Genomic DNA, 72,089 nt, shown 5'->3' on the forward strand with positions numbered 1-72,089 from the left:
ACCAAAGGAAAAATAAACAAATGGGATTATATCAAACTAAACAGCTTCTGCACAGCAAAAGAAACAATTAACAGAGTTAAAAGACAACCAACAGAATGGGAGAAAATATTTGCAAAATATACATCTGACAAAGGATTAATATCCAGAATATATAAGGAACTCAAACAACTTTACAAGAAAAAACAAGCAACCCAATTAAAAAATGGGCAAAAGAACCAAGTAGGCATTTCTCTCAGGAAGATATACAAATGGCCAACAGACATATGAAAAAGTGCTCAACATCACTCAGCATCCGGGAAATGCAAATCAAAACCACACTGAGATACCATCTCACCCCAGTTAGGATGGCTTAAAATCCAAAAGACTCTGAACGATAAATGCTGGCGAGGTTGCGCAGAAAAAGGAACTCTCATACATTGTTGGTGGGACTGCAAAATGGTGCAGCCTCTATGGAAAATGGTACAGAGGTTACTCAAACAATTGCAGATAGATCTACCATACGACCCAGCTATCCCACTGTTGGGAATATACCCAGAGGAATGGAAATCATCAAGTCGAAGGTATACCTGTTCCCCAATGTTCATCGCAGCACTCTTTACAATAGCCAAGAGTTGGAACCAGCCCAAATGTCCATCACTGGATGAGTGGATACGGAAAATGTGGTACATCTACACGATGGAATCCTACTCAGCTATAAAAACGAATGAAATACTGCCATTTGCAACAACATGGATGGACCTTGAGAGAATTATATTAAGTGAAACAAGTCAGGCAGAGAAAGAGAAATACCACATGTTCTCACTTATTGCTGGGAGATAAAAATTAATATATAAATTCACACACACACACACACACACACACACACACACACACACACACACACACACAAAATAACGGAGAGGGGAAGAAGATATAACAACCACAATTACTAGAAGTTGATACGACAAGCAAACAGAGGGGACATTGGTGGGGGGAGGGGGAGGGGGGGAAGTTTTGGTGATGGGGAACAATAATCAGCCACAATGTATATCGACAAAATAAAATTTAAAAAAAAAAAATGAAGTCAGGAGCGAAGGATCTAATAAAAATACCTGGACGGCAGTTAGATTCAGAGAACGAGGAAGTGTCATGGGATGAGCATCCCGTGCAATGTTAGGACAACACCGAGGTCAAGGGTTCGGGTTCGGGTTCCCTACTGGCCAGCAGCCAAAATAATAATAATAACATTAAAAACATATGTAGCGCCCCGTGTCACATCAGTGATGCCCACGGCAAGAAGCCGCTCGGCACGCTGGCAGCTCTGCTCCGCATCGTGTCGGGATCCTCTACCAGGGCTTCGAAGAAGTCTATGGCCTGCACCGGGATGGCCCCCCTGCCTCAGGGGTGACGCACGAGTCCATCTCACTGCTCGGGGCTGGGAAGGCCGGGCTGGCAGGTCGGCTTCCTGGGCCACCTCTTCCTGGCCTTGACCAGGACCTGGCCCGTGGGATCGCACATCTGCCTGTATCGGTACGGCCAGGAGTTCGAGCAGCATCTGCTCAACTCTCTACTGAACTCGCTTCATTCTCGCTTTGGAGTTAGACCTCATGTCTCTACTGAACTTGCATGTGCGTTACACTTGGCGCGAGCCCGGCTTGGGTCTCTGGAGCTAGGCTGCACTCTCTCGATGGAACCTATATTTCTTCTCTGTTCTATTAAACTGGTTCTTTCTACCTGGAGTCTGCCCTTGAATTCCTTCCTGTGGCGGAGTCAAGAACCTGACAAGAGGACTGGGCCGGCTAAAAAGGACTATCAGGCCACCGCCACCCCCCCCCCACCACCCCGCTCAGACCCTACCTCCGACATCAGCTTCACTTAGTCTCATAGCTTAAAGTACCCGCTATATGACAGTGAACCCAAATTTACATCAATGGTCTTAACCCAGACCCCCACACCAAAGTGCACCCACAGGCCAAGCCCCCACTGAACTGCACCCACGGGGCCAGTCCCCACCAAACTACCCCACAGGACAAGCCTCCCTCAAAGTAAACCAAAGGACACGTCCTCCCCAAAGTACACCCAAGGGCTCAGCCCCTACACGACTGCACCCACGGCCAGTGCCTCCCCCACTGCACCCACAAGCCCCACCTCCCACCAACTGCACTCACGGGACAAGCCCCCAACAAAGTGAACCCACGGGCCCCGTCCACACACAACTGCGTCAACAGGTCCAGGCCCCAACAACTGCAGCCACATTTCCAGCCCCCACCAAAGTGCACCCATGGGCCCAGCTCCCACCAAAGTGCATCCACAAACCCAACCCACACCAAAATGCACCCAGTACCCAGGCCCCAACCAACTGCACCCACGGGCAACGGCACCATCGGAGCTAGCCTCCGCCATAGAAACCCCACGGGCCCAGCCCCTCCCAACGTGACCCCATGGGTCCAAGCCCCACCAACTACCCGCACGCACCTAGCCCCCTCCCAGGTGCACGCAGGAGACCAGGAGCCCCGCCACCCCCCAGCTACACACCTGAGTCCAACCATCCTAACGGCACCCACGGGCCCAACCTCAGCAGAGTATACCCACTGGCCCGGTCCCCCACAATTACATCCTTGGTCACAGGCCCCTCACTGCCCAGCCTTCTCCAACTGCACCCAAGGTCCCGGCCCCCACCAACTGCACACACGGGACATGCGCACAGCAAAGGGCCCCCTCCCACCCATCGCACACCCAACTTGCCCGCACGGCCCAAAGCCCCACCAACTGCTCCCACAGGCCCAGCCCCCACCGACTGTCCCCATGGGCCCTGACCCCACCATGGGGCTGACCCTCCACCAACTGCATCCAAGGCCCCCACCCCCCATTAACCGCACTCACGGACTTCGCCCCCAACAAAACCGCACGTACGGCCCACTTCCCAAACCAAAGGGCACCCATGGGCTCACCTCCCCACAACTGTGCCCTCGAGCACAGCCGCCCCCCCAACTCCACCCAAGGGCCTGGCCGGCCCCCAACTCCAACCACGGGCCCAACCCCACAAAACTACACCCACCGCACCAGCCCACCACCCACTGCACCCACGGGTCCAGCCTCCTCAAAGTACCCCCAAGGACAAAACCCCCTGGAGGGGATGGAGTTATGTTCCCCCCAAAACTCCCTGAAGCTTGAATTGTGTCCCCCAAGTTTCATGTATTCGCCCCTCAGCCCCCACTATGACTCTTAAGAGGGTGGGAAATCCTATTTTGGTCATTGAAACGTGGAGCCCTGAACAGGGGATTGGATTGCTGGACCTCGAAGTAGTGAACGAATTAAAGACGGTGCTCAGGGCCTGACTCGAAGGGCGTTCCAAGAAGACGAGAGTCTGCCTTTTGTTCTCTCTGCTCTCTCTGTTTCCATCACCGTCCAGTGTGAGAGCCCTGGGTCACTGTCACCAACACCAGATGGACTTTAGACGTCGCAGACTCAGAAACGGCAAGCGATAACTTTTGTTTCCTTTAGAAATTACCCAATTCCGAGGATTTTCTGCGAAGCCACGAAAACGGACTAATTCACCACCCTCCAAACTACACCCAAGGGCCCAGGCCCCACCCAACAGCACACACGGGCCAGCCAGCCGCAACGGGAACCACGGGCACAGAACCCTCTGGCCCAACCCTCCCCCGAATACACCCATGGACCCAGCACCCGCCAAACTACCCCCACGGGCCCAGCCCCTCCCAAGGTACCTCCATGGGCTCAGCAACCCAAAAAGGACATCCACAGGCCCAGGCCTAACCAACTACACCCATGGCCTTTACCCCCACACAACTGCACCCACGGGCCTAGCCCCACCCAACTGCACCCTCGGGCCAGCCAACCCCATCTGCAACCACGGGCACAGAACCCTCTGGCCCAACCCTCCCCAAAATGCACCCATGGACCCAGCAACCGCCAAACTACCCCCATGGGCCCAGCCCCTCCCAAGGTACCTCAATGGGCCCCGCAAACGAGAAAGGACAGCCACAGGCCCAGGCCTAACCAACTACACCCATGGCCTTTACCCCCACACAACTGCACCCACGGGCCCAGCCCCACCCAACTGCACACACGGGCCAGCCAGCCCCATCTGCAACCACGGGCACAGAACCCTCTGGCCCAACCCTCCCCCAAAGGCACCCATGGACCTAGCACCCGCCAACCTACCCCCACGGGCCCAGCCCCTCCCAAGGTACCCCCACAGACCAAGCACCCCCAAAGGTACACCCATGGACCTAAGCCTACTGAAACGCACATACGGTCCCAGACCCCACCCAAACGCCCCCACCGGCCCGGCCCCCACCAACTGTCCCCACGGGCCCAGCCCTCCCAACTAACCACATGGGCCCAGCCTCCACCCAGCTGCATGTATCTGACCAGGAAACACCCCAGCTACACACATGAGCCCAACCATCCTAACCGCACCCACGGGCCCAGACCCCAGCAAGTACACCCACGGTCAGCCATCCCCAGCTGCACCCAAAGCCACAGAACCCTCTGGCCTAGCCCTCCCTCAAATGCACCCATGGATCCAGCACCCGCCAAACTGCCCCCACGGGTCCAGCCCCTCCCAAGGTACCTCAATGGGCCCGGCAACCGAGAAAGGACACCCACAGGCCCAGGCCTAACCAACTACTCCCATGGCCTTTACCCCCACACAACTGCACCCACGGGCCCAGCCCCCACCCAACGGCATCTGTGGCGACCTCCCCCCACCGAAAGCACCCCATCGGCCTAGACACCCCCAAAGCACACCCACGTTCCCAACCCACACCCAACTGCACCCACCGGCCCAGCCCCCATTGAACTGCACCCATGGGGCCACTCCCCACCAAAGTACCCTCACAGGCCAAGCCTCCCTCAAAGTAAACCCAAGGACACATCCTCCTCAAAGTACAGCCAAGGGCTTAGCCCCTATACGTCTGCACCCATGGCCAGGGCCTCCCCCACTGCACCCGCTGGCCCTACCTGCCACCAACTGCACTCACGGGACAAGCCTCCACAGAAGCGCAGCCACAGGCCCAGCCCCACCCAGAGCACGCCCATGCGCCCGGCCCCCACTCGAGTGCACGCAGGGGCCCAGCTCCCACCCGACTCTACCTACGTGTCCAGCCCCCACAAAGTACACCTGCGGGTCCAGCACCCCGCAAGTGCACTCGCGAATCCACCCCGCACCAACTGCACCCACAGGTCCAGACCCCCTCAATGCACGCACACGGGCCCTGCCCCTGCAAAGCACTACCGTGGGCTCAGCCCCCACCAAAGCACTACCACCGGCCCAGCTGCCCCCAACTGCAACCACGGGCCTAGCCCTCAGAAAGGTTCACCAATGGGCCCAGCTCCCACCAAACTGTACCCACAGACTCATATCGCTGAAAATGGAGCCATGGGTCCAGGCCCCCTGAAAATGCACCCATCAACCCAGCCCCACCCTATCTGCACCGACAACATGAGCCAACACCACCTACACCCACCGGTCCTGCACTCACCTCGCCAGGGCTTCTGTGTCTTTCAGAGAGCTGCCTGGCTGCTGGGCAAGTGCCCTGCTTGAGAGGCATTTCAGAAAGGACCACTCGAATTACAAGGAAGAGGAGACGGACGTGGCGAAGCTCCTACAAGACGCGGCCCTTCCCTGGTCCTGCGGTTCCCTGCTCAGGACAGCCGACCCGGCTTAGGCCACTCCTACCTCTCCAAGAGCCCCCAGACCTCTGCTTCTACACGTGACTCCCTATGTGTCTGTCCCTAGGAATCTGTAACCAAGAACCAAACTGGGGTCTCAAGAAAGGAAAAAAGTTTCTATCAAGCAGAAGAGACGCTGTCTTACTTTTCGCCTGGGAAAATATACCCCAGTCCATTTTCCCACAACCAGTCTCTATACCACGTGTGCCCTCCCTCAAAACATGGTCCAGTCCTGTGCACAGCACTGAGACCCGGAGGCCATGGGAGTCTGCTAAAAACAGCCCTCCACATTCCCTGCTCTGAACTGGGTGCCCAAGGCGACCTCACTCTGACCTTGAAAAACCTCAACTCCCCTCCCGGGACTCTGTTTCCCCACTTGAAAAAGGATGAGGGTGGACTAGATGCCATCTTATCCTGTGCCCCCAAATGAGACAAAAACAGAGAGAGCAATATGCACCAAACTCTGGGATCTCCCGCCTGCCCGCGCAGCCAGGGCCCTTCACTGGAGCCTAACAAGGGCTTCGCGTTGTGGAGGGAACACAGGGGGCACGTGCATACTGGGGCAAGACGCTAGAGCTGAATCCTCCAAAGGATGATAATCCGGTCCAAGCCCCAGCCAGGCCTGACCCTTTCGGAGGCTGTTTACACACTTGGTCCCAGTCCCAGTGCCCAGTGGAGGACAACGGCCCACTCTTCAAACAGGACCAACCATGCAGGACCCCAGGGAGTCCTGGGGTTGGGGAAGAGTCTCTTGCCCTTACACCCCACAGGCAGGGCGTGCCACCCCTCTTTATCCCTTTCTCGGGTCTCCTCCCCAGGCTCTGCAGGACCCAGTCCCCAGGAGGGTGGGTTGAGCAGGTGCTAGACAGGCCTTTGACCCCTGGCTCCAGGCCAAAAGGAAAGTCCAAGGACCCAGGCATGGGGCCTCCCTCCCACCGGCCGCCAAGACGGGCAGGTGGGCCGCCTCCATATGGCCTCACTCAGGGGTCAGGTTAGTTCCTCGACCTCCACCTCAGCCAGGGACCCACACCCCACCAGCAAACCCAGGGCTTCACACTTACAGACACCAAGATAGAAGCACCTCCGGGACACCTGGGGGACAGCTCTGCATGACAACCCACAGAGCCCTGCGACTCTTCGGGGACTTCACTCCCAAGCACTGCCACCAACACCACCAACTCCAGGCTTTCCTCTCACCTCCAGCGCCGTCCCTGCCAAGAAGGCCCCCCCTGGTCAGGGACTGCTCACCCCCAGGATCCTCCAAGTCCAGGCCTTCCATCCCACGGCCTTTGCTCCAGACTCTACGAACCGAACCGTGGCCTCAACCCCTCCTCCCCCGACACCCTGCTCCCTGGCTCCCGGCTCCCAGTCCACCTGGGCCCTGGCTCCCCGGTCCCGCAGACCTCCGGCTACCCGGCTCCCGGCTCCCCGGTGCCCCTAAGCCCCTGCTCCCTGGCTCCCGACTCCCCCCGACACTCGGCTCCGCGGTCCCCGGACCCACGGCTCCCGGCTCCTCTTTCCCCCGAACTCCGTCTACCTGGCTCCCGGCTCCCCGGTACCCCGACCCCCGGCTCCCTGGTGCCCCCCGACCCCCGGCCCCTCCTCACCGGTCGCGGAGTCTCCTCACACACCGGCACCGCAAGCGCCAGCATCACGACCAGTGCAGCCGCCATACCGCCGTCCACGTTCGGCAGCCAGCAGCCGCTGCAAATCTCCGTCCTCCCGCCGCACTGCTGGAAGCATCGGCGGGGCCGCGGCAGGGAGCGCGCACGCAGGGGGGCGTCGCGGGGCGGGGCCCGCAGGGGGCACTGGCTCCGGCCTGGAGAGGCGCCTCCAGCGTTGCTAGGAGACGGGGGCGGGGCCTGCCGGGATGGGCGGGAGCCTGGGGAGAAAGAAAAAGAAAACGTGATCAAAGAGTGGTAGAGGGGGGCCGACCTCCCGTGGCTCACTCGGGAGAGTGCGGCGCTGGGAGCCCAGCGACCCCGTGTTCGGATCCTATACAGGGATGGCCTGTGCACTCCCTGCCTCAGCGCGGTGCGGGCGACAGCAGGCCAACGCTTGCCATCCCCTGGTGGCGATCCCCTTACCGGCGGTCATCTTAAAAATAAATAAATAAAAATAAATACAGAGTGGCTGAGGGCTGGCCCGTGGCTCACTCTGGAGAGTGTGGTGCTGATAACACCAAGGCTGCGGGTTTGGATCCTGTATGGGGATGGCCGGTTCGCTCACTGGCTGATCGTGGTGCTGACAACAGAAAGTCAAGGGTTAAGATCCCCTTACCGGTCATCTTTAACAACAAAGAAAAGTCTTTGAAATGGTAAACTTTCTATAACAGAAAAAAATAGAATGCTCTTGGATTGGAAGAATCAACACAGTGAAAATGTCCATACTACCCAAAGTGATATACATATTCAATGCAATCCCCATCAAAATTCCAAAGACATTTTTCTCAGAAATGGAAAGAACTATCCAGACATTTATATGGAATAATAAAAGACCACGCATAGCCAAAGCAATGCTGAGCAAAAAAAATAAAGCTGGAGGCATAACACTACCTGACTTTAAGCTATACTACAAAGAACAATAACCAAAACAGTATGGTACTGGCATAAAAACAGACACACTGATCAATGGGATAGAATACAGAATCCAGAAATCAACCCACACACTTACTGCCATCTCATCTTTGACAAAGGCACCACGCCTATTCACTGGGGAAGGGACTGCCTCTTCAGTAAATGGTGCTGGGATAACTAGATATCCGTATGCAGGAGAATGAAACTAGATCCATACCTCTCACCATATAGTAAAATCAACTCAAAATGGATTAAGGATTGAAATATACACCCTGAAACAATAAAACTTCTTAAAGAAAACATAGGAGAAACACTTCAGGAAATAGCACTGGACACAGACTTCATGAATACGACCCCAAAAGCACGGGCAACCAAAGGAAAAATAAACAAATGGGATTATATCAAACTAAACAGCTTCTGCACAGCAAAAGAAACAATTAACAGAGTTAAAAGACAACCAACAGAATGGGAGAAAATATTTGCAAAATATACATCTGACAAAGGATTAATATCCAGAATATATAAGGAACTCAAACAACTTTACAAGAAAAAACAAGCAACCCAATTAAAAAATGGGCAAAAGAACCAAGTAGGCATTTCTCTCAGGAAGATATACAAATGGCCAACAGACATATGAAAAAGTGCTCAACATCACTCAGCATCCGGGAAATGCAAATCAAAACCACACTGAGATACCATCTCACCCCAGTTAGGATGGCTAAAATCCAAAAGACTCTGAACGATAAATGCTGGCGAGGTTGCGCAGAAAAAGGAACTCTCATACATTGTTGGTGGGACTGCAAAATGGTGCAGCCTCTATGGAAAATGGTACAGAGGTTACTCAAACAATTGCAGATAGATCTACCATACGACCCAGCTATCCCACTGTTGGGAATATACCCAGAGGAATGGAAATCATCAAGTCGAAGGTATACCTGTTCCCCAATGTTCATCGCAGCACTCTTTACAATAGCCAAGAGTTGGAACCAGCCCAAATGTCCATCACTGGATGAGTGGATACGGAAAATGTGGTACATCTACACGATGGAATACTACTCAGCTATAAAAACGAATGAAATACTGCCATTTGCAACAACATGGATGGAACTTGAGAGAATTATATTAAGTGAAACAAGTCAGGCAGAGAAAGAGAAATACCACATGTTCTCACTTATTGCTGGGAGATAAAAATTAATATATAAATTCACACACACGCACACACACACACATGCACACACACACACACACACACACAAAAAATAACGGAGAGGGGAAGAAGATATAACAACCACAATTACTAGAAGTTGATACGACAAGCAAACAGAGGGGACATTGGTGGGGGGAGGGGGGAGGGGGGAGGGGGGGAAGTTTTGGTGATGGGGAACAATAATCAGCCACAATGTATATCGACAAAATAAAATTAAAAAAAAAAAAAATCTTAAAAAAAAAAAATATGAAGTCAGGAGCGAAGGATCTAATAAAAATACCTGGACGGCAGTTAGATTCAGAGAACGAGGAAGTGTCATGGGATGAGCATCCCGTGCAATGTTAGGACAACACCGAGGTCAAGGGTTCGGGTTCGGGTTCCCTACTGGCCAGCAGCCAAAATAATAATAATAACATTAAAAACATATGTAGCGCCCCGTGTCACATCAGTGATGCCCACGGCAAGAAGCCGCTCGGCACGCTGGCAGCTCTGCTCCGCATCGTGTCGGGATCCTCTACCAGGGCTTCGAAGAAGTCTATGGCCTGCACCGGGATGGCCCCCCTGCCTCAGGGGTGACGCACGAGTCCATCTCACTGCTCGGGGCTGGGAAGGCCGGGCTGGCAGGTCGGCTTCCTGGGCCACCTCTTCCTGGCCTTGACCAGGACCTGGCCCGTGGGATCGCACATCTGCCTGTATCGGTACGGCCAGGAGTTCGAGCAGCATCTGCTCAACTCTCTACTGAACTCGCTTCATTCTCGCTTTGGAGTTAGACCTCATGTCTCTACTGAACTTGCATGTGCGTTACACTTGGCGCGAGCCCGGCTTGGGTCTCTGGAGCTAGGCTGCACTCTCTCGATGGAACCTATATTTCTTCTCTGTTCTATTAAACTGGTTCTTTCTACCTGGAGTCTGCCCTTGAATTCCTTCCTGTGGCGGAGTCAAGAACCTGACAAGAGGACTGGGCCGGCTAAAAAGGACTATCAGGCCACCGCCACCCCCCCCCCACCACCCCGCTCAGACCCTACCTCCGACATCAGCTTCACTTAGTCTCATAGCTTAAAGTACCCGCTATATGACAGTGAACCCAAATTTACATCAATGGTCTTAACCCAGACCCCCACACCAAAGTGCACCCACAGGCCAAGCCCCCACTGAACTGCACCCACGGGGCCAGTCCCCACCAAACTACCCCACAGGACAAGCCTCCCTCAAAGTAAACCAAAGGACACGTCCTCCCCAAAGTACACCCAAGGGCTCAGCCCCTACACGACTGCACCCACGGCCAGTGCCTCCCCCACTGCACCCACAAGCCCCACCTCCCACCAACTGCACTCACGGGACAAGCCCCCAACAAAGTGAACCCACGGGCCCCGTCCACACACAACTGCGTCAACAGGTCCAGGCCCCAACAACTGCAGCCACATTTCCAGCCCCCACCAAAGTGCACCCATGGGCCCAGCTCCCACCAAAGTGCATCCACAAACCCAACCCACACCAAAATGCACCCAGTACCCAGGCCCCAACCAACTGCACCCACGGGCAACGGCACCATCGGAGCTAGCCTCCGCCATAGAAACCCCACGGGCCCAGCCCCTCCCAACGTGACCCCATGGGTCCAAGCCCCACCAACTACCCGCACGCACCTAGCCCCCTCCCAGGTGCACGCAGGAGACCAGGAGCCCCGCCACCCCCCAGCTACACACCTGAGTCCAACCATCCTAACGGCACCCACGGGCCCAACCTCAGCAGAGTATACCCACTGGCCCGGTCCCCCACAATTACATCCTTGGTCACAGGCCCCTCACTGCCCAGCCTTCTCCAACTGCACCCAAGGTCCCGGCCCCCACCAACTGCACACACGGGACATGCGCACAGCAAAGGGCCCCCTCCCACCCATCGCACACCCAACTTGCCCGCACGGCCCAAAGCCCCACCAACTGCTCCCACAGGCCCAGCCCCCACCGACTGTCCCCATGGGCCCTGACCCCACCATGGGGCTGACCCTCCACCAACTGCATCCAAGGCCCCCACCCCCCATTAACCGCACTCACGGACTTCGCCCCCAACAAAACCGCACGTACGGCCCACTTCCCAAACCAAAGGGCACCCATGGGCTCACCTCCCCACAACTGTGCCCTCGAGCACAGCCGCCCCCCCAACTCCACCCAAGGGCCTGGCCGGCCCCCAACTCCAACCACGGGCCCAACCCCACAAAACTACACCCACCGCACCAGCCCACCACCCACTGCACCCACGGGTCCAGCCTCCTCAAAGTACCCCCAAGGACAAAACCCCCTGGAGGGGATGGAGTTATGTTCCCCCCAAAACTCCCTGAAGCTTGAATTGTGTCCCCCAAGTTTCATGTATTCGCCCCTCAGCCCCCACTATGACTCTTAAGAGGGTGGGAAATCCTATTTTGGTCATTGAAACGTGGAGCCCTGAACAGGGGATTGGATTGCTGGACCTCGAAGTAGTGAACGAATTAAAGACGGTGCTCAGGGCCTGACTCGAAGGGCGTTCCAAGAAGACGAGAGTCTGCCTTTTGTTCTCTCTGCTCTCTCTGTTTCCATCACCGTCCAGTGTGAGAGCCCTGGGTCACTGTCACCAACACCAGATGGACTTTAGACGTCGCAGACTCAGAAACGGCAAGCGATAACTTTTGTTTCCTTTAGAAATTACCCAATTCCGAGGATTTTCTGCGAAGCCACGAAAACGGACTAATTCACCACCCTCCAAACTACACCCAAGGGCCCAGGCCCCACCCAACAGCACACACGGGCCAGCCAGCCGCAACGGGAACCACGGGCACAGAACCCTCTGGCCCAACCCTCCCCCGAATACACCCATGGACCCAGCACCCGCCAAACTACCCCCACGGGCCCAGCCCCTCCCAAGGTACCTCCATGGGCTCAGCAACCCAAAAAGGACATCCACAGGCCAGGCCTAACCAACTACACCCATGGCCTTTACCCCCACACAACTGCACCCACGGGCCTAGCCCCACCCAACTGCACCCTCGGGCCAGCCAACCCCATCTGCAACCACGGGCACAGAACCCTCTGGCCCAACCCTCCCCAAAATGCACCCATGGACCCAGCAACCGCCAACCTACCCCCACGGGCCCAGCCCCTCCCAAGGTACCCCCACAGACCCAGCACCCCCAAAGGTACACCCATGAACCTAAGCCTACTGAAACGCACATACGGTCCCAGACCCCACCCAAACGCCCCCACCGGCCCGGCCCCCACCAACTGTCCCCACGGGCCCAGCCCTCCCAACTAACCACATGGGCCCAGCCTCCACCCAGCTGCATGTATCTGACCAGGAAACACCCCAGCTACACACATGAGCCCAACCATCCTAACCGCACCCACGGGCCCAGACCCCAGCAAGTACACCCACGGTCAGCCATCCCCAGCTGCACCCAAAGCCACAGAACCCTCTGGCCTAGCCCTCCCTCAAATGCACCCATGGATCCAGCACCCGCCAAACTGCCCCCACGGGTCCAGCCCCTCCCAAGGTACCTCAATGGGCCCGGCAACCGAGAAAGGACACCCACAGGCCCAGGCCTAACCAACTACTCCCATGGCCTTTACCCCCACACAACTGCACCCACGGGCCCAGCCCCCACCCAACGGCATCTGTGGCGACCTCCCCCCACCGAAAGCACCCCATCGGCCTAGACACCCCCAAAGCACAACCACGTTCCCAACCCACACCCAACTGCACCCACCGGCCCAGCCCCCATTGAACTGCACCCATGGGGCCACTCCCCACCAAAGTACCCTCACAGGCCAAGCCTCCCTCAAAGTAAACCCAAGGACACATCCTCCTCAAAGTACAGCCAATGGCTTAGCCCCTATACGTCTGCACCCATGGCCAGGGCCTCCCCCACTGCACCCGCTGGCCCTACCTGCCACCAACTGCACTCACGGGACAAGCCTCCACAGAAGCGCAGCCACAGGCCCAGCCCCACCCAGAGCACGCCCATGCGCCCGGCCCCCACTCGAGTGCACGCAGGGGCCCAGCTCCCACCCGACTCTACCTACGTGTCCAGCCCCCACAAAGTACACCTGCCGGTCCAGCACCCCGCAAGTGCACTCGCGAATCCACCCCGCACCAACTGCACCCACAGGTCCAGACCCCCTCAATGCACGCACACGGGCCCTGCCCCGGCAAAGCACTACCGTGGGCTCAGCCCCCACCAAAGCACTACCACCGGCCCAGCTGCCCCCAACTGCAACCACGGGCCTAGCCCTCAGAAAGGTTCACCAATGGGCCCAGCTCCCACCAAACTGTACCCACAGACTCATATCGCTGAAAATGGAGCCATGGGTCCAGGCCCCCTGAAAATGCACCCATCAACCCAGCCCCACCCTATCTGCACCGACAACATGAGCCAACACCACCTACACCCACCGGTCCTGCACTCACCTCGCCAGGGCTTCTGTGTCTTTCAGAGAGCTGCCTGGCTGCTGGGCAAGTGCCCTGCTTGAGAGGCATTTCAGAAAAGACCACTCGAATTACAAGGAAGAGGAGACGGACGTGGCGAAGCTCCTACAAGACGCGGCCCTTCCCTGGTCCTGCGGTTCCCTGCTCAGGACAGCCGACCCGGCTTAGGCCACTCCTACCTCTCCAAGAGCCCCCAGACCTCTGCTTCTACACGTGACTCCCTATGTGTCTGTCCCTAGGAATCTGTAACCAAGAACCAAACTGGGGTCTCAAGAAAGGAAAAAAGTTTCTATCAAGCAGAAGAGACGCTGTCTTACTTTTCGCCTGGGAAAATATACCCCAGTCCATTTTCCCACAACCAGTCTCTATACCACGTGTGCCCTCCCTCAAAACATGGTCCAGTCCTGTGCACAGCACTGAGACCCGGAGGCCATGGGAGTCTGCTAAAAACAGCCCTCCACATTCCCTGCTCTGAACTGGGTGCCCAAGGCGACCTCACTCTGACCTTGAAAAACCTCAACTCCCCTCCCGGGACTCTGTTTCCCCACTTGAAAAAGGATGAGGGTGGACTAGATGCCATCTTATCCTGTGCCCCCAAATGAGACAAAAACAGAGAGAGCAATATGCACCAAACTCTGGGATCTCCCGCCTGCCCGCGCAGCCAGGGCCCTTCACTGGAGCCTAACAAGGGCTTCGCGTTGTGGAGGGAACACAGGGGGCACGTGCATACTGGGGCAAGACGCTAGAGCTGAATCCTCCAAAGGATGATAATCCGGTCCAAGCCCCAGCCAGGCCTGACCCTTTCGGAGGCTGTTTACACACTTGGTCCCAGTCCCAGTGCCCAGTGGAGGACAACGGCCCACTCTTCAAACAGGACCAACCATGCAGGACCCCAGGGAGTCCTGGGGTTGGGGAAGAGTCTCTTGCCCTTACACCCCACAGGCAGGGCGTGCCACCCCTCTTTATCCCTTTCTCGGGTCTCCTCCCCAGGCTCTGCAGGACCCAGTCCCCAGGAGGGTGGGTTGAGCAGGTGCTAGACAGGCCTCTGACCCCTGGCTCCAGGCCAAAAGGAAAGTCCAAGGACCCAGGCATGGGGCCTCCCTCCCACCGGCCGCCAAGACGGGCAGGTGGGCCGCCTCCATATGGCCTCACTCAGGGGTCAGGTTAGTTCCTCGACCTCCACCTCAGCCAGGGACCCACACCCCACCAGCAAACCCAGGGCTTCACACTTACAGACACCAAGATAGAAGCACCTCCGGGACACCTGGGGGACAGCTCTGCATGACAACCCACAGAGCCCTCCGACTCTTCGGGGACTTCACTCCCAAGCACTGCCACCAACACCACCAACTCCAGGCTTTCCTCTCACCTCCAGCGCCGTCCCTGCCAAGAAGGCCCCCCCTGGTCAGGGACTGCTCACCCCCAGGATCCTCCAAGTCCAGGCCTTCCATCCCACGGCCTTTGCTCCAGACTCTACGAACCGAACCGTGGCCTCAACCCCTCCTCCCCCGACACCCTGCTCCCCGGCTCCCGGCTCCCAGTCCACCTGGGCCCTGGCTCCCCGGTCCCCCAGACCTCCGGCTACCCGGCTCCCGGCTCCCCGGTGCCCCTAAGCCCCTGCTCCCTGGCTCCCGACTCCCCCCGACACTCGGCTCCGCGGTCCCCGGACCCACGGCTCCCGGCTCCTCTTTCCCCCGAACTCCGTCTACCTGGCTCCCGGCTCCCCGGTACCCCCGACCCCCGGCTCCCTGGTGCCCCCCGACCCCCGGCCCCTCCTCACCGGTCGCGGAGTCTCCTCACACACCGGCACCGCAAGCGCCAGCATCACGACCAGTGCAGCCGCCATACCGCCGTCCACGTTCGGCAGCCAGCAGCCGCTGCAAATCTCCGTCCTCCCGCCGCACTGCTGGAAGCATCGGCGGGGGCGCGGCAGGGAGCGCGCACGCAGGGGGGCGTCGCGGGGCGGGGCCCGCAGGGGGCACTGGCTCCCGCCTGGAGGCGCGCCTCCAGCGTTGCTAGGAGACGGGGGGCGGGGCCTGCCGGGATGGGCGGGAGCCTGGGGAGAAAGAAAAAGAAAACGTGATCAAAAAGTGGTAGAGGGGGGCCGACCTCCCGTGGCTCACTCGGGAGAGTGCGGCGCTGGGAGCCCAGCGACCCCGTGTTCGGATCCTATACAGGGATGGCCTGTGCACTCACTGCCTCAGCGCGGTGCGGGCGACAGCAGGCCAACGCTTGCCATCCCCTGGTGGCGATCCCCTTACCGGCGGTCATCTTAAAAATAAATAAATAAAAATAAATACAGAGTGGCTGAGGGCTGGCCCGTGGCTCACTCTGGAGAGTGTGGTGCTGATAACACCAAGGCTGCGGGTTTGGATCCTGTATGGGGATGGCCGGTTCGCTCACTGGCTGATCGTGGTGCTGACAACAGAAAGTCAAGGGTTAAGATCCCCTTACCGGTCATCTTTAACAACAAAGAAAAGTCTTTGAAATGGTAAACTTTCTATAACAGAAAAAAATAGAATGCTCTTGGATTGGAAGAATCAACACAGTGAAAATGTCCATACTACCCAAAGTGATATACATATTCAATGCAATCCCCATCAAAATTCCAAAGACATTTTTCTCAGAAATGGAAAGAACTATCCACACATTTATATGGAATAATAAAAGACCACGCATAGCCAAAGCAATGCTGAGCAAAAAAAATAAAGCTGGAGGCATAACACTACCTGACTTTAAGCTATACTACAAAGAACAATAACCAAAACAGTATGGTACTGGCATAAAAACAGACACACTGATCAATGGGATAGAATACAGAATCCAGAAATCAACCCACACACTTACTGCCATCTCATCTTTGACAAAGGCACCACGCCTATTCACTGGGGAAGGGACTGCCTCTTCAGTAAATGGTGCTGGGATAACTAGATATCCGTATGCAGGAGAATGAAACTAGATCCATACCTCTCACCATATAGTAAAATCAACTCAAAATGGATTAAGGATTGAAATATACACCCTGAAACAATAAAACTTCTTAAAGAAAACATAGGAGAAACACTTCAGGAAATAGCACTGGACACAGACTTCATGAATACGACCCCAAAAGCACGGGCAACCAAAGGAAAAATAAACAAATGGGATTATATCAAACTAAACAGCTTCTGCACAGCAAAAGAAACAATTAACAGAGTTAAAAGACAACCAACAGAATGGGAGAAAATATTTGCAAAATATACATCTGACAAAGGATTAATATCCAGAATATATAAGGAACTCAAACAACTTTACAAGAAAAAACAAGCAACCCAATTAAAAAATGGGCAAAAGAACCAAGTAGGCATTTCTCTCAGGAAGATATACAAATGGCCAACAGACATATGAAAAAGTGCTCAACATCACTCAGCATCCGGGAAATGCAAATCAAAACCACACTGAGATACCATCTCACCCCAGTTAGGATGGCTAAAATCCAAAAGACTCTGAACGATAAATGCTGGCGAGGTTGCGCAGAAAAAGGAACTCTCATACATTGTTGGTGGGACTGCAAAATGGTGCAGCCTCTATGGAAAATGGTACAGAGGTTACTCAAACAATTGCAGATAGATCTACCATACGACCCAGCTATCCCACTGTTGGGAATATACCCAGAGGAATGGAAATCATCAAGTCGAAGGTATACCTGTTCCCCAATGTTCATCGCAGCACTCTTTACAATAGCCAAGAGTTGGAACCAGCCCAAATGTCCATCACTGGATGAGTGGATACGGAAAATGTGGTACATCTACACGATGGAATACTACTCAGCTATAAAAACGAATGAAATACTGCCATTTGCAACAACATGGATGGAACTTGAGAGAATTATATTAAGTGAAACAAGTCAGGCAGAGAAAGAGAAATACCACATGTTCTCACTTATTGCTGGGAGATAAAAATTAATATATAAATTCACACACACGCACACACACACACACACACACACACACACACAAAATAACGGAGAGGGGAAGAAGATATAACAACCACAATTACTAGAAGTTGATACGACAAGCAAACAGAGGGGACATTGGTGGGGGGAGGGGGGAGGGGGGGAAGTTTTGGTGATGGGGAACAATAATCAGCCACAATGTATATCGACAAAATAAAATTAAAAAAAAAAAAAATCTTAAAAAAAAAAAAAATGAAGTCAGGAGCGAAGGATCTAATAAAAATACCTGGACGGCAGTTAGATTCAGAGAACGAGGAAGTGTCATGGGATGAGCATCCCGTGCAATGTTAGGACAACACCGAGGTCAAGGGTTCGGGTTCGGGTTCCCTACTGGCCAGCAGCCAAAATAATAATAATAACATTAAAAACATATGTAGCGCCCCGTGTCACATCAGTGATGCCCACGGCAAGAAGCCGCTCGGCACGCTGGCAGCTCTGCTCCGCATCGTGTCGGGATCCTCTACCAGGGCTTCGAAGAAGTCTATGGCCTGCACCGGGATGGCCCCCCTGCCTCAGGGGTGACGCACGAGTCCATCTCACTGCTCGGGGCTGGGAAGGCCGGGCTGGCAGGTCGGCTTCCTGGGCCACCTCTTCCTGGCCTTGACCAGGACCTGGCCCGTGGGATTGCACATCTGCCTGTATCGGTACGGCCAGGAGTTCGAGCAGCATCTGCTCAACTCTCTACTGAACTCGCTTCATTCTCGCTTTGGAGTTAGACCTCATGTCTCTACTGAACTTGCATGTGCGTTACACTTGGCGCGAGCCCGGCTTGGGTCTCTGGAGCTAGGCTGCACTCTCTCGATGGAACCTATATTTCTTCTCTGTTCTATTAAACTGGTTCTTTCTACCTGGAGTCTGCCCTTGAATTCCTTCCTGTGGCGGAGTCAAGAACCTGACAAGAGGACTGGGCCGGCTAAAAAGGACTATCTGGCCACCGCCACCCCCCCCCCCACCACCCCGCTCAGACCCTACCTCCGACATCAGCTTCACTTAGTCTCATAGCTTAAAGTACCCGCTATATGACAGTGAACCCAAATTTACATCAATGGTCTTAACCCAGACCCCCACACCAAAGTGCACCCACAGGCCAAGCCCCCACTGAACTGCACCCACGGGGCCAGTCCCCACCAAACTACCCCACAGGACAAGCCTCCCTCAAAGTAAACCAAAGGACACGTCCTCCCCAAAGTACACCCAAGGGCTCAGCCCCTACACGACTGCACCCACGGCCAGTGCCTCCCCCACTGCACCCACAAGCCCCACCTCCCACCAACTGCACTCACGGGACAAGCCCCCAACAAAGTGAACCCACGGGCCCCGTCCACACACAACTGCGTCAACAGGTCCAGGCCCCAACAACTGCAGCCACATTTCCAGCCCCCACCAAAGTGCACCCATGGGCCCAGCTCCCACCAAAGTGCATCCACAAACCCAACCCACACCAAAATGCACCCAGTACCCAGGCCCCAACCAACTGCACCCACGGGCAACGGCACCATCGGAGCTAGCCTCCGCCATAGAAACCCCACGGGCCCAGCCCCTCCCAACGTGACCCCATGGGTCCAAGCCCCACCAACTACCCGCACGCACCTAGCCCCCTCCCAGGTGCACGCAGGAGACCAGGAGCCCCGCCACCCCCCAGCTACACACCTGAGTCCAACCATCCTAACGGCACCCACGGGCCCAACCTCAGCAGAGTATACCCACTGGCCCGGTCCCCCACAATTACATCCTTGGTCACAGGCCCCTCACTGCCCAGCCTTCTCCAACTGCACCCAAGGTCCCGGCCCCCACCAACTGCACACACGGGACATGCGCACAGCAAAGGGCCCCCTCCCACCCATCGCACACCCAACTTGCCCGCACGGCCCAAAGCCCCACCAACTGCTCCCACAGGCCCAGCCCCCACCGACTGTCCCCATGGGCCCTGACCCCACCATGGGGCTGACCCTCCACCAACTGCATCCAAGGCCCCCACCCCCCATTAACCGCACTCACGGACTTCGCCCCCAACAAAACCGCACGTACGGCCCACTTCCCAAACCAAAGGGCACCCATGGGCTCACCTCCCCACAACTGTGCCCTCGAGCACAGCCGCCCCCCCAACTCCACCCAAGGGCCTGGCCGGCCCCCAACTCCAACCACGGGCCCAACCCCACAAAACTACACCCACCGCACCAGCCCACCACCCACTGCACCCACGGGTCCAGCCTCCTCAAAGTACCCCCAAGGACAAAACCCCCTGGAGGGGATGGAGTTATGTTCCCCCCAAAACTCCCTGAAGCTTGAATTGTGTCCCCCAAGTTTCATGTATTCGCCCCTCAGCCCCCACTATGACTCTTAAGAGGGTGGGAAATCCTATTTTGGTCATTGAAACGTGGAGCCCTGAACAGGGGATTGGATTGCTGGACCTCGAAGTAGTGAACGAATTAAAGACGGTGCTCAGGGCCTGACTCGAAGGGCGTTCCAAGAAGACGAGAGTCTGCCTTTTGTTCTCTCTGCTCTCTCTGTTTCCATCACCGTCCAGTGTGAGAGCCCTGGGTCACTGTCACCAACACCAGATGGACTTTAGACGTCGCAGACTCAGAAACGGCAAGCGATAACTTTTGTTTCCTTTAGAAATTACCCAATTCCGAGGATTTTCTGCGAAGCCACGAAAACGGACTAATTCACCACCCTCCAAACTACACCCAAGGGCCCAGGCCCCACCCAACAGCACACACGGGCCAGCCAGCCGCAACGGGAACCACGGGCACAGAACCCTCTGGCCCAACCCTCCCCCGAATACACCCATGGACCCAGCACCCGCCAAACTACCCCCACGGGCCCAGCCCCTCCCAAGGTACCTCCATGGGCTCAGCAACCCAAAAAGGACATCCACAGGCCCAGGCCTAACCAACTACACCCATGGCCTTTACCCCCACACAACTGCACCCACGGGCCTAGCCCCACCCAACTGCACCCTCGGGCCAGCCAACCCCATCTGCAACCACGGGCACAGAACCCTCTGGCCCAACCCTCCCCAAAATGCACCCATGGACCCAGCAACCGCCAAACTACCCCCATGGGCCCAGCCCCTCCCAAGGTACCTCAATGGGCCCCGCAAACGAGAAAGGACAGCCACAGGCCCAGGCCTAACCAACTACACCCATGGCCTTTACCCCCACACAACTGCACCCACGGGCCCAGCCCCACCCAACTGCACACACGGGCCAGCCAGCCCCATCTGCAACCACGGGCACAGAACCCTCTGGCCCAACCCTCCCCCAAAGGCACCCATGGACCTAGCACCCGCCAACCTACCCCCACGGGCCCAGCCCCTCCCAAGGTACCCCCACAGACCAAGCACCCCCAAAGGTACACCCATGGACCTAAGCCTACTGAAACGCACATACGGTCCCAGACCCCACCCAAACGCCCCCACCGGCCCGGCCCCCACCAACTGTCCCCACGGGCCCAGCCCTCCCAACTAACCACATGGGCCCAGCCTCCACCCAGCTGCATGTATCTGACCAGGAAACACCCCAGCTACACACATGAGCCCAACCATCCTAACCGCACCCACGGGCCCAGACCCCAGCAAGTACACCCACGGTCAGCCATCCCCAGCTGCACCCAAAGCCACAGAACCCTCTGGCCTAGCCCTCCCTCAAATGCACCCATGGATCCAGCACCCGCCAAACTGCCCCCACGGGTCCAGCCCCTCCCAAGGTACCTCAATGGGCCCGGCAACCGAGAAAGGACACCCACAGGCCCAGGCCTAACCAACTACTCCCATGGCCTTTACCCCCACACAACTGCACCCACGGGCCCAGCCCCCACCCAACGGCATCTGTGGCGACCTCCCCCCACCGAAAGCACCCCATCGGCCTAGACACCCCCAAAGCACACCCACATTCCAACCCACACCCAACTGCACCCACCGGCCCAGCCCCCATTGAACTGCACCCATGGGGCCACTCCCCACCAAAGTACCCTCACAGGCCAAGCCTCCCTCAAAGTAAACCCAAGGACACATCCTCCTCAAAGTACAGCCAATGGCTTAGCCCCTATACGTCTGCACCCATGGCCAGGGCCTCCCCCACTGCACCCGCTGGCCCTACCTGCCACCAACTGCACTCACGGGACAAGCCTCCACAGAAGCGCAGCCACAGGCCCAGCCCCACCCAGAGCACGCCCATGCGCCCGGCCCCCACTCGAGTGCACGCAGGGGCCCAGCTCCCACCCGACTCTACCTACGTGTCCAGCCCCCACAAAGTACACCTGCGGGTCCAGCACCCCGCAAGTGCACTCGCGAATCCACCCCGCACCAACTGCACCCACAGGTCCAGACCCCCTCAATGCACGCACACGGGCCCTGCCCCTGCAAAGCACTACCGTGGGCTCAGCCCCCACCAAAGCACTACCACCGGCCCAGCTGCCCCCAACTGCAACCACGGGCCTAGCCCTCAGAAAGGTTCACCAATGGGCCCAGCTCCCACCAAACTGTACCCACAGACTCATATCGCTGAAAATGGAGCCATGGGTCCAGGCCCCCTGAAAATGCACCCATCAACCCAGCCCCACCCTATCTGCACCGACAACATGAGCCAACACCACCTACACCCACCGGTCCTGCACTCACCTCGCCAGGGCTTCTGTGTCTTTCAGAGAGCTGCCTGGCTGCTGGGCAAATGCCCTGCTTGAGAGGCATTTCAGAAAGGACCACTCGAATTACAAGGAAGAGGAGATGGACGTGGCGAAGCTCCTACAAGACGCGGCCCTTCCCTGGTCCTGCGGTTCCCTGCTCAGGACAGCCGACCCGGCTTAGGCCACTCCTACCTCTCCAAGAGCCCCCAGACCTCTGCTTCTACACGTGACTCCCTATGTGTCTGTCCCTAGGAATCTGTAACCAAGAACCAAACTGGGGTCTCAAGAAAGGAAAAAAGTTTCTATCAAGCAGAAGAGACGCTGTCTTACTTTTCGCCTGGGAAAATATACCCCAGTCCCTTTTCCCACAACCAGTCTCTATACCACGTGTGCCCTCCCTCAAAACATGGTCCAGTCCTGTGCACAGCACTGAGACCCGGAGGCCATGGGAGTCTGCTAAAAACAGCCCTCCACATTCCCTGCTCTGAACTGGGTGCCCAAGGCGACCTCACTCTGACCTTGAAAAACCTCAACTCCCCTCCCGGGACTCTGTTTCCCCACTTGAAAAAGGATGAGGGTGGACTAGATGCCATCTTATCCTGTGCCCCCAAATGAGACAAAAACAGAGAGAGCAATATGCATCAAACTCTGGGATCTCCCGCCTGCCCGCGCAGCCAGGGCCCTTCACTGGAGCCTAACAAGGGCTTCGCGTTGTGGAGGGAACACAGGGGGCACGTGCATACTGGGGCAAGACGCTAGAGCTGAATCCTCCAAAGAATGATAATCCGGTCCAAGCCCCAGCCAGGCCTGACCCTTTCGGAGGCTGTTTACACACTTGGTCCCAGTCCCAGTGCCCAGTGGAGGACAACGGCCCACTCTTCAAACAGGACCAACCATGCAGGACCCCAGGGAGTCCTGGGGTTGGGGAAGAGTCTCTTGCCCTTACACCCCACAGGCAGGGCGTGCCACCCCTCTTTATCCCTTTCTCGGGTCTCCTCCCCAGGCTCTGCAGGACCCAGTCCCCAGGAGGGTGGGTTGAGCAGGTGCTAGACAGGCCTCTGACCCCTGGGGCTCCAGGCCAAAAGGAAAGTCCAAGGACCCAGGCATGGGGCCTCCCTCCCACCGGCCGCCAAGACGGGCAGGTGGGCCGCCTCCATATGGCCTCACTCAGGGGTCAGGTTAGTTCCTCGACCTCCACCTCAGCCAGGGACCCACACCCCACCAGCAAACCCAGGGCTTCACACTTACAGACACCAAGATAGAAGCACCTCCGGGACACCTGGGGGACAGCTCTGCATGACAACCCACAGAGCCCTCCGACTCTTCGGGGACTTCACTCCCAAGCACTGCCACCAACACCACCAACTCCAGGCTTTCCTCTCACCTCCAGCGCCGTCCCTGCCAAGAAGGCCCCCCCTGGTCAGGGACTGCTCACCCCCAGGATCCTCCAAGTCCAGGCCTTCCATCCCACGGCCTTTGCTCCAGACTCTACGAACCGAACCGTGGCCTCAACCCCTCCTCCCCCAACACCCTGCTCCCCGGCTCCCGGCTCCCAGTCCACCTGGGCCCTGGCTCCCCGGTCCCCCAGACCTCCGGCTACCCGGCTCCCGGCTCCCCGGTGCCCCTAAGCCCCTGCTCCCTGGCTCCCGACTCCCCCCGACACTCGGCTCCGCGGTCCCCGGACCCACGGCTCCCGGCTCCTCTTTCCCCCGAACTCCGTCTACCTGGCTCCCGGCTCCCCGGTACCCCGACCCCCGGCTCCCTGGTGCCCCCCGACCCCCGGCCCCTCCTCACCGGTCGCGGAGTCTCCTCACACACCGGCACCGCAAGCGCCAGCATCACGACCAGTGCAGCCGCCATACCGCCGTCCACGTTCGGCAGCCAGCAGCCGCTGCAAATCTCCGTCCTCCCGCCGCACTGCTGGAAGCATCGGCGGGGGCGCGGCAGGGAGCGCGCACGCAGGGGGGCGTCGCGGGGCGGGGCCCGCAGGGGGCACTGGCTCCCGCCTGGAGGCGCGCCTCCAGCGTTGCTAGGAGACGGGGGGCGGGGCCTGCCGGGATGGGCGGGAGCCTGGGGAGAAAGAAAAAGAAAACGTGATCAAAAAGTGGTAGAGGGGGGCCGACCTCCCGTGGCTCACTCGGGAGAGTGCGGCGCTGGGAGCCCAGCGACCCCGTGTTCGGATCCTATACAGGGATGGCCTGTGCACTCCCTGCCTCAGCGCGGTGCGGGCGACAGCAGGCCAACGCTTGCCATCCCCTGGTGGCGATCCCCTTACCGGCGGTCATCTTAAAAATAAATAAATAAAAATAAATACAGAGTGGCTGAGGGCTGGCCCGTGGCTCACTCTGGAGAGTGTGGTGCTGATAACACCAAGGCTGCGGGTTTGGATCCTGTATGGGGATGGCCGGTTCGCTCACTGGCTGATCGTGGTGCTGACAACAGAAAGTCAAGGGTTAAGATCCCCTTACCGGTCATCTTTAACAACAAAGAAAAGTCTTTGAAATGGTAAACTTTCTATAACAGAAAAAAATAGAATGCTCTTGGATTGGAAGAATCAACACAGTGAAAATGTCCATACTACCCAAAGTGATATACATATTCAATGCAATCCCCATCAAAATTCCAAAGACATTTTTCTCAGAAATGGAAAGAACTATCCAGACATTTATATGGAATCATAAAAGACCACGCATAGCCAAAGCAATGCTGAGCAAAAAAAATAAAGCTGGAGGCATAACACTACCTGACTTTAAGCTATACTACAAAGAACAATAACCAAAACAGTATGGTACTGGCATAAAAACAGACACACTGATCAATGGGATAGAATACAGAATCCAGAAATCAACCCACACACTTACTGCCATCTCATCTTTGACAAAGGCACCACGCCTATTCACTGGGGAAGGGACTGCCTCTTCAGTAAATGGTGCTGGGATAACTAGATATCCGTATGCAGGAGAATGAAACTAGATCCATACCTCTCACCATATAGTAAAATCAACTCAAAATGGATTAAGGATTGAAATATACACCCTGAAACAATAAAACTTCTTAAAGAAAACATAGGAGAAACACTTCAGGAAATAGCACTGGACACAGACTTCATGAATACGACCCCAAAAGCACGGGCAACCAAAGGAAAAATAAACAAATGGGATTATATCAAACTAAACAGCTTCTGCACAGCAAAAGAAACAATTAACAGAGTTAAAAGACAACCAACAGAATGGGAGAAAATATTTGCAAAATATACATCTGACAAAGGATTAATATCCAGAATATATAAGGAACTCAAACAACTTTACAAGAAAAAACAAGCAACCCAATTAAAAAATGGGCAAAAGAACCAAGTAGGCATTTCTCTCAGGAAGATATACAAATGGCCAACAGACATATGAAAAAGTGCTCAACATCACTCAGGATCCGGGAAATGCAAATCAAAACCACACTGAGATACCATCTCACCCCAGTTAGGATGGCTAAAATCCAAAAGACTCTGAACGATAAATGCTGGCGAGGTTGCGCAGAAAAAGGAACTCTCATACATTGTTGGTGGGACTGCAAAATGGTGCAGCCTCTATGGAAAATGGTACAGAGGTTACTCAAACAATTGCAGATAGATCTACCATACGACCCAGCTATCCCACTGTTGGGAATATACCCAGAGGAATGGAAATCATCAAGTCGAAGGTATACCTGTTCCCCAATGTTCATCGCAGCACTCTTTACAATAGCCAAGAGTTGGAACCAGCCCAAATGTCCATCACTGGATGAGTGGATACGGAAAATGTGGTACATCTACACGATGGAATACTACTCAGCTATAAAAACGAATGAAATACTGCCATTTGCAACAACATGGATGGACCTTGAGAGAATTATATTAAGTGAAACAAGTCAGGCAGAGAAAGAGAAATACCACGTTCTCCCTTATTGCTGGGAGATAAAAATTAATATATAAATTCACACACACGCACACACACACACACACACACACACACACACAAAATAACGGAGAGGGGAAGAAGATATAACAACCACAATTACTAGAAGTTGATACGACAAGCAAACAGAGGGGACATTGGTGGGGGGAGGGGGGAGGGGGGGAAGTTTTGGTGATGGGGAACAATAATCAGCCACAATGTATATCGACAAAATAAAATTAAAAAAAAAAAATCTTAAAAAAAAAAAAAATGAAGTCAGGAGCGAAGGATCTAATAAAAATACCTGGACGGCAGTTAGATTCAGAGAACGAGGAAGTGTCATGGGATGAGCATCCCGTGCAATGTTAGGACAACACCGAGGTCAAGGGTTCGGGTTCGGGTTCCCTACTGGCCAGCAGCCAAAATAATAATAATAACATTAAAAACATATGTAGCGCCCCGTGTCACATCAGTGATGCCCACGGCAAGAAGCCGCTCGGCACGCTGGCAGCTCTGCTCCGCATCGTGTCGGGATCCTCTACCAGGGCTTCGAAGAAGTCTATGGCCTGCACCGGGATGGCCCCCCTGCCTCAGGGGTGACGCACGAGTCCATCTCACTGCTCGGGGCTGGGAAGGCCGGGCTGGCAGGTCGGCTTCCTGGGCCACCTCTTCCTGGCCTTGACCAGGACCTGGCCCGTGGGATCGCACATCTGCCTGTATCGGTACGGCCAGGAGTTCGAGCAGCATCTGCTCAACTCTCTACTGAACTCGCTTCATTCTCGCTTTGGAGTTAGACCTCATGTCTCTACTGAACTTGCATGTGCGTTACACTTGGCGCGAGCCCGGCTTGGGTCTCTGGAGCTAGGCTGCACTCTCTCGATGGAACCTATATTTCTTCTCTGTTCTATTAAACTGGTTCTTTCTACCTGGAGTCTGCCCTTGAATTCCTTCCTGTGGCGGAGTCAAGAACCTGACAAGAGGACTGGGCCGGCTAAAAAGGACTATCAGGCCACCGCCACCCCCCCCCCACCACCCCGCTCAGACCCTACCTCCGACATCAGCTTCACTTAGTCTCATAGCTTAAAGTACCCGCTATATGACAGTGAACCCAAATTTACATCAATAGTCTTAACCCAGACCCCCACACCAAAGTGCACCCACAGGCCAAGCCCCCACTGAACTGCACCCACGGGGCCAGTCCCCACCAAACTACCCCACAGGACAAGCCTCCCTCAAAGTAAACCAAAGGACACGTCCTCCCCAAAGTACACCCAAGGGCTCAGCCCCTACACGACTGCACCCACGGCCAGTGCCTCCCCCACTGCACCCACAAGCCCCACCTCCCACCAACTGCACTCACGGGACAAGCCCCCAACAAAGTGAACCCACGGGCCCCGTCCACACACAACTGCGTCAACAGGTCCAGGCCCCAACAACTGCAGCCACATTTCCAGCCCCCACCAAAGTGCACCCATGGGCCCAGCTCCCACCAAAGTGCATCCACAAACCCAACCCACACCAAAATGCACCCAGTACCCAGGCCCCAACCAACTGCACCCACGGGTAACGGCACCATCGGAGCTAGCCTCCGCCATAGAAACCCCACGGGCCCAGCCCCTCCCAACGTGACCCCATGGGTCCAAGCCCCACCAACTACCCGCACGCACCTAGCCCCCTCCCAGGTGCACGCAGGAGACCAGGAGCCCCGCCACCCCCCAGCTACACACCTGAGTCCAACCATCCTAACGGCACCCACGGGCCCAACCTCAGCAGAGTATACCCACTGGCCCGGTCCCCCACGATTACATCCTTGGTCACAGGCCCCTCACTGCCCAGCCTTCTCCAACTGCACCCAAGGTCCCGGCCCCCACCAACTGCACACACGGGACACGCGCACAGCAAAGGGCCCCCTCCCACCCATCGCACACCCAACTTGCCCGCACGGCCCAAAGCCCCACCAACTGCTCCCACAGGCCCAGCCCCCACCGACTGTCCCCATGGGCCCTGACCCCACCATGGGGCTGACCCTCCACCAACTGCATCCAAGGCCCCCACCCCCCATTAACCGCACTCACGGACTTCGCCCCCAACAAAACCGCACGTACGGCCCACTTCCCAAACCAAAGGGCACCCATGGGCTCACCTCCCCACAACTGTGCCCTCGAGCACAGCCGCCCCCCCAACTCCACCCAAGGGCCTGGCCGGCCCCCAACTCCAACCACGGGCCCAACCCCACAAAACTACACCCACCGCACCAGCCCACCACCCACTGCACCCACGGGTCCAGCCTCCTCAAAGTACCCCCAAGGACAAAACCCCCTGGAGGGGATGGAGTTATGTTCCCCCCAAAACTCCCTGAAGCTTGAATTGTGTCCCCCAAGTTTCATGTATTCGCCCCTCAGCCCCCACTATGACTCTTAAGAGGGTGGGAAATCCTATTTTGGTCATTGAAACGTGGAGCCCTGAACAGGGGATTGGATTGCTGGACCTCGAAGTAGTGAACGAATTAAAGACGGTGCTCAGGGCCTGAATCGAAGGGCGTTCCAAGAAGACGAGAGTCTGCCTTTTGTTCTCTCTGCTCTCTCTGTTTCCATCACCGTCCAGTGTGAGAGCCCTGGGTCACTGTCACCAACACCAGATGGACTTTAGACGTCGCAGACTCAGAAACGGCAAGCGATAACTTTTGTTTCCTTTAGAAATTACCCAATTCCGAGGATTTTCTGCGAAGCCACGAAAACGGACTAATTCACCACCCTCCAAACTACACCCAAGGGCCCAGGCCCCACCCAACAGCACACACGGGCCAGCCAGCCGCAACGGGAACCACGGGCACAGAACCCTCTGGCCCAACCCTCCCCCGAATACACCCATGGACCCAGCACCCGCCAAACTACCCCCACGGGCCCAGCCCCTCCCAAGGTACCTCCATGGGCTCAGCAACCCAAAAAGGACATCCACAGGCCCAGGCCTAACCAACTACACCCATGGCCTTTACCCCCACACAACTGCACCCACGGGCCTAGCCCCACCCAACTGCACCCTCGGGCCAGCCAACCCCATCTGCAACCACGGGCACAGAACCCTCTGGCCCAACCCTCCCCAAAATGCACCCATGGACCCAGCAACCGCCAAACTACCCCCATGGGCCCAGCCCCTCCCAAGGTACCTCAATGGGCCCCGCAAACGAGAAAGGACAGCCACAGGCCCAGGCCTAACCAACTACACCCATGGCCTTTACCCCCACACAACTGCACCCACGGGCCCAGCCCCACCCAACTGCACACACGGGCCAGCCAGCCCCATCTGCAACCACGGGCACAGAACCCTCTGGCCCAACCCTCCCCCAAAGGCACCCATGGACCTAGCACCCGCCAACCTACCCCCACGGGCCCAGCCCCTCCCAAGGTACCCCCACAGACCAAGCACCCCCAAAGGTACACCCATGGACCTAAGCCTACTGAAACGCACATACGGTCCCAGACCCCACCCAAACGCCCCCACCGGCCCGGCCCCCACCAACTGTCCCCACGGGCCCAGCCCTCCCAACTAACCACATGGGCCCAGCCTCCACCCAGCTGCATGTATCTGACTAGGAAACACCCCAGCTACACACATGAGCCCAACCATCCTAACCGCACCCACGGGCCCAGACCCCAGCAAGTACACCCACGGTCAGCCATCCCCAGCTGCACCCAAAGCCACAGAACCCTCTGGCCTAGCCCTCCCTCAAATGCACCCATGGATCCAGCACCCGCCAAACTGCCCCCACGGGTCCAGCCCCTCCCAAGGTACCTCAATGGGCCCGGCAACCGAGAAAGGACACGCACAGGCCCAGGCCTAACCAACTACTCCCATGGCCTTTACCCCCACACAACTGCACCCACGGGCCCAGCCCCCACCCAACGGCATCTGTGGCGACCTCCCCCCACCGAAAGCACCCCATCGGCCTAGACACCCCCAAAGCACACCCACATTCCAACCCACACCCAACTGCACCCACCGGCCCAGCCCCCATTGAACTGCACCCATGGGGCCACTCCCCACCAAAGTACCCTCACAGGCCAAGCCTCCCTCAAAGTAAACCCAAGGACACATCCTCCTCAAAGTACAGCCAATGGCTTAGCCCCTATACGTCTGCACCCATGGCCAGGGCCTCCCCCACTGCACCCGCTGGCCCTACCTGCCACCAACTGCACTCACGGGACAAGCCTCCACAGAAGCGCAGCCACAGGCCCAGCCCCACCCAGAGCACGCCCATGCGCCCGGCCCCCACTCGAGTGCACGCAGGGGCCCAGCTCCCACCCGACTCTACCTACGTGTCCAGCCCCCACAAAGTACACCTGCGGGTCCAGCACCCCGCAAGTGCACTCGCGAATCCACCCCGCACCAACTGCACCCACAGGTCCAGACCCCCTCAATGCACGCACACGGGCCCTGCCCCTGCAAAGCACTACCGTGGGCTCAGCCCCCACCAAAGCACTACCACCGGCCCAGCTGCCCCCAACTGCAACCACGGGCCTAGCCCTCAGAAAGGTTCACCAATGGGCCCAGCTCCCACCAAACTGTACCCACAGACTCATATCGCTGAAAATGGAGCCATGGGTCCAGGCCCCCTGAAAATGCACCCATCAACCCAGCCCCACCCTATCTGCACCGACAACATGAGCCAACACCACCTACACCCACCGGTCCTGCACTCACCTCGCCAGGGCTTCTGTGTCTTTCAGAGAGCTGCCTGGCTGCTGGGCAAATGCCCTGCTTGAGAGGCATTTCAGAAAGGACCACTCGAATTACAAGGAAGAGGAGATGGACGTGGCGAAGCTCCTACAAGACGCGGCCCTTCCCTGGTCCTGCGGTTCCCTGCTCAGGACAGCCGACCCGGCTTAGGCCACTCCTACCTCTCCAAGAGCCCCCAGACCTCTGCTTCTACACGTGACTCCCTATGTGTCTGTCCCTAGGAATCTGTAACCAAGAACCAAACTGGGGTCTCAAGAAAGGAAAAAAGTTTCTATCAAGCAGAAGAGACGCTGTCTTACTTTTCGCCTGGGAAAATATACCCCAGTCCCTTTTCCCACAACCAGTCTCTATACCACGTGTGCCCTCCCTCAAAACATGGTCCAGTCCTGTGCACAGCACTGAGACCCGGAGGCCATGGGAGTCTGCTAAAAACAGCCCTCCACATTCCCTGCTCTGAACTGGGTGCCCAAGGCGACCTCACTCTGACCTTGAAAAACCTCAACTCCCCTCCCGGGACTCTGTTTCCCCACTTGAAAAAGGATGAGGGTGGACTAGATGCCATCTTATCCTGTGCCCCCAAATGAGACAAAAACAGAGAGAGCAATATGCATCAAACTCTGGGATCTCCCGCCTGCCCGCGCAGCCAGGGCCCTTCACTGGAGCCTAACAAGGGCTTCGCGTTGTGGAGGGAACACAGGGGGCACGTGCATACTGGGGCAAGACGCTAGAGCTGAATCCTCCAAAGAATGATAATCCGGTCCAAGCCCCAGCCAGGCCTGACCCTTTCGGAGGCTGTTTACACACTTGGTCCCAGTCCCAGTGCCCAGTGGAGGACAACGGCCCACTCTTCAAACAGGACCAACCATGCAGGACCCCAGGGAGTCCTGGGGTTGGGGAAGAGTCTCTTGCCCTTACACCCCACAGGCAGGGCGTGCCACCCCTCTTTATCCCTTTCTCGGGTCTCCTCCCCAGGCTCTGCAGGACCCAGTCCCCAGGAGGGTGGGTTGAGCAGGTGCTAGACAGGCCTCTGACCCCTGGCTCCAGGCCAAAAGGAAAGTCCAAGGACCCAGGCATGGGGCCTCCCTCCCACCGGCCGCCAAGACGGGCAGGTGGGCCGCCTCCATATGGCCTCACTCAGGGGTCAGGTTAGTTCCTCGACCTCCACCTCAGCCAGGGACCCACACCCCACCAGCAAACCCAGGGCTTCACACTTACAGACACCAAGATAGAAGCACCTCCGGGACACCTGGGGGACAGCTCTGCATGACAACCCACAGAGCCCTCCGACTCTTCGGGGACTTCACTCCCAAGCACTGCCACCAACACCACCAACTCCAGGCTTTCCTCTCACCTCCAGCGCCGTCCCTGCCAAGAAGGCCCCCCCTGGTCAGGGACTGCTCACCCCCAGGATCCTCCAAGTCCAGGCCTTCCATCCCACGGCCTTTGCTCCAGACTCTACGAACCGAACCGTGGCCTCAACCCCTCCTCCCCCGACACCCTGCTCCCCGGCTCCCGGCTCCCAGTCCACCTGGGCCCTGGCTCCCCGGTCCCCCAGACCTCCGGCTACCCGGCTCCCGGCTCCCCGGTGCCCCTAAGCCCCTGCTCCCTGGCTCCCGACTCCCCCCGACACTCGGCTCCGCGGTCCCCGGACCCACGGCTCCCGGCTCCTCTTTCCCCCGAACTCCGTCTACCTGGCTCCCGGCTCCCCGGTACCCCGACCCCCGGCTCCCTGGTGCCCCCCGACCCCCGGCCCCTCCTCACCGGTCGCGGAGTCTCCTCACACACCGGCACCGCAAGCGCCAGCATCACGACCAGTGCAGCCGCCATACCGCCGTCCACGTTCGGCAGCCAGCAGCCGCTGCAAATCTCCGTCCTCCCGCCGCACTGCTGGAAGCATCGGCGGGGGCGCGGCAGGGAGCGCGCACGCAGGGGGGCGTCGCGGGGCGGGGCCCGCAGGGGGCACTGGCTCTGGCCTGGAGAGGCGCCTCCAGCGTTGCTAGGAGACGGGGGCGGGGCCTGCCGGGATGAGCGGGAGCCTGGGGAGAAAGAAAAAGAAAACGTGATCAAAAAGTGGTAGAGGGGGGCCGACCTCCCGTGGCTCACTCGGGAGAGTGCGGCGCTGGGAGCCCAGCGACCCCGTGTTCGGATCCTATACAGGGATGGCCTGTGCACTCCCTGCCTCAGCGCGGTGCGGGCGACAGCAGGCCAACGCTTGCCATCCCCTGGTGGCGATCCCCTTACCGGCGGTCATCTTAAAAATAAATAAATAAAAATAAACACAGAGTGGCTGAGGGCTGGCCCGTGGCTCACTCTGGAGAGTGTGGTGCTGATAACACCAAGGCTGCGGGTTTGGATCCTGTATAGGGATGGCCGGTTCGCTCACTGGCTGATCGTGGTGCTGACAACAGAAAGTCAAGGGTTAAGATCCCCTTACCGGTCATCTTTAACAAAAAAGAAAAGTCTTTGAAATGGTAAACTTTCTATAACAGAAAAAAATAGAATGCTCTTGGATTGGAAGAATCAACACAGTGAAAATGTCCATACTACCCAAAGTGATATACATATTCAATGCAATCCCCATCAAAATTCCAAAGACATTTTTCTCAGAAATGGAAAGAACTATCCACACATTTATATGGAATAATAAAAGACCACGCATAGCCAAAGCAATGCTGAGCAAAAAAAATAAAGCTGGAGGCATAACACTACCTGACTTTAAGCTATACTACAAAGAACAATAACCAAAACAGTATGGTACTGGCATAAAAACAGACACACTGATCAATGGGATAGAATACAGAATCCAGAAATCAACCCACACACTTACTGCCATCTCATCTTTGACAAAGGCACCACGCCTATTCACTGGGGAAGGGACTGCCTCTTCAGTAAATGGTGCTGGGATAACTAGATATCCGTATGCAGGAGAATGAAACTAGATCCATACCTCTCACCATATAGTAAAATCAACTCAAAATGGATTAAGGATTGAAATATACACCCTGAAACAATAAAACTTCTTAAAGAAAACATAGGAGAAACACTTCAGGAAATAGCACTGGACACAGACTTCATGAATACGACCCAAAAAGCACGGGCAACCAAAGGAAAAATAAACAAATGGGATTATATCAAACTAAACAGCTTCTGCACAGCAAAAGAAACAATTAACAGAGTTAAAAGACAACCAACAGAATGGGAGAAAATATTTGCAAAATATACATCTGACAAAGGATTAATATCCAGAATATATAAGGAACTCAAACAACTTTACAAGAAAAAACAAGCAACCCAATTAAAAAATGGGCAAAAGAACCAAGTAGGCATTTCTCTCAGGAAGATATACAAATGGCCAACAGACATATGAAAAAGTGCTCAACATCACTCAGCATCCGGGAAATGCAAATCAAAACCACACTGAGATACCATCTCACCCCAGTTAGGATGGCTAAAATCCAAAAGACTCTGAACGATAAATGCTGGCGAGGTTGTGCAGAAAAAGGAACTCTCATACATTGTTGGTGGGACTGCAAAATGGTGCAGCCTCTATGGAAAATGGTACAGAGGTTACTCAAACAATTGCAGATAGATCTACCATACGACCCAGCTATCCCACTGTTGGGAATATACCCAGAGGAATGGAAATCATCAAGTCGAAGGTATACCTGTTCCCCAATGTTCATCGCAGCACTCTTTACAATAGCCAAGAGTTGGAACCAGCCCAAATGTCCATCACTGGATGAGTGGATACGGAAAATGTGGTACATCTACACGATGGAATACTACTCAGCTATAAAAACGAATGAAATACTGCCATTTGCAACAACATGGATGGACCTTGAGAGAATTATATTAAGTGAAACAAGTCAGGCAGAGAAAGAGAAATACCACGTTCTCACTTATTGCTGGGAGATAAAAATTAATATATAAATTCACACACACGCACACACACACACACACACACACACACACACACAAAAAAAAAAATAACGGAGAGGGGAAGAAGATATAACAACCACAATTACTAGAAGTTGATACGACAAGCAAACAGAGGGGACATTGGTGGGGGGAGGGGGGAGGGGGGGAAGTTTTGGTGATGGGGAACAATAATCAGCCACAATGTATATCGACAAAATAAAATTTAAAAAAAAAAATTCTTAAAAAAAAAAAAATATGAAGTCAGGAGCGAAGGATCTAATAAAAATACCTGGACGGCAGTTAGATTCAGAGAACGAGGAAGTGTCATGGGATAAGCATCCCGTGCAATGTTAGGACAACACCGAGGTCAAGGGTTCGGGTTCGGGTTCCCTACTGGCCAGCAGCCAAAATAATAATAATAACATTAAAAACATATGTAGCGCCCCGTGTCACATCAGTGATGCCCACGGCAAGAAGCCGCTCGGCACGCTGGCAGCTCTGCTCCGCATCGTGTCGGGATCTTCTACCAGGGCTTCGAAGAAGTCTATGGCCTGCACCGGGATGGCCCCCCTGCCTCAGGGGTGACGCACGAATCCATCTCACTGCTCGGGGCTGGGAAGGCCGGGCTGGCAGGTCGGCTTCCTGGGCCACCTCTTCCTGGCCTTGACCAGGACCTGGCCGGTGGGATCGCACATCTGCCTGTATCGGTACGGCCAGGAGTTCGAGCAGCATCTGCTGGGGACCCTGCAGCCTCAGCCCTTCATGCACGAAAAGCCTCGGCTGCCACCTCGGGCTCAGGCCCAGAGGCAGGGGCTCGAAGGACGGTAGCTCAAGAAGCCCCAGCTCCGAGACCGGCCCAACAGCTGAGGAACCTGCTGCCACCATCGCCACCATCACCATGGCCATCACGCCCACCCGGCAGAGGAGAGGGCCTTTCACTTTCTATTTAGTTAACGTGAAGTAAGTCACATGGACCCATAGGTTCTCCCAGCATGACTCGAGCCCCACGATGCCCTCCTGGCCTCCCTCTGGACGGAGGCTTTTTAAACCTTGCAATGTGTTATGATTTCTCACTCTTATCATTTATTTTGAACCTACTTTACAAACACAGTATTTTGTATTCTTTTACTTAAAGAGGTCCTCCACAATCGTCTCAATGTCAAGCCTGTGGCCCTGGCTGTGTTCTCAAGCTGTGTGGACATCTGTCCAGGCACTGGGGCCAGCATTGTTAGCCCAGCAGGCACGACCTTGCCCCTGGGTATGGCCAGCACCTGGGACAGACCTGGCACCAGCTAACACCCACTGAACGTTGACCTAAACCCAGTTGCACCCTAGAAGAGTTGGCTTCTCAGGGGGGCTCAGGGCTGACCCCAGCAGCACCCGGGTCATGGGGTCAGGCTTTCAGAACCTCCCGAAGCCCTTCAGACAGGCAAGGAGTCCACTCTGGCACCAGCCACCCCTGCGGCATGGAATAATACAGATGCCCCTCTCTCCAGGCCTCAGGAGGAGGGATGGGCCAGCATCCCACAGCTCGGCCCCCAAACAGCTCCCACTGGCCCGTCCCCTATCCTGGAACACTTCCACAGGGACAACTGCTACCATCTGAATGTTTGTGTCCCCAAAACTTCATATGTCGAAACCTAATACCCAAAGTGATAGTCTTAGGAGGTGGGAACTTTGGGAGGTGAGTGGGTCATGAGGGTGGGGCCCTCACGATGGGATTAGTGCCCATAGAAAGGATGCTGAGGGAGCTTGTTTTCCCTGTTGGCCGTGTGAGGATGCAGCAAGAAGGCACTGCCTACGAGAGCAAGTCTTTGCCGGATACCAAATCTGCCATGCCTTGATCTTGGACTTCCAGCCTCCAGAACTGTGAGCAATGAATGTCTGTTGTTTATGAACAACCCAGGTTATGACCAGTTCCATACACATATTCACTTTTATAAAAATTAAGGAAGTCACCTATTGGAAATTAAACAGCTTCAGGACTGATGTCTAATTAAACAAAGAAGGAAAGCATGTATCGTTGTGTAAACCACAGGGCATAATAGACTTGTGGAAACAATAATTCCATGAATTGGGATTTCAGAGAGGGAGATTTCTAGGGCAGGGTGTTTGCTAATTCTTGGCGGGGACTGATGATCCAGGATACATCTGTGTGGCGAGACACCCATGGCTTGAATTTTCCTGCAAACCCTACCTGCCCTCAGACCACTGACTCCGACTGTCACGGTTGCAGTCTCGGATGTTCTGAATCCCCTCTCTCGATCTTAACATATTTGTATAAGGTCTAATTTTTATGGTGGGCATCTTGCTCTCTTAGTACTTCTAGTGGCTCTGTGACTGTGATTCCACCAAGAAAAAGCTACAATGATCACACTTGGCCCACGTGGGGGACAGAGATGATCACACTTGGCCCATGCAGGGGACAGAGTAACCGGGGAAGTATTGCTTAGTTCCTCAGGACTGGTGCTCGGGTGAGAAATCACACAAATCGAGAAGCTGCGACACGGCCGGTGTTTTGCACAGGACATCGTCTGTGTTCTGGGGATGAACACGGAGGACTGAGGAGCCGGGCAAAGGGTTCCTAAAAGTCAGGGTAAAATCTGCCTGAATCTCAAAGTGCCTGGGAGATAATGTTTCCCCAGAGGACAGGGCCTGCTGATTGGTCCCTCAAGATTTTTGCCACATTTGAAAGCTGCAGGGCGTGGGTGCTAAAGCAGCAAGCTGAAACCTCCAAAGGTCACGAGTGGATTTGCTACTTGCTTGACCAGTGACCTGCTAGAATGTTCATCCAAACCCCTGATGGGCCTTCCCTGAAGAAGACAGGAGAAGCAGAGATGGATGAGCCTCATTACAACTGCGTGTGTGTAATTGGACTCAGTAGGGGACAGAGAGGGGAGAGAGAAGGGGGCAGAAGCCATCCCTGAAGGTGGAATGCCTGAGGGTTTGGCAAAATGGGTATAATACGTCCATCTGCCGATTAAAGAACCAAACCCCAACTGGGAATAAAAAAGAAAAGAGAAAATCACACTAAAGTCCATCGTAGTTAAATTGCTGAAACGAAGGACATAATAAAGTCAAATTTCTTTTCTAAAGCAAATTCACACCCTTATATGTCATGATGAAATAATAAATATCAAAATATTCTAGAACTACTTATCAATCATAAGAAAATAACGACAAACCTAAGATTCACAGGAGAATGGATATACTGAACACACACAAAAGAATGAAATCAAATTATCCGGAGAGGGGAAAATGACAGAATTGACAGACTAATACATCTGAAAGCTGTTTATCTGAAAAATAAAAACCAAACAAAAACCATGTATTCACTTTCAGTCTTTATTTTAATGAAATAAATATGACTCAAATAAAAATACACAAATGTGGGAGTGGAAAAAAATGTAAATGTAGATTCTGAAGAAACTACTAAAGTGAAGATAATTATTCAAATAGACATTTTATAAATAAGGTCTATACTTGAATGAAAAAGAAAATTTTCTGGCCAAGTATAAATGATAAAACATTGCTAAGTGCCTCCCCACCCAGCCAACTCCCTGGACTGCCTTTCCACTAAGGACCCACCTTGAATGGCCTACCTCAGGGCCCCCTTGGCTTGATTGGTGCTAAGGGCCCCCTTCTGCTAAGGGCTTGCCAGGCCTGCCCCAGGTGCTTCCTTGACCTGGTCTGGCCACCTACGGGCCCACTGGCCTGGCACTATGGGCCCCCCGTTCTAGCCTACTTGTCGCTCAGGGCCTCCATGGCCAGACCTACTATTCAGGGCCCCCCTGCTGCTAAGGGTCCCCTTCAGCTAAAGGCCTGTCAAGCCTGCCCTGAGTGCTTCCTTGGCCTGGCCCGGGCACCTAGGACCCCTCTGAGCTGGCACTATGGGCCCCCTGGCCTAGCCTACTTGGTGCTAATGGCCTCCGTGGCCAGGCCTACTATTCAGAACCCCCTGCTGGTAAGGGCTTCCTTCCGCTAAGGGCCTGCCAGGCCTGCCCAAAGTGCTTCCTTGGCCTGCCCCAGCATTAGGGGCAGTTCTCTTTGGGAGTTCTCTTCTTCTTTGGGGTGTTTTCTTGGTGTTTTCTTCTTTTGGATGTCTACTGGGTGTTGCCTTCTCCTTTTGAGTGTTTTCAGGGCGTTGTCCTCTTGGGTGTTATCTTCTTCTTTTGGGTCTTTTCAGGGCATTGTCCTCTTCTTTTGGGTGTTGTCTTCTTCTTTTGCAAGTTTTCTGGGTGTTTTATACTTTTGGGTGTCTTCTGGGTGCTGTTGTCTTTAGGATATTTTCTGGGTGTTGTCTTCTTTTGAGTGTTTTCTGGGCATTGTCCTCTTAATTGGGTGTTGTCTTCTTTTGGGTGTTTTCTGGGTGCTGTCTTTTTTTTTTTTTCTTTTTTAAGGTTTTTAAAAATTTTTTTCCTTTTTTTGTTTTTTTGGGGATTTTTTGTTTTTTTCTAAAGAACAGGGGTCATAACATGATAAAAAGGTGACTGGGAAGGAGTGGCTGGGACAGGGTGGCAGAAACAGGGTGGCAGAAACAGGGTGGCAGGGACAGGGTGGCGTGGGCAGGGTGGCAGAGACAGGGTGGCAAGGACAGGGTAGCAGGAACTGGGAGGGGGCAGTCCTGGGCCCCACGTGTCAGATGTCCATGATCTTACTCTCACAGCAGTTTTCTGCTCGATAAAACAATGGAAAGCAGGGATTGTTGCTGAAGCCTTGGTTCTCCTGGCATTTCTGTATGTTCTGCGGCAGCTGCATGGTCAGAGGGAAGGGAGCAATGAATAGTCACAGGACCGCAGTGCGTGACTGGGGTCACCTGTCCCCCTCTGTGCTGGCTCTGGAACCCCCCCTCAGAGGCTGGTGCCTGTCTCCTAGCCCTTCCTGAATGGGGCAGGGATTCCCATCTCCTTTAGGTCTCCCAGCTTCTCACATAGCTGTCCCAACTTCTCAGCCAGCTCCATCTACACGTGCTGCCCTGAATGCAGTGCACTGGGGACCTCCATGTTCTAATGGGTCTGGATGGAGAGAAGCAATCGGTGGCCACCTGAGGCAGCCGGAGACCCACGGTACAGGGAAGGGGGCACGGCACAGGCACACAGGGTGCCCTCCCTCTACCATTTCGTGTGAGGTCTCCAGCACCCCATTTTACAGGTGGGGGAACAAAGGCCCAGGGAGTGAGTGCAGAGGACAAGCTGGCAGAATGGGTGACATGCCAGCCTGATGACACGAGCCTGCAGCTCAGCTGGAAGTGTGCACCTGCCCAGAGCACGGTGGCATAAGCCGTGTAAGGAGCGGCGGCAGGAGGGACAGGCTGCCACCCTCCTCTCTACCCCAGCCCCATAAAACCAATACCCTGGGCTGCAGCCACTCACATGTTTTGGCAGGAGCTTGGATGTTTCGAGCTTTTTCACCTGGACCTGCAAGGCCGCCTTCTCCATTGCAAGGACCCGAATCTTGTCCTTCAGCTGGGCCTGCTGGTACTTGAGGACTTCATAGCTGTTTCTATGGCCAGAGGTGGTGGAGAATGTAAAGAACAAGGAACAGAAAGGACGACTTTAGTCATCAATGCACTGACTTTGCCACACAACCAGAGGACTATGGCATGGGAAGGGGACACCTGGACTCTCAAGTGCCTGTCTAAAGAGAGGACATGAATTGCCTGAGGCCACACAGGAGGCACTGGCACAGCTGCAGCCACAGCTTGGCTCTGCACGTGTCCAAACCTGTGCGCCCACCTCATCGTGCTCACCTCTACCCTCCCACCTCCCACCACATCACCCGTGCCGAGGCCCCCCCAGACCTGCCACCCACCGTCCCCCTCCTACTTGTTGTCCTCCAGCTGAAGGAAGAGGGCATCTCGCTCGCTCTTGAGGTTGCGGTAGGACTGCAAATACAGAAAGGCGAAGTCAGGGTTCGGCAGGGAGAAGATGGAGTCGGGGCACGCGAACACCGACACCTACAGCCACCGTTCAGCAGGGACCTTTCTTCCCGCTGAATCACACTTGACACCTTTTTTGGGGCATTTTCAAGCCCATGTTCTCAGTTGGTTTTCCTAAGACCTCAGTAAGGGTGACAGAGGCAGGGAACGAGATCTGATTGACAGCTGGCTGATGGAGGCCCAGGGATATCCTGTCACGTTGCCATTGTTAGGACTGTCATTACCATCGTCTGACTCTGTATTGAATGTATCACTAGGCACCATGCTAACAATCCATCGAATCCTCACGACGACCATAGGAGGGAGTTACTATCGTTAGCTCCATTTTGTAGATGAAATGCAAGGTATTAGAGGCCAATTGTTAAGATCACTTACAGCTGGGATGGGAACATCCAGGTCTATCTAATGCTCTAAGCCCATTTTTCCCCCTGGGGGTGGAGGCGCAAGCGTGAGGGCAGGTGGCTGACTCACCCTCTCGGCGTCCTCCTGCCCTGTGGAGAAGGCGGTCAGACTCCCCTGCAGCTGTTGGATCTGTCTTTCCCGGGAGTCCAGGCAGGTCCGCAGATGTTGACACTCTCCTGGAATGACAGAGGTCAAGATGGAACCCAAAGGACTCCCCTGAAGGCCTGCCAAGGCACCAGGTTGAGGGAGGAAGGCTGCCCAGATCCACACCTGCTTTCTGTCGGGCTTCCTGACGAGCATCGTCCAGGGCTTTCTCCATCTCTCCATTTTCGGACTTGACGATTTCACTGGTCCGAATCGGAGCCTTTGGGAGAAAAGCCAGACAGGTGGTGAGAGAGGGACAGAAAGGTTCTCTAGGGCACGTGAGGGATGCCATAGAGTCCACTCACCTGCAGTTGTTCCTGCAGGGACTGCACTTGCTGATGCCTCCTCTCCTGCTGTAGGAAGAGGAAAGAAGCATCTCTTACCATGGAGGCAGAGATGCAACAGCCAGGGATGGGCCCCAGGAATGTCACCAATGGCCCAGGACAGGCCCACCAGGGAGACCAGGTCCTCGGGGATCCTGTGGGGCTGAGGGTGGGGTGCAGGGGGAGCCTTCTCCAGGTTGGGAGTGGGCAGGACAAGCCTGCGGCCTCTCCATCTCAGTCTGTCCCCAAACCCATCAGAGATGGAAGGAGCGAACAAAGAAACCATGTTCCTCTTTCCACTTCATCCAGTTCCCTGGTGCCAGATTTTCCATGTGGAGAGTCATGGGAAGGTGACTGAGGTTGTCCCCTCAGCTCCAGTCCCCAGACTGGGAAGTGGTGGGGCCAGGAATGGATTTTCAAGGAAAAGCTCTCAGACCCTATGGGGATGCAAATGGAAAAACTGTCCTTGAACTCCCAAGGAAAGAGAATTGGGGTGTTTGTTGGTTTTAACTCACAGCTACAGAGCTGAACATCTAAATCCTCATTCTCTTTCCATGACAACCACAGAAACCTCTAGAAATGAAGGCTGAGAAAGGAAAGACTACCCTTCTCCCAGCTTGTGATTCACAAGGGTGCATGTATTCACCATGAACCACACAGTAAGGACAGGGACTGATCTTAATAGCAGGGATCCAGGAATGAAAAGGACAGGCAAGATCCCTGTCTCCCTGATGTCTCGTGTGTGCCTAGAAATCTTTCATTCTTAGAGCTGAAAGGGACCTTTGACACCCTCTAATTCTATCTCAGGACACTCAAGCCCAGGCAGGAGAGGTGGCTTGTTCAAAACCAAAGACAAAGCAAAGCAGGAACTAAGTCAGGGTGGGAACACAGGGCTCCTGACAACCGTCAGCCTAGTGTTTCCAGCAGGGGGACAGCCCAGAGCCCATGCGGCAAGGACTCAAACAGGGGTGTCTGGAGAAAACAGAGTGGACAGGCAGGTCAGCAACAGAAAGAGCCATGTTGCATGGTCTGGGTTCCCTCCTGCTGAGAACTAGGCCAGCCAGCACCCCATTCTCCCCTGGCACAGGAACCCCAGCCCCTTTTCTTCAGAGCCCCAACGGGAAATTGGAGCCCAGCATTGGCAGCGTGGAACCGGGGGACCCCACTGGACTCTTACCAATTCCTGCACCACACTCGTTAGATAATTTTTTACTGCATAGGTGGAGTCCAGGGCTGCCTCCAGGACTAGGCACCGGCTCTGCAGCACATGAAGAGAGGAGGAGTTGGAGGAGGGGAGGGGGAGAGGTAGAGAGAGCGATCATGAGGGGTGGTGTTTGCACCTGTTTCAGTTGGCAGCGGGGCCCCCAGCCCCCAGCATGGGAGGTGGTTGGGGGGGCTGGCCTGGAAGGCACTTACCTCCAGCTCCTTAATATAAGTTGAAGTCCTCAAGGCCTCCCCACCGATGGATGACGGGGGCTAGAAGAGATGAGAGCACACATGGAGATGCTCTGCCCCTCAATGGCTAAGCCCTCTGCTGTCCTTTCTTCCTAACCTGGACCAGGCCCTCCTCCTGTAGCCTCTCTGTGTCCACTTCTCAAGGTCTCACTTCCCCATCGTCCCTTCCCTCCCGAGCAGCTCTTATCCTGCCAGTACAGGGATGGAGCCCTGGGCCCTGGTGTTATCAACATCATCCTGTGCTTTCCTGCAGCAGGATCCAATGAGACAGCCAATCTCATGGTCCATCTTTGTGTGCACAGCTTCAAGGGAGAAGCTCAGAGAAGAGTCCGATGTCATATCCCTAGCAGAGGGAGACGTAGCATTCAAACCCAGACTTCTTACCCAGTCCCTGACACTTCTTCCACGATCGTTACCATTACCCCCTACTGCTCCTGGAGCCCCCTGTTCCCAGGAGCCTGATCAGCCAAGGCTCACCTCCTGAGGTGACTGGCAATCCCCAGTGGTGGGCTGGGGCCTACTGCCAGTTTTGATGGTTTTTTCTGCAGCGGTATCAGCTAGCCTCTTTTTCCGCTGGTATTCTCTTAACTGTTGAAAGGAAAAGCAGTAATATTCAGGAGATGTGTAAGCCCCTATATTTGTCCCCTACTTTACAGTTTTTACAAAATATTCTTACTCGTACCATCTGATTTAATGCCACCAGCAACCCTATAAGGTGTTGTAATGATCACCGAATGGCTGAAGAAATGGACCGATAGCATGATTAGAAAAAGGCAATAATGGAATTGAACTTCAGTCTTCTGGGGCTTTGTCATGAATCAGCAGCTCCCAGGGGGCCAAATACAAATCAGACATCGGGGCCCTCCCTCACAGAGCTTTGAGAGCTGCACCCCAGCACTTCTCAAACGTTTATGTCAATGGATAATAATGGCAGAAGTCATGAGGGCATGCCCCTAGGGATCTGGGGACCTAACAAAAAGAGGACAACCCAAGCATCATTTCAGAGAGAAGTCCATTATGATCTTACAAATCCAGGCGAATGTCACCCCTATGTACATTAAGAGGTTTCTTCTCTCTCAAAACAATCAAGCAAATCTGATGCTTCAGAAAGAGGCCCCCTGTGAGGCCTGTGGCACCCCAGATTGACATGATCTGGGCAAGATTCATGCTGTGAAGTTCAGTTGCCCAGGATTTATCCCACAGAAGATAAGCACATCTCCCTCCAGAGAGTAGTGACTGAAAGGCGCTCTGGTCCCAGAATCCTAGGGAATTCTAAGGTGACATCCAGACTCAGAAATAAACTGACAAGTGTCTCTAGAGAGTAGAAACCCAGGAAAAAACCAAACCAAACCCGTTCTCCCAATGGTCACGCAGAGATATTGTCAACATTTTGAGCTCACTGGTGAAGTGCAGGCTTTTTAGGTAGGCAATGTCTAAGTAAAGGGGGCGAGGGAGCCAGAAACCTCCCAGGCAGCAATGACAGTTCCTGAGGGATTGTGACACTTCCCAGGGGTATTGGGACAGTTTGGAATGGGATTGTGAGGTGACTACATTCCACTCCTTCCTACCAATGCCACAGTCACTGCAACACTGTGGGGAAGGGGAGCCCAGAGCCAGGACCGAGGTCCTCGGAGACAGGAACCCAGGGGACCCAGGGAGCCCAGGAAGGTCTGGTTTGGGGTGGCAGGAGGCCAGGGCAGACTCCAGGTGGGGAGCCCTGGAAGTAAATTTACAGGCCAAAGTCACCAGAGGACAGCTGGCAAGGGCAGGGTCTGGGCAGCTGAGGGGGCAGGGATGGCAGAGAAGACTTTGGTGGGGGGAGTCAAGAGGCACAGAGGGGCAATCTCCATGTGCCTCAGAAGTGACACCGAGTCCTGCCCCTGTCCCACTATAGGAGGGGTCTCGGGCTGGCTGCAGGGCTGCGACCCAGCATGTTATACCTTCTTCTTGGCCCTAGCCAATTTCTCCTGTCGGATTTCCTCCGACATTTCGGGGCAGGGAAAAGGAAAGGGATACCGCCGCCTCATCGCCATCCGAGCACTGGACATCACTCCTTCCAGCTCAGGCGCGGATCAGCGACTGAGCCAGAGCAGCTGGGAGCAGCCTGTGCTAGGCAACAGGGGAGTGGGCGTGGCCTCAGTGCTCACAGCCCATTGGCGGATGAGAAAGATGGAAGGAATGGGGGCGTGGCCAGAACCCAGGGAAGGGTGGAGTCACAATGATACCCGGCCCCGCCCACCCCAGGGAGGGGCCCCCTGGGGGAAAGGGGCGGGGCTCTCACTTGGTGCCCATGCAGCTTCTGTGTGACCCTTCAGGGTGGTCGTCACAGAATCTGAGGCACCTGGCAGAGCAGAGAGGCCGTTCTCCAGCCCCCGCCCTGGACCCTTCTGTGCCAGTTCACCCCTGACCTGGGGCCTCAGGCCCCAGGGCTCAGGAGGTGGGCGAGGAATGGACAGCATGGAAAAGTGTGTCACTTCACAGTCCCTTTCCAGACTCCTCGCAGCTCTGCCCCAGACTTTCTCATCCCAGAAACCGCCTCCAAAGACCCCCGTCCAGTCCTCCAGAGGCTTCTCCACTCGCCTCCTTCCTCAAGGGTGTCTTCAGTGATCCCGGGAGCGTAGCTGTCCCCTCTCAGCCGGGTCCCATCGAGGTCACTCCTGCTTGCCAGATGCTCCTCCCCTCACACCCCACGGCGCCCCCTTCCCCCCAGCATGCGCTCTGGGTCCCATCAGCCTTTCCCCCTGGGCTCCTCAAGACCAAACTGGGGTGGGGGCTAAAACTGTAAAACTCTCAGAAGAACACATAAGTGTCAGTCTTCAGGATCTTAGGTTAGGCAATGGTTTTCTAGGCATGACATCAAAAGCACAAGCAATGAAAGAAAAAATGGATAAACTGAACATCATCAAAATTTAAAAAATGTCATCGAGAAAGTGAAAAGTAAACTGAAAGAAAGATAGTGAAAATGAAACCACAGAAATGGAGAAAACTTTTACAAGTCATACATCTTCTAAGGAGCTTGTATCCAGAATCTATATATCAAACTATCACAACTTGATCATAAAAAGATAAGTATCTCATTTTTAAGAATTGGCAAAAAATCTGAACACACAGTTCTCTACAGAAAATATACAAATGCCCAATAAGCACATCAAAAGGTGCTTGACATCAGTAGTCGCCAGAGAAATGCACATCAAATCCACAATGAGAGATCACTTCACATCCACTACCTCGGCTATAGTCACAGAGATGCATAAAAACGGTGTGGTAAGGACACCGAGAGATTAAAGCCCTCACACACAGCTGGGAAAACTGGACAGTGGCGCAACCGCTCTGGAAACAGCCTGAAAGTTCCTCAAATGATTCAGTGCGGAGTTACCGTAGGATCCAGGCATTCCACTTCTAGGTATATGCCAAGAGAAATAAAACTACGCATCCACACAAAACCTTGAATTGAAATGGTCACAGCAGCATTATTCCCCGTAGCCCAAAGGTAGAACTAGCCAAGTGTCCATGAAGGGATGAATGAATAAACAAAAGGTGGGATATGTATGTAAATGCACACGATGCAGTCAGCAGAAGCATCGGAGTGCTGGCACATGCTACAGCTACGCGCGAACCTTGAAAACATTCTGCTAAGTGAGAGAGGCCGGTCACAGAGGACCTCGTCATGGATGATCCCCGGTTTACTAAACGTCCAAAATGGCTGCCTAGGGTTGGAGGGGTGGAGTAATTGGGGATGAGGGCTAAGGGCTCTCGTTTTGGAGTCATGAAAGAGTTCTACAATTGCTGTGATGATTGCAAAACTCTGAGTGTGCTCAAATCCATCAAGTCAAACCCTCTAAGTGGGTGAGCTGTGTGGCAGGGACATTCCATCTCAATAAAAGGTGTTCCCAAACAAATGTGGGGGCCGGCCCGTGGCTAACTCGGGAGAGCGTGGTGCTGACAACACCGAGTCAAGGGTTAAGATCCCCTTACCGGTCATCTTTAAAAACCAAAAACAAAAGCAAAAACACATGTGCCGTGACTTCAGCTTGTCGTCAGGGTATAGAGGTTGCAGCAGCGCAGTGCTCAACACGATGACCAGGAAAAAGCCAGAGAAAGCATCAAAATCCTATTTTGAAGGCATAACAGAGCTGTGCAAACGAGAATCAGATGAACTTGAATGTCACAGCGGGTCTCGACGCCAGCTGACTTGTACTCCAGATTCAGAAGCAAACGGAGATTCGAACTCTGGCGCCGAGCCCTGCGATTGGGCGGGAGGCGCGGCGGAGGCCAATGGGAGGGCGCGGAGGACGGGGCGGGGCCGGGCCGGTCTTTCCCGCGCTCCCGGCCTTTGGAGCATTTCGAGCCCCGGGAAGGCACCACCCGGCCCCAGAAGCGAACAGACCGTTCGGACAGACGAGCACGAGCGTCGACCGCGAGGTGGGTCCGCGAGGGGGGCGCACACACACGGCCCCGTGGTCAGAAGGCGGCGCCCGCCACGCTCGGGGCAAATGCGTGGCCCCGAAGGGCAGACAGGTGGGCAGGAGCCCCGAGGTCGTCCCCGGCCGCGCCCGCCTGGCTCCCCAGAGCACACCCATGCGCCCGGCCCCCACTCAAGTGCACGCAGGGGCCCACCTCCCACCCGACTCTACCTACGTGTCGAGCCCCCACAAAGTACACCTGCGGGTCCAGCACCCCGCAAGTGCACTCGCGAATCCACTCCGCACCAACTGCACCCACAGGTCCAGACCCCCTCAATGCACGCACACGGGCCCTGCCCCTGCAAAGCACTACCGTGGGCTCAGCCCCCACCAAAGCACTACCGCCGGCCCAGCTGCCCCCAACTGCAACCACGGGCCCAGCCCTCAGAAAGGTTCACCAATGGGCCCAGCTCCCACCAAACTGTACCCACAGACTCATATCGCTGAAAATGGAGCCATGGGTCCAGGCCCCCTGAAAATGCACCCATCAACCCAGCCCCACCCTATCTGCACCGACAACATGAGCCAACACCACCTACACCCACCGGTCCTGCACTCACCTCGCCAGGGCTTCTGTGTCTTTCAGAGAGCTGCCTGGCTGCTGGGCAAATGCCCTGCTTGAGAGGCATTTCAGAAAGGACCACTCGAATTACAAGGAAGAGGAGATGGACGTGGCGAAGCTCCTACAAGACGCGGCCCTTCCCTGGTCCTGCGGTTCCCTGCTCAGGACAGCTGACCCGGCTCAGGCCACTCCTACCTCTCCAAGAGCCCCCAGACCTCTGCTTCTACACGTGACTCCCTATGTGTCTGTCCCTAGGAATCTGTAACCAAGAACCAAACTGGGGTCTCAAGAAAGGAAAAAAGTTTCTATCAAGCAGAAGAGACGCTGTCTTACTTTTCGCCTGGGAAAATATACCCCAGTCCATTTTCCCACAACCAGTCTCTAGACCACGTGTGCCCTCCCTCAAAACATGGTCCAGTCCTGTGCACAGCACTGAGACCCGGAGGCCATGGGAGTCTGCTAAAAACAGCCCTCCACATTCCCTGCTCTGAACTGGGTGCCCAAGGCGACCTCACTCTGACCTTGAAAAACCTCAACTCCCCTCCCAGGACTCTGTTTCCCCACTTGAAAAAGGATGAGGGTGGACTAGATGCCATCTTATCCTGTGCCCCCAAATGAGACAAAAACAGAGAGAGCAATATGCATCAAACTCTGGGATCTCCCGCCTGCCCGCGCAGCCCGCGCAGCCAGGGCCCTTCACTGGAGCCTAACAAGGGCTTCGCGTTGTGGAGGGAACACAGGGGGCACGTGCATACTGGGGCAAGACGCTAGAGCTGAATCCTCCAAAGGATGATAATCCGGTCCAAGCCCCAGCCAGGCCTGACCCTTTCGGAGGCTGTTTACACACTTGGTCCCAGTCCCAGTGCCCAGTGGAGGACAACGGCCCACTCTTCAAACAGGACCAACCATGCAGGACCCCAGGGAGTCCTGGGGTTGGGGAAGAGTCTCTTGCCCTTACACCCCACAGGCAGGGCGTGCCACCCCTCTTTATCCCTTTCTCGGGTCTCCTCCCCAGGCTCTGCAGGACCCAGTCCCCAGGAGGGTGGGTTGAGCAGGTGCTAGACAGGCCTCTGACCCCTGGCTCCAGGCCAAAAGGAAAGTCCAAGGACCCAGGCATGGGGCCTCCCTCCCACCGGCCGCCAAGACGGGCAGGTGGGCCGCCTCCATATGGCCTCACTCAGGGGTCAGGTTAGTTCCTCGACCTCCACCTCAGCCAGGGACCCACACCCCACCAGCAAACCCAGGGCTTCACACTTACAGACACCAAGATAGAAGCACCTCCGGGACACCTGGGGGACAGCTCTGCATGACAAGCCACAGAGCCCTCCGACTCTTCGGGGACTTCACTCCCAAGCACTGCCACCAACACCACCAACTCCAGGCTTTCCTCTCACCTCCAGCGCCGTCCCTGCCAAGAAGGCCCCCCCTGGTCAGGGACTGCTCACCCCCAGGATCCTCCAAGTCCAGGCCTTCCATCCCACGGCCTTTGCTCCAGACTCTACGAACCGTGGCCTCAACCCCTCCTCCCCCGACACCCTGCTCCCCGGCTCCCGGCTCCCAGTCCACCTGGGCCCTGGCTCCCCGGTCCCCCAGACCTCCGGCTACCCGGCTCCCGGCTCCCCGGTGCCCCTAAGCCCCTGCTCCCTGGCTCCCGACTCCCCCCGACACTCGGCTCCGCGGTCCCCGGACCCACGGCTCCCGGCTCCTCTTTCCCCCGAACTCCGTCTACCTGGCTCCCGGCTCCCCGGTACCCCGACCCCCGGCTCCCTGGTGCCCCCCGACCCCCGGCCCCTCCTCACCGGTCGCGGAGTCTCCTCACACACCGGCACCGCAAGCGCCAGCATCACGACCAGTGCAGCCGCCATACCGCCGTCCACGTTCGGCAGCCAGCAGCCGCTGCAAATCTCCGTCCTCCCGCCGCACTGCTGGAAGCATCGGCGGGGGCGCGGCAGGGAGCGCGCACGCAGGGGGCCGTCGCGGGGCGGGGCCCGCAGGGGGCACTGGCTCCGGCCTGGAGAGGCGCCTCCAGCGTTGCTAGGAGACGGGGGGCGGGGCCTGCCGGGATGAGCGGGAGCCTGGGGAGAAAGAAAAAGAAAACGTGATCAAAAAGTGGTAGAGGGGGGCCGACCTCCCGTGGCTCACTCGGGAGAGTGCGGCGCTGGGAGCCCAGCGACCCCGTGTTCGGATCCTATACAGGGATGGCCTGTGCACTCACTGCCTCAGCGCGGTGCGGGCGACAGCAGGCCAACGCTTGCCATCCCCTGGTGGCGATCCCCTTACCGGCGGTCATCTTAAAAATAAATAAATAAAAATAAATACAGAGTGGCTGAGGGCTGGCCCGTGGCTCACTCTGGAGAGTGTGGTGCTGATAACACCAAGGGTGCGGGTTTTGATCCTGTATGGGGATGGCCGGTTCGCTCACTGGCTGATCGTGGTGCTGACAACAGAAAGTCAAGGGTTAAGATCCCCTTACCGGTCATCTTTAACAACAAAGAAAAGTCTTTGAAATGGTAAACTTTCTATAACAGAAAAAAATAGAATGCTCTTGGATTGGAAGAATCAACACAGTGAAAATGTCCATACTACCCAAAGTGATATACATATTCAATGCAATCCCCATCAAAATTCCAAAGACATTTTTCTCAGAAATGGAAAGAACTATCCAGACATTTATATGGAATCATAAAAGACCACGCATAGCCAAAGCAATGCTGAGCAAAAAAAATAAAGCGGGAGGCATAACACTACCTGACTTTAAGCTATACTACAAAGAACAATAACCAAAACAGTATGGTACTGGCATAAAAACAGACACACTGATCAATGGGATAGAATACAGAATCCAGAAATCAACCCACACACTTACTGCCATCTCATCTTTGACAAAGGCACCACGCCTATTCACTGGGGAAGGGACTGCCTCTTCAGTAAATGGTGCTGGGATAACTAGATATCCGTATGCAGGAGAATGAAACTAGATCCATACCTCTCACCATATAGTAAAATCAACTCAAAATGGATTAAGGATTGAAATATACACCCTGAAACAATAAAACTTCTTAAAGAAAACATAGGAGAAACACTTCAGGAAATAGCACTGGACACAGACTTCATGAATACGACCCCAAAAGCACGGGCAACCAAAGGAAAAATAAACAAATGGGATTATATCAAACTAAACAGCTTCTGCACAGCAAAAGAAACAATTAACAGAGTTAAAAGACAACCAACAGAATGGGAGAAAATATTTGCAAAATATACATCTGACAAAGGATTAATATCCAGAATATATAAGGAACTCAAACAACTTTACAAGAAAAAACAAGCAACCCAATTAAAAAATGGGCAAAAGAACCAAGTAGGCATTTCTCTCAGGAAGATATACAAATGGCCAACAGACATATGAAAAAGTGCTCAACATCACTCAGCATCCGGGAAATGCAAATCAAAACCACACTGAGATACCATCTCACCCCAGTTAGGATGGCTTAAAATCCAAAAGACTCTGAACGATAAATGCTGGCGAGGTTGCGCAGAAAAAGGAACTCTCATACATTGTTGGTGGGACTGCAAAATGGTGCAGCCTCTATGGAAAATGGTACAGAGGTTACTCAAACAATTGCAGATAGATCTACCATACGACCCAGCTATCCCACTGTTGGGAATATACCCAGAGGAATGGAAATCATCAAGTCGAAGGTATACCTGTTCCCCAATGTTCATCGCAGCACTCTTTACAATAGCCAAGAGTTGGAACCAGCCCAAATGTCCATCACTGGATGAGTGGATACGGAAAATGTGGTACATCTACACGATGGAATCCTACTCAGCTATAAAAACGAATGAAATACTGCCATTTGCAACAACATGGATGGACCTTGAGAGAATTATATTAAGTGAAACAAGTCAGGCAGAGAAAGAGAAATACCACGTTCTCACTTATTGCTGGGAGATAAAAATTAATATATAAATTCACACACACACACACACACACACACACACACACACACACACACACACACACACAAAATAACGGAGAGGGGAAGAAGATATAACAACCACAATTACTAGAAGTTGATACGACAAGCAAACAGAGGGGACATTGGTGGGGGGAGGGGGAGGGGGGGAAGTTTTGGTGATGGGGAACAATAATCAGCCACAATGTATATCGACAAAATAAAATTAAAAAAAAAAAAATGAAGTCAGGAGCGAAGGATCTAATAAAAATACCTGGACGGCAGTTAGATTCAGAGAACGAGGAAGTGTCATGGGATGAGCATCCCGTGCAATGTTAGGACAACACCGAGGTCAAGGGTTCGGGTTCGGGTTCCCTACTGGCCAGCAGCCAAAATAATAATAATAACATTAAAAACATATGTAGCGCCCCGTGTCACATCAGTGATGCCCACGGCAAGAAGCCGCTCGGCACGCTGGCAGCTCTGCTCCGCATCGTGTCGGGATCTTCTACCAGGGCTTCGAAGAAGTCTATGGCCTGCACCGGGATGGCCCCCCTGCCTCAGGGGTGACGCACGAGTCCATCTCACTGCTCGGGGCTGGGAAGGCCGGGCTGGCAGGTCGGCTTCCTGGGCCACCTCTTCCTGGCCTTGACCAGGACCTGGCCCGTGGGATCGCACATCTGCCTGTATCGGTACGGCCAGGAGTTCGAGCAGCATCTGCTCAACTCTCTACTGAACTCGCTTCATTCTCGCTTTGGAGTTAGACCTCATGTCTCTACTGAACTTGCATGTGCGTTACACTTGGCGCGAGCCCGGCTTGGGTCTCTGGAGGTAGGCTGCACTCTCTCGATGGAACCTATATTTCTTCTCTGTTCTATTAAACTGGTTCTTTCTACCTGGAGTCTGCCCTTGAATTCCTTCCTGTGGCGGAGTCAAGAACCTGACAAGAGGACTGGGCCGGCTAAAAAGGACTATCTGGCCACCGCCACCCCCCCCCCCCACCACCCCGCTCAGACCCTACCTCCGACATCAGCTTCACTTAGTCTCATAGCTTAAAGTACCCGCTATATGACAGTGAACCCAAATTTACATCAATGGTCTTAACCCAGACCCCCACCAAAGTGCACCCACAGGCCAAGCCCCCACTGAACTGCACCCACGGGGCCAGTCCCCACCAAACTACCCCACAGGACAAGCCTCCCTCAAAGTAAACCAAAGGACACGTCCTCCCCAAAGTACACCCAAGGGCTCAGCCCCTACACGACTGCACCCACGGCCAGTGCCTCCCCCACTGCACCCACAAGCCCCACCTCCCACCAACTGCACTCACGGGACAAGCCCCCAACAAAGTGAACCCACGGGCCCCGTCCACACACAACTGCGTCAACAGGTCCAGGCCCCAACAACTGTAGCCACATTTCCAGCCCCCACCAAAGTGCACCCATGGGCCCAGCTCCCACCAAAGTGCATCCACAAACCCAACCCACACCAAAATGCACCCAGTACCCAGGCCCCAACCAACTGCACCCACGGGCAACGGCACCATCGGAGCTAGCCTCCGCCATAGAAACCCCACGGGCCCAGCCCCTCCCAACGTGACCCCATGGGTCCAAGCCCCACCAACTACCCGCACGCACCTAGCCCCCTCCCAGGTGCACGCAGGAGACCAGGAGCCCCGCCACCCCCCAGCTACACACCTGAGTCCAACCATCCTAACGGCACCCACGGGCCCAACCTCAGCAGAGTATACCTACTGGCCCGGTCCCCCACAATTACATCCTTGGTCACAGGCCCCTCACTGCCCAGCCTTCTCCAACTGCACCCAAGGTCCCGGCCCCCACCAACTGCACACACGGGACATGCGCACAGCAAAGGGCCCCCTCCCACCCATCGCACACCCAACTTGCCCGCACGGCCCAAAGCCCCACCAACTGCTCCCACAGGCCCAGCCCCCACCGACTGTCCCCATGGGCCCTGACCCCACCATGGGGCTGACCCTCCACCAACTGCATCCAAGGCCCCCACCCCCCATTAACCGCACTCACGGACTTCGCCCCCAACAAAACCGCACGTACGGCCCACTTCCCAAACCAAAGGGCACCCATGGGCTCACCTCCCCACAACGGTGCCCTCGAGCACAGCCGCCCCCCCAACTCCACCCAAGGGCCTGGCCGGCCCCCAACTCCAACCACGGGCCCAACCCCACAAAACTACACCCACCGCACCAGCCCACCACCCACTGCACCCACGGGTCCAGCCTCCTCAAAGTACCCCCAAGGACAAAACCCCCTGGAGGGGATGGAGTTATGTTCCCCCCAAAACTCCCTGAAGCTTGAATTGTGTCCCCCAAGTTTCATGTATTCGCCCCTCAGCCCCCACTATGACTCTTAAGAGGGTGGGAAATCCTATTTTGGTCATTGAAACGTGGAGCCCTGAACAGGGGATTGGATTGCTGGACCTCGAAGTAGTGAACGAATTAAAGACGGTGCTCAGGGCCTGACTCGAAGGGCGTTCCAAGAAGACGAGAGTCTGCCTTTTGTTCTCTCTGCTCTCTCTGTTTCCATCACCGTCCAGTGTGAGAGCCCTGGGTCACTGTCACCAACACCAGATGGACTTTTGACGTCGCAGACTCAGAAACGGCAAGCGATAACTTTTGTTTCCTTTAGAAATTACCCAATTCCGAGGATTTTCTGCGAAGCCACGAAAACGGACTAATTCACCACCCTCCAAACTACACCCAAGGGCCCAGGCCCCACCCAACAGCACACACGGGCCAGCCAGCCGCAACGGGAACCACGGGCACAGAACCCTCTGGCCCAACCCTCCCCCGAATACACCCATGGACCCAGCACCCGCCAAACTACCCCCACGGGCCCAGCCCCTCCCAAGGTACCTCCATGGGCTCAGCAACCCAAAAAGGACATCCACAGGCCCAGGCCTAACCAACTACACCCATGGCCTTTACCCCCACACAACTGCACCCACGGGCCTAGCCCCACCCAACTGCACCCTCGGGCCAGCCAACCCCATCTGCAACCACGGGCACAGAACCCTCTGGCCCAACCCTCCCCAAAATGCACCCATGGACCCAGCAACCGCCAAACTACCCCCATGGGCCCAGCCCCTCCCAAGGTACCTCAATGGGCCCGGCAAACGAGAAAGGACAGCCACAGGCCCAGGCCTAACCAACTACACCCATGGCCTTTACCCCCACACAACTGCACCCACGGGCCCAGCCCCACCCAACTGCACCCTCAGGCCAGCCAGCCCCATCTGCAACCACGGGCACAGAACCCTCTGGCCCAACCCTCCCCCAAAGGCACCCATGGACCTAGCACCCGCCAACCTACCCCCACGGGCCCAGCCCCTCCCAAGGTACCCCCACAGACCAAGCACCCCCAAAGGTACACCCATGGACCTAAGCCTACTGAAACGCACATACGGTCCCAGACCCCACCCAAACGCCCCCACCGGCCCGGCCCCCACCAACTGTCCCCACGGGCCCAGCCCTCCCAACTAACCACATGGGCCCAGCCTCCACCCAGCTGCATGTATCTGACCAGGAAACACCCCAGCTACACACATGAGCCCAACCATCCTAACCGCACCCACGGGCCCAGACCCCAGCAAGTACACCCACGGTCAGCCATCCCCAGCTGCACCCAAAGCCACAGAACCCTCTGGCCTAGCCCTCCCTCAAATGCACCCATGGATCCAGCACCCGCCAAACTGCCCCCACGGGTCCAGCCCCTCCCAAGGTACCTCAATGGGCCCGGCAACCGAGAAAGGACACCCACAGGCCCAGGCCTAACCAACTACTCCCATGGCCTTTACCCCCACACAACTGCACCCACGGGCCCAGCCCCCACCCAACGGCATCTGTGGCGACCTCCCCCCACCGAAAGCACCCCATCGGCCTAGACACCCCCAAAGCACACCCACGTTCCAACCCACACCCAACTGCACCCACCGGCCCAGCCCCCATTGAACTGCACCCATGGGGCCACTCCCCACCAAAGTACCCTCACAGGCCAAGCCTCCCTCAAAGTAAACCCAAGGACACATCCTCCTCAAAGTACAGCCAATGGCTTAGCCCCTATACGTCTGCACCCATGGCCAGGGCCTCCCCCACTGCACCCGCTGGCCCTACCTGCCACCAACTGCACTCACGGGACCAGCCTCCACAGAAGCGCAGCCACAGGCCCAGCCCCACCCAGAGCACGCCCATGCGCCCGGCCCCCACTCGAGTGCACGCAGGGGCCCAGCTCCCACCCGACTCTACCTACGTGTCCAGCCCCCACAAAGTACACCTGCGGGTCCAGCACCCCGCAAGTGCACTCGCGAATCCACCCCGCACCAACTGCACCCACAGGTCCAGACCCCCTCAATGCACGCACACGGGCCCTGCCCCTGCAAAGCACTACCGTGGGCTCAGCCCCCACCAAAGCACTACCACCGGCCCAGCTGCCCCCAACTGCAACCACGGGCCTAGCCCTCAGAAAGGTTCACCAATGGGCCCAGCTCCCACCAAACTGTACCCACAGACTCATATCGCTGAAAATGGAGCCATGGGTCCAGGCCCCCTGAAAATGCACCCATCAACCCAGCCCCACCCTATCTGCACCGACAACATGAGCCAACACCACCTACAGCCACCGGTCCTGCACTCACCTCGCCAGGGCTTCTGTGTCTTACAGAGAGCTGCCTGGCTGCTGGGCAAATGCCCTGCTTGAGAAGCATTTCAGAAAGGACCACTCGAATTACAAGGAAGAGGAGATGGACGTGGCGAAGCTCCTACAAGACGCGGCCCTTCCCTGGTCCTGCGGTTCCCTGCTCAGGACAGCCGACCCGGCTTAGGCCACTCCTACCTCTCCAAGAGCCCCCAGACCTCTGCTTCTACACGTGACTCCCTATGTGTCTGTCCCTAGGAATCTGTAACCAAGAACCAAACTGGGGTCTCAAGAAAGGAAAAAAGTTTCTATCAAGCAGAAGAGACGCTGTCTTACTTTTCGCCTGGGAAAATATACCCCAGTCCATTTTCCCACAACCAGTCTCTATACCACGTGTGCCCTCCCTCAAAACATGGTCCAGTCCTGTGCACAGCACTGAGACCCGGAGGCCATGGGAGTCTGCTAAAAACAGCCCTCCACATTCCCTGCTCTGAACTGGGTGCCCAAGGCGACCTCACTCTGACCTTGAAAAACCTCAACTCCCCTCCCGGGACTCTGTTTCCCCACTTGAAAAAGGATGAGGGTGGACTAGATGCCATCTTATCCTGTGCCCCCAAATGAGACAAAAACAGAGAGAGCAATATGCATCAAACTCTGGGATCTCCCGCCTGCCCGCGCAGCCAGGGCCCTTCACTGGAGCCTAACAAGGGCTTCGCGTTGTGGAGGGAACACAGGGGGCACGTGCATACTGGGGCAAGACGCTAGAGCTGAATCCTCCAAAGGATGATAATCCGGTCCAAGCCCCAGCCAGGCCTGACCCTTTCGGAGGCTGTTTACACACTTGGTCCCAGTCCCAGTGCCCAGTGGAGGACAACGGCCCACTCTTCAAACAGGACCAACCATGCAGGACCCCAGGGAGTCCTGGGGTTGGGGAAGAGTCTCTTGCCCTTACACCCCACAGGCAGGGCGTGCCACCCCTCTTTATCCCTTTCTCGGGTCTCCTCCCCAGGCTCTGCAGGACCCAGTCCCCAGGAGGGTGGGTTGAGCAGGTGCTAGACAGGCCTCTGACCCCTGGGGCTCCAGGCCAAAAGGAAAGTCCAAGGACCCAGGCATGGGGCCTCCCTCCCACCGGCCGCCAAGACGGGCAGGTGGGCCGCCTCCATATGGCCTCACTCAGGGGTCAGGTTAGTTCCTCGACCTCCACCTCAGCCAGGGACCCACACCCCACCAGCAAACCCAGGGCTTCACACTTACAGACACCAAGATAGAAGCACCTCCGGGACACCTGGGGGACAGCTCTGCATGACAACCCACAGAGCCCTCCGACTCTTCGGGGACTTCACTCCCAAGCACTGCCACCAACACCACCAACTCCAGGCTTTCCTCTCACCTCCAGCGCCGTCCCTGCCAAGAAGGCCCCCCCTGGTCAGGGACTGCTCACCCCCAGGATACTCCAAGTCCAGGCCTTCCATCCCACGGCCTTTGCTCCAGACTCTACGAACCGAACCGTAGCCTCAACCCCTCCTCCCCCGACACCCTGCTCCCCGGCTCCCGGCTCCCAGTCCACCTGGGCCCTGGCTCCCCGGTCCCCCAGACCTCCGGCTACCCGGCTCCCGGCTCCCCGGTGCCCCTAAGCCCCTGCTCCCTGGCTCCCGACTCCCCCCGACACTCGGCTCCGCGGTCCCCGGACCCACGGCTCCCGGCTCCTCTTTCCCCCGAACTCCGTCTACCTGGCTCCCGGCTCCCCGGTACCCCGACCCCCGGCTCCCTGGTGCCCCCCGACCCCCGGCCCCTCCTCACCGGTCGCGGAGTCTCCTCACACACCGGCACCGCAAGCGCCAGCATCACGACCAGTGCAGCCGCCATACCGCCGTCCACGTTCGGCAGCCAGCAGCCGCTGCAAATCTCCGTCCTCCCGCCGCACTGCTGGAAGCATCGGCGGGGGCGCGGCAGGGAGCGCGCACGCAGGGGGGCGTCGCGGGGCGGGGCCCGCAGGGGGCACTGGCTCCCGCCTGGAGGGGCGCCTCCAGCGTTGCTAGGAGACGGGGGGCAGGGCCTGCCGGGATGGGCGGGAGCCTGGGGAGAAAGAAAAAGAAAACGTGATCAAAAAGTGGTAGAGGGGGGCCGACCTCCCGTGGCTCACTCGGGAGAGCGCGGCGCTGGGAGCCCAGCGACCCCGTGTTCGGATCCTATACAGGGATGGCCTGTGCACTCCCTGCCTCAGCGCGGTGCGGGCGACAGCAGGCCAACGCTTGCCATCCCGTGGTGGCGATCCCCTTACCGGCGGTCATCTTAAAAATAAATAAATAAAAATAAATACAGAGTGGCTGAGGGCTGGCCCGTGGCTCACTCTGGAGAGTGTGGTGCTGATAACACCAAGGCTGCGGGTTTGGATCCTGTATAGGGATGGCCGGTTCGCTCACTGGCTGATCGTGGTGCTGACAACAGAAAGTCAAGGGTTAAGATCCCCTTACCGGTCATCTTTAACAACAAAGAAAAGTCTTTGAAATGGTAAACTTTCTATAACAGAAAAAAATAGAATGCTCTTGGATTGGAAGAATCAACAAAGTGAAAATGTCCATACTACCCAAAGTGATATACATATTCATTGCAATCCCCATCAAAATTCCAAAGACATTTTTCTCAGAAATGGAAAGAACTATCCACACATTTATATGGAATCATAAAAGACCACGCATAGCCAAAGCAATGCTGAGCAAAAAAAATAAAGCTGGAGGCATAACACTACCTGACTTTAAGCTATACTACAAAGAACAATAACCAAAACAGTATGGTACTGGCATAAAAACAGACACACTGATCAATGGGATAGAATACAGAATCCAGAAATCAACCCACACACTTACTGCCATCTCATCTTTGACAAAGGCACCACGCCTATTCACTGGGGAAGGGACTGCCTCTTCAGTAAATGGTGCTGGGATAACTAGATAGCCGTATGCAGGAGAATGAAACTAGATCCATACCTCTCACCATATAGTAAAATCAACTCAAAATGGATTAAGGATTGAAATATACACCCTGAAACAATAAAACTTCTTAAAGAAAACATAGGAGAAACACTTCAGGAAATAGCACTGGACACAGACTTCATGAATACGACCCCAAAAGCACGGGCAACCAAAGGAAAAATAAACAAATGGGATTATATCAAACTAAACAGCTTCTGCACAGCAAAAGAAACAATTAACAGAGTTAAAAGACAACCAACAGAATGGGAGAAAATATTTGCAAAATATACATCTGACAAAGGATTAATATCCAGAATATATAAGGAACTCAAACAACTTTACAAGAAAAAACAAGCAACCCAATTAAAAAATGGGCAAAAGAACCAAGTAGGCATTTCTCTCAGGAAGATATACAAATGGCCAACAGACATATGAAAAAGTGCTCAACATCACTCAGCATCCGGGAAATGCAAATCAAAACCACACTGAGATACCATCTCACCCCAGTTAGGATGGCTAAAATCCAAAAGACTCTGAACGATAAATGCTGGCGAGGTTGCGCAGAAAAAGGAACTCTCATACTTTGTTGGTGGGACTGCAAAATGGTGCAGCCTCTATGGAAAATGGTACAGAGGTTACTCAAACAATTGCAGATAGATCTACCATACGACCCAGCTATCCCACTGTTGGGAATATACCCAGAGGAATGGAAATCATCAAGTCGAAGGTATACCTGTTCCCCAATGTTCATCGCAGCACTCTTTACAATAGCCAAGAGTTGGAACCAGCCCGAATGTCCATCACTGGATGAGTGGATACGGAAAAATGTGGTACATCTACACGATGGAATACTACTCAGCTATAAAAACGAATGAAATACTGCCATTTGCAACAACATGGATGGACCTTGAGAGAATTATATTAAGTGAAACAAGTCAGGCAGAGAAAGAGAAATACCACATGTTCTCACTTATTGCTGGGAGATAAAAATTAATATATAAATTCACAAACACGCACACACACACACACACACACACACACACACACACACACACAAAATAACGGAGAGGGGAAGAAGATATAACAACCACAATTACTAGAAGTTGATACGACAAGCAAACAGAGGGGACATTGGTGGGGGGAGGGGGGAGGGGGGGAAGTTTTGGTGATGGGGAACAATAATCAGCCACAATGTATATCGACAAAATAAAATTAAAAAAAAAAAAATGAAGTCAGGAGCGAAGGATCTAATAAAAATACCTGGACGGCAGTTAGATTCAGAGAACGAGGAAGTGTCATGGGATGAGCATCCCGTGCAATGTTAGGACAACACCGAGGTCAAGGGTTCGGGTTCGGGTTCCCTACTGGCCAGCAGCCAAAATAATAATAATAACATTAAAAACATATGTAGCGCCCCGTGTCACATCAGTGATGCCCACGGCAAGAAGCCGCTCGGCACGCTGGCAGCTCTGCTCCGCATCGTGTCGGGATCTTCTACCAGGGCTTCGAAGAAGTCTATGGCCTGCACCGGGATGGCCCCCCTGCCTCAGGGGTGACGCACGAGTCCATCTCACTGCTCGGGGCTGGGAAGGCCGGGCTGGCAGGTCGGCTTCCTGGGCCACCTCTTCCTGGCCTTGACCAGGACCTGGCCCGTGGGATCGCACATCTGCCTGTATCGGTACGGCCAGGAGTTCGAGCAGCATCTGCTCAACTCTCTACTGAACTCGCTTCATTCTCGCTTTGGAGTTAGACCTCATGTCTCTACTGAACTTGCATGTGCGTTACACTTGGCACGAGCCCGGCTTGGGTCTCTGGAGGTAGGCTGCACTCTCTCGATGGAACCTATATTTCTTCTCTGTTCTATTAAACTGGTTCTTTCTACCTGGAGTCTGCCCTTGAATTCCTTCCTGTGGCGGAGTCAAGAACCTGACAAGAGGACTGGGCCGGCTAAAAAGGACTATCTGGCCACCGCCACCCCCCCCCCCACCACCCCGCTCAGACCCTACCTCCGACATCAGCTTCACTTAGTCTCATAGCTTAAAGTACCCGCTATATGACAGTGAACCCAAATTTACATCAATGGTCTTAACCCAGACCCCCACCAAAGTGCACCCACAGGCCAAGCCCCCACTGAACTGCACCCACGGGGCCAGTCCCCACCAAACTACCCCACAGGACAAGCCTCCCTCAAAGTAAACCAAAGGACACGTCCTCCCCAAAGTACACCCAAGGGCTCAGCCCCTACACGACTGCACCCACGGCCAGTGCCTCCCCCACTGCACCCACAAGCCCCACCTCCCACCAACTGCACTCACGGGACAAGCCCCCAACAAAGTGAACCCACGGGCCCCGTCCACACACAACTGCGTCAACAGCTCCAGGCCCCAACAACTGCAGCCACATTTCCAGCCCCCACCAAAGTGCACCCATGGGCCCAGCTCCCACCAAAGTGCATCCACAAACCCAACCCACACCAAAATGCACCCAGTACCCAGGCCCCAACCAACTGCACCCACGGGCAACGGCACCATCGGAGCTAGCCTCCGCCATAGAAACCCCACGGGCCCAGCCCCTCCCAACGTGACCCCATGGGTCCAAGCCCCACCAACTACCCGCACGCACCTAGCCCCCTCCCAGGTGCACGCAGGAGACCAGGAGCCCCGCCACCCCCCAGCTACACACCTGAGTCCAACCATCCTAACGGCACCCACGGGCCCAACCTCAGCAGAGTATACCCACTGGCCCGGTCCCCCACAATTACATCCTTGGTCACAGGCCCCTCACTGCCCAGCCTTTTCCAACTGCACCCAAGGTCCCGGCTCCCACCAACTGCACACACGGGACATGCGCACAGCAAAGGGCCCCCTCCCACCCATCGCACACCCAACTTGCCCGCACGGCCCAAAGCCCCACCAACTGCTCCCACAGGCCCAGCCCCCACCGACTGTCCCCATGGGCCCTGACCCCACCATGGGGCTGACCCTCCACCAACTGCATCCAAGGCCCCCACCCCCCATTAACCGCACTCACGGACTTCGCCCCCAACAAAACCGCACGTACGGCCCACTTCCCAAACCAAAGGGCACCCATGGGCTCACCTCCCCACAACGGTGCCCTCGAGCACAGCCGCCCCCCCAACTCCACCCAAGGGCCTGGCCGGCCCCCAACTCCAACCACGGGCCCAACCCCACAAAACTACACCCACCGCACCAGCCCACCACCCACTGCACCCACGGGTCCAGCCTCCTCAAAGTACCCCCAAGGACAAAACCCCCTGGAGGGGATGGAGTTATGTTCCCCCCAAAACTCCCTGAAGCTTGAATTGTGTCCCCCAAGTTTCATGTATTCGCCCCTCAGCCCCCACTATGACTCTTAAGAGGGTGGGAAATCCTATTTTGGTCATTGAAACGTGGAGCCCTGAACAGGGGATTGGATTGCTGGACCTCGAAGTAGTGAACGAATTAAAGACGGTGCTCAGGGCCTGACTCGAAGGGCGTTCCAAGAAGACGAGAGTCTGCCTTTTGTTCTCTCTGCTCTCTCTGTTTCCATCACCGTCCAGTGTGAGAGCCCTGGGTCACTGTCACCAACACCAGATGGACTTTTGACGTCGCAGACTCAGAAACGGCAAGCGATAACTTTTGTTTCCTTTAGAAATTACCCAATTCCGAGGATTTTCTGCGAAGCCACGAAAACGGACTAATTCACCACCCTCCAAACTACACCCAAGGGCCCAGGCCCCACCCAACAGCACACACGGGCCAGCCAGCCGCAACGGGAACCACGGGCACAGAACCCTCTGGCCCAACCCTCCCCCGAATACACCCATGGACCCAGCACCCGCCAAACTACCCCCACGGGCCCAGCCCCTCCCAAGGTACCTCCATGGGCTCAGCAACCCAAAAAGGACATCCACAGGCCCAGGCCTAACCAACTACACCCATGGCCTTTACCCCCACACAACTGCACCCACGGGCCTAGCCCCACCCAACTGCACCCTCGGGCCAGCCAACCCCATCTGCAACCACGGGCACAGAACCCTCTGGCCCAACCCTCCCCAAAATGCACCCATGGACCCAGCAACCGCCAAACTACCCCCATGGGCCCAGCCCCTCCCAAGGTACCTCAATGGGCCCGGCAAACGAGAAAGGACAGCCACAGGCCCAGGCCTAACCAACTACACCCATGGCCTTTACCCCCACACAACTGCACCCACGGGCCCAGCCCCACCCAACTGCACCCTCGGGCCAGCCAGCCCCATCTGCAACCACGGGCACAGAACCCTCTGGCCCAACCCTCCCCCAAAGGCACCCATGGACCTAGCACCCGCCAACCTACCCCCACGGGCCCAGCCCCTCCCAAGGTACCCCCACAGACCAAGCACCCCCAAAGGTACACCCATGGACCTAAGCCTACTGAAACGCACATACGGTCCCAGACCCCACCCAAACGCCCCCACCGGCCCGGCCCCCACCAACTGTCCCCACGGGCCCAGCCCTCCCAACTAACCACATGGGCCCAGCCTCCACCCAGCTGCATGTATCTGACCAGGAAACACCCCAGCTACACACATGAGCCCAACCATCCTAACCGCACCCACGGGCCCAGACCCCAGCAAGTACACCCACGGTCAGCCATCCCCAGCTGCACCCAAAGCCACAGAACCCTCTGGCCTAGCCCTCCCTCAAATGCACCCATGGATCCAGCACCCGCCAAACTGCCCCCACGGGTCCAGCCCCTCCCAAGGTACCTCAATGGGCCCGGCAACCGAGAAAGGACACCCACAGGCCCAGGCCTAACCAACTACTCCCATGGCCTTTACCCCCACACAACTGCACCCACGGGCCCAGCCCCCACCCAACGGCATCTGTGGCGACCTCCCCCCACCGAAAGCACCCCATCGGCCTAGACACCCCCAAAGCACACCCACGTTCCAACCCACACCCAACTGCACCCACCGGCCCAGCCCCCATTGAACTGCACCCATGGGGCCACTCCCCACCAAAGTACCCTCACAGGCCAAGCCTCCCTCAAAGTAAACCCAAGGACACATCCTCCTCAAAGTACAGCCAATGGCTTAGCCCCTATACGTCTGCACCCATGGCCAGGGCCTCCCCCACTGCACCCGCCGGCCCTACCTGCCACCAACTGCACTCACGGGACCAGCCTCCACAGAAGCGCAGCCACAGGCCCAGCCCCACCCAGAGCACGCCCATGCGCCCGGCCCCCACTCGAGTGCACGCAGGGGCCCAGCTCCCACCCGACTCTACCTACGTGTCCAGCCCCCACAAAGTACACCTGCGGGTCCAGCACCCCGCAAGTGCACTCGCGAATCCACCCCGCACCAACTGCACCCACAGGTCCAGACCCCCTCAATGCACGCACACGGGCCCTGCCCCTGCAAAGCACTACCGTGGGCTCAGCCCCCACCAAAGCACTACCACCGGCCCAGCTGCCCCCAACTGCAACCACGGGCCTAGCCCTCAGAAAGGTTCACCAATGGGCCCAGCTCCCACCAAACTGTACCCACAGACTCATATCGCTGAAAATGGAGCCATGGGTCCAGGCCCCCTGAAAATGCACCCATCAACCCAGCCCCACCCTATCTGCACCGACAACATGAGCCAACACCACCTACACCCACCGGTCCTGCACTCACCTCGCCAGGGCTTCTGTGTCTTACAGAGAGCTGCCTGGCTGCTGGGCAAATGCCCTGCTTGAGAAGCATTTCAGAAAGGACCACTCGAATTACAAGGAAGAGGAGATGGACGTGGCGAAGCTCCTACAAGACGCGGCCCTTCCCTGGTCCTGCGGTTCCCTGCTCAGGACAGCCGACCCGGCTTAGGCCACTCCTACCTCTCCAAGAGCCCCCAGACCTCTGCTTCTACACGTGACTCCCTATGTGTCTGTCCCTAGGAATCTGTAACCAAGAACCAAACTGGGGTCTCAAGAAAGGAAAAAAGTTTCTATCAAGCAGAAGAGACGCTGTCTTACTTTTCGCCTGGGAAAATATACCCCAGTCCATTTTCCCACAACCAGTCTCTATACCACGTGTGCCCTCCCTCAAAACATGGTCCAGTCCTGTGCACAGCACTGAGACCCGGAGGCCATGGGAGTCTGCTAAAAACAGCCCTCCACATTCCCTGCTCTGAACTGGGTGCCCAAGGCGACCTCACTCTGACCTTGAAAAACCTCAACTCCCCTCCCGGGACTCTGTTTCCCCACTTGAAAAAGGATGAGGGTGGACTAGATGCCATCTTATCCTGTGCCCCCAAATGAGACAAAAACAGAGAGAGCAATATGCACCAAACTCTGGGATCTCCCGCCTGCCCGCGCAGCCAGGGCCCTTCACTGGAGCCTAACAAGGGCTTCGCGTTGTGGAGGGAACACAGGGGGCACGTGCATACTGGGGCAAGACGCTAGAGCTGAATCCTCCAAAGGATGATAATCCGGTCCAAGCCCCAGCCAGGCCTGACCCTTTCGGAGGCTGTTTACACACTTGGTCCCAGTCCCAGTGCCCAGTGGAGGACAACGGCCCACTCTTCAAACAGGACCAACCATGCAGGACCCCAGGGAGTCCTGGGGTTGGGGAAGAGTCTCTTGCCCTTACACCCCACAGGCAGGGCGTGCCACCCCTCTTTATCCCTTTCTCGGGTCTCCTCCCCAGGCTCTGCAGGACCCAGTCCCCAGGAGGGTGGGTTGAGCAGGTGCTAGACAGGCCTCTGACCCCTGGGGCTCCAGGCCAAAAGGAAAGTCCAAGGACCCAGGCATGGGGCCTCCCTCCCACCGGCCGCCAAGACGGGCAGGTGGGCCGCCTCCATATGGCCTCACTCAGGGGTCAGGTTAGTTCCTCGACCTCCACCTCAGCCAGGGACCCACACCCCACCAGCAAACCCAGGGCTTCACACTTACAGACACCAAGATAGAAGCACCTCCGGGACACCTGGGGGACAGCTCTGCATGACAACCCACAGAGCCCTCCGACTCTTCGGGGACTTCACTCCCAAGCACTGCCACCAACACCACCAACTCCAGGCTTTCCTCTCACCTCCAGCGCCGTCCCTGCCAAGAAGGCCCCCCCTGGTCAGGGACTGCTCACCCCCAGGATACTCCAAGTCCAGGCCTTCCATCCCACGGCCTTTGCTCCAGACTCTACGAACCGAACCGTAGCCTCAACCCCTCCTCCCCCGACACCCTGCTCCCCGGCTCCCGGCTCCCAGTCCACCTGGGCCCTGGCTCCCCGGTCCCCCAGACCTCCGGCTACCCGGCTCCCGGCTCCCCGGTGCCCCTAAGCCCCTGCTCCCTGGCTCCCGACTCCCCCCGACACTCGGCTCCGCGGTCCCCGGACCCACGGCTCCCGGCTCCTCTTTCCCCCGAACTCCGTCTACCTGGCTCCCGGCTCCCCGGTACCCCGACCCCCGGCTCCCTGGTGCCCCCCGACCCCCGGCCCCTCCTCACCGGTCGCGGAGTCTCCTCACACACCGGCACCGCAAGCGCCAGCATCACGACCAGTGCAGCCGCCATACCGCCGTCCACGTTCGGCAGCCAGCAGCCGCTGCAAATCTCCGTCCTCCCGCCGCACTGCTGGAAGCATCGGCGGGGGCGCGGCAGGGAGCGCGCACGCAGGGGGGCGTCGCGGGGCGGGGCCCGCAGGGGGCACTGGCTCCCGCCTGGAGGGGCGCCTCCAGCGTTGCTAGGAGACGGGGGGCAGGGCCTGCCGGGATGGGCGGGAGCCTGGGGAGAAAGAAAAAGAAAACGTGATCAAAAAGTGGTAGAGGGGGGCCGACCTCCCGTGGCTCACTCGGGAGAGCGCGGCGCTGGGAGCCCAGCGACCCCGTGTTCGGATCCTATACAGGGATGGCCTGTGCACTCCCTGCCTCAGCGCGGTGCGGGCGACAGCAGGCCAACGCTTGCCATCCCGTGGTGGCGATCCCCTTACCGGCGGTCATCTTAAAAATAAATAAATAAAAATAAATACAGAGTGGCTGAGGGCTGGCCCGTGGCTCACTCTGGAGAGTGTGGTGCTGATAACACCAAGGCTGCGGGTTTGGATCCTGTATAGGGATGGCCGGTTCGCTCACTGGCTGATCGTGGTGCTGACAACAGAAAGTCAAGGGTTAAGATCCCCTTACCGGTCATCTTTAACAACAAAGAAAAGTCTTTGAAATGGTAAACTTTCTATAACAGAAAAAAATAGAATGCTCTTGGATTGGAAGAATCAACAAAGTGAAAATGTCCATACTACCCAAAGTGATATACATATTCAATGCAATCCCCATCAAAATTCCAAAGACATTTTTCTCAGAAATGGAAAGAACTATCCACACATTTATATGGAATCATAAAAGACCACGCATAGCCAAAGCAATGCTGAGCAAAAAAAATAAAGCTGGAGGCATAACACTACCTGACTTTAAGCTATACTACAAAGAACAATAACCAAAACAGTATGGTACTGGCATAAAAACAGACACACTGATCAATGGGATAGAATACAGAATCCAGAAATCAACCCACACACTTACTGCCATCTCATCTTTGACAAAGGCACCACGCCTATTCACTGGGGAAGGGACTGCCTCTTCAGTAAATGGTGCTGGGATAACTAGATAGCCGTATGCAGGAGAATGAAACTAGATCCATACCTCTCACCATATAGTAAAATCAACTCAAAATGGATTAAGGATTGAAATATACACCCTGAAACAATAAAACTTCTTAAAGAAAACATAGGAGAAACACTTCAGGAAATAGCACTGGACACAGACTTCATGAATACGACCCCAAAAGCACGGGCAACCAAAGGAAAAATAAACAAATGGGATTATATCAAACTAAACAGCTTCTGCACAGCAAAAGAAACAATTAACAGAGTTAAAAGACAACCAACAGAATGGGAGAAAATATTTGCAAAATATACATCTGACAAAGGATTAATATCCAGAATATATAAGGAACTCAAACAACTTTACAAGAAAAAACAAGCAACCCAATTAAAAAATGGGCAAAAGAACCAAGTAGGCATTTCTCTCAGGAAGATATACAAATGGCCAACAGACATATGAAAAAGTGCTCAACATCACTCAGGATCCGGGAAATGCAAATCAAAACCACACTGAGATACCATCTCACCCCAGTTAGGATGGCTAAAATCCAAAAGACTCTGAACGATAAATGCTGGCGAGGTTGCGCAGAAAAAGGAACTCTCATACATTGTTGGTGGGACTGCAAAATGGTGCAGCCTCTATGGAAAATGGTACAGAGGTTACTCAAACAATTGCAGATAGATCTACCATACGACCCAGCTATCCCACTGTTGGGAATATACCCAGAGGAATGGAAATCATCAAGTCGAAGGTATACCTGTTCCCCAATGTTCATCGCAGCACTCTTTACAATAGCCAAGAGTTGGAACCAGCCCAAATGTCCATCACTGGATGAGTGGATACGGAAAAATGTGGTACATCTACACGATGGAATCCTACTCAGCTATAAAAACGAATGAAATACTGCCATTTGCAACAACATGGATGGACCTTGAGAGAATTATATTAAGTGAAACAAGTCAGGCAGAGAAAGAGAAATACCACATGTTCTCACTTATTGCTGGGAGATAAAAATTAATATATAAATTCACAAACACGCACACACACACACACACACACACACACACACACACACACACACACACACACACAAAATAACGGAGAGGGGAAGAAGATATAACAACCACAATTACTAGAAGTTGATACGACAAGCAAACAGAGGGGACATTGGTGGGGGGAGGGGGGAGGGGGGGAAGTTTTGGTGATGGGGAACAATAATCAGCCACAATGTATATCGACAAAATAAAATTAAAAAAAAAAAAATGAAGTCAGGAGCGAAGGATCTAATAAAAATACCTGGACGGCAGTTAGATTCAGAGAACGAGGAAGTGTCATGGGATGAGCATCCCGTGCAATGTTAGGACAACACCGAGGTCAAGGGTTCGGGTTCGGGTTCCCTACTGGCCAGCAGCCAAAATAATAATAATAACATTAAAAACATATGTAGCGCCCCGTGTCACATCAGTGATGCCCACGGCAAGAAGCCGCTCGGCACGCTGGCAGCTCTGCTCCGCATCGTGTCGGGATCTTCTACCAGGGCTTCGAAGAAGTCTATGGCCTGCACCGGGATGGCCCCCCTGCCTCAGGGGTGACGCACGAGTCCATCTCACTGCTCGGGGCTGGGAAGGCCGGGCTGGCAGGTCGGCTTCCTGGGCCACCTCTTCCTGGCCTTGACCAGGACCTGGCCCGTGGGATCGCACATCTGCCTGTATCGGTACGGCCAGGAGTTCGAGCAGCATCTGCTCAACTCTCTACTGAACTCGCTTCATTCTCGCTTTGGAGTTAGACCTCATGTCTCTACTGAACTTGCATGTGCGTTACACTTGGCGCGAGCCCGGCTTGGGTCTCTGGAGCTAGGCTGCACTCTCTCGATGGAACCTATATTTCTTCTCTGTTCTATTAAACTGGTTCTTTCTACCTGGAGTCTGCCCTTGAATTCCTTCCTGTGGCGGAGTCAAGAACCTGACAAGAGGACTGGGCCGGCTAAAAAGGACTATCTGGCCACCGCCACCCCCCCCCCCCACCACCCCGCTCAGACCCTACCTCCGACATCAGCTTCACTTAGTCTCATAGCTTAAAGTACCCGCTATATGACAGTGAACCCAAATTTACATCAATGGTCTTAACCCAGACCCCCACCAAAGTGCACCCACAGGCCAAGCCCCCACTGAACTGCACCCACGGGGCCAGTCCCCACCAAACTACCCCACAGGACAAGCCTCCCTCAAAGTAAACCAAAGGACACGTCCTCCCCAAAGTACACCCAAGGGCTCAGCCCCTACACGACTGCACCCACGGCCAGTGCCTCCCCCACTGCACCCACAAGCCCCACCTCCCACCAACTGCACTCACGGGACAAGCCCCCAACAAAGTGAACCCACGGGCCCCGTCCACACACAACTGCGTCAACAGCTCCAGGCCCCAACAACTGCAGCCACATTTCCAGCCCCCACCAAAGTGCACCCATGGGCCCAGCTCCCACCAAAGTGCATCCACAAACCCAACCCACACCAAAATGCACCCAGTACCCAGGCCCCAACCAACTGCACCCACGGGCAACGGCACCATCGGAGCTAGCCTCCGCCATAGAAACCCCACGGGCCCAGCCCCTCCCAACGTGACCCCATGGGTCCAAGCCCCACCAACTACCCGCACGCACCTAGCCCCCTCCCAGGTGCACGCAGGAGACCAGGAGCCCCGCCACCCCCCAGCTACACACCTGAGTCCAACCATCCTAACGGCACCCACGGGCCCAACCTCAGCAGAGTATACCCACTGGCCCGGTCCCCCACAATTACATCCTTGGTCACAGGCCCCTCACTGCCCAGCCTTTTCCAACTGCACCCAAGGTCCCGGCCCCCACCAACTGCACACACGGGACATGCGCACAGCAAAGAGCCCCCTCCCACCCATCGCACACCCAACTTGCCCGCACGGCCCAAAGCCCCACCAACTGCTCCCACAGGCCCAGCCCCCACCGACTGTCCCCATGGGCCCTGACCCCACCATGGGGCTGACCCTCCACCAACTGCATCCAAGGCCCCCACCCCCCATTAACCGCACTCACGGACTTCGCCCCCAACAAAACCGCACGTACGGCCCACTTCCCAAACCAAAGGGCACCCATGGGCTCACCTCCCCACAACGGTGCCCTCGAGCACAGCCGCCCCCCCAACTCCACCCAAGGGCCTGGCCGGCCCCCAACTCCAACCACGGGCCCAACCCCACAAAACTACACCCACCGCACCAGCCCACCACCCACTGCACCCACGGGTCCAGCCTCCTCAAAGTACCCCCAAGGACAAAACCCCCTGGAGGGGATGGAGTTATGTTCCCCCCAAAACTCCCTGAAGCTTGAATTGTGTCCCCCAAGTTTCATGTATTCGCCCCTCAGCCCCCACTATGACTCTTAAGAGGGTGGGAAATCCTATTTTGGTCATTGAAACGTGGAGCCCTGAACAGGGGATTGGATTGCTGGACCTC

This window comes from Cynocephalus volans, chromosome 11, assembly GCF_027409185.1.
Source record: "Cynocephalus volans isolate mCynVol1 chromosome 11, mCynVol1.pri, whole genome shotgun sequence".
In the NCBI taxonomy this organism is placed as follows: Eukaryota; Metazoa; Chordata; class Mammalia; order Dermoptera; family Cynocephalidae; genus Cynocephalus; species Cynocephalus volans.